Source organism: Arvicola amphibius, chromosome 9, assembly GCF_903992535.2.
Source record: "Arvicola amphibius chromosome 9, mArvAmp1.2, whole genome shotgun sequence".
Taxonomy (NCBI): Eukaryota; Metazoa; Chordata; class Mammalia; order Rodentia; family Cricetidae; genus Arvicola; species Arvicola amphibius.
This window is the reverse complement of record NC_052055.2, coordinates 38772942-38841578: the sequence shown is the minus strand read 5'-3', so window position 1 is coordinate 38841578 and position 68637 is coordinate 38772942. Positions and strand designations below refer to the sequence as shown.

The following is a 68637-nucleotide window of genomic DNA, read 5'->3' as shown; positions in this document are numbered from 1 at the left end:
TTGGCCAAGGCTTCTCACTGCTTCCCTCTACTCTAGAGGCCTCTGACACACACACACACCCCGCAGCTGTCCCCAGTCACAGACAGAGCCAGGGCCCAGTAGATCAGCCTCTGCTCCAGAAAACCTCCTGGGCCCTAGATAAGTTTCAGGCCAGGCTGGGGCTGGTTCCTGGTTGCTGGTCAGATGGCGGCGTGCATTTGCACAAACAGACAGATATAGATTGAGGCCTGAATCCTCCACAAGCCCTCAGGGAGAGGGTTCAAATGCCAAAGAAACCCCTCAGACAAATTAACTTCTGTCTACCCACCCAGGCAGGTGCCTAGCCATGCCCAGATTTATCTGCTGGGCTCTAGCTCGCTGGCTGCACTCTCCTGCCCAGCGGCCCTGTGCCTCAGCTTCTCCACGCGGTTGTGTGCCTCTGGCAGAAGAGGGGAACTAGAAAGGTCCAGGCTGCTTTCTCTCTCCCGGAGAAGCCACCGACATTACTATTCAGCTAAATAAGGACTTAAGAGGTCACACCCTCATCTTCCCTTTCATTCTAAGTAAAAAAAAAAAATCTCCAAGCTGATGATGGGTGAATCTTCTAGGCTCAGTCCTGTATGTAGGACAGCCATAAGTTTCAAACTACCATAGCCTAGGGAATGGGGACTAACCACCGGGACAATCAAGACTAGAACTTACACCTTGTCCTGTCCATCCCACCCCACCCTTAAGACTTCTCTTAGAGCTAGTCAGGACACCGAGAGTGATGATCCCATGCCCACACCCCAGGCTATTGCAGGTAGTTCAGACCATGTCCTAACTCGGCCCTAAATGCAGCTAGGTGGTCTTGTCTACACAGGGTCTGGTCGCAAGCAATCTGAATCTCAAACCTGGGGAGTGTCTCAGAGTTCGGGGCGAGGTGGCCCCCGACGCCAAGAGGTGAGAATGGAGCAAGGGCTGGCGGTGGCAGGGGCGCAGTTCGCAGGCCTTGGGTCCGGAGGCTAGGGATGGGCGTGGCCGGCCAGAGCCGCTTCTCCCCTGCCCGCCCGCAGGGGGTTAATGGCCAGCTGCAGTTGCTGCGTTTTCTGGGTGAGTCACTTCCTCGCTGGGTCTGATCGACCTCACCGTGGTCTCCCTCTCCCTCTCCCTCCCGCCCCTCTCTCTGCGTTGGAGTTTGTTAAACTAAACCAGCTGCTGCCTCAACAGTTACCTCGGTTTACTCCCTCCCCTTCCGCCTGGGGTGGGTAATGTGGGGCGTGGCAATGAGGGAGGGGTCACCCACGTGCCTGCTTACGGGGGGGGGGGGGTCGTCGGGGCTCGGTCTTTTCTTTCAATGTTTCTCTCATTCGTACAGCTCCGCCGCCTTTTTTCTCAGCAGCCATGTGACCTTGGACCAGTCACCCAAGCTCAGGAAGCCTCGGCTTTTCTTTTTTTCCGGGGAGACAGGGTCTCACTATGTAGCCCTGGCTAGCACGGAACTTATCTACCAGGCTAGCCTCCACAGAGACCCACATGCCTCTGTTTCCCCAGTGCTGGGATTCAAAGTGTGCACTGCCACACTCCACACCCGGAGGAGCCTGGGTTTCCTAATAAAGCCAGAGGACAAGTTGTGGTGTGGCAAAAGCCACGGGCCAGATTTATCAAGGCAGCTGGCTGACTGTAGTGAGTTCCTCGGCCCTCTTTTTCTTCCTGAAACCAGACCTTGGTGGCAAGTACTGCTACCAGTCCCCATGCAACAAATCAAATCACATATTATTACTTTCTTTTGGGAGGGGGGTTTCAAGACAGAGTTTCTCTGCGTAACCGCCCTAGCAGTCCTGGAACTACCACTTGTAGAACAGGCTGGCCTCGAACTCACAGAGACCCACCAGCCTCTGCCTCCCGAGTGCTGGGAATAAAGGCCTGCGCCACCACCACCCGGCTTATTTATTCTTTTACTCCACAATGATGGAGCATCTGTGGCGTGGGTTTGCGCAGTGCTGGGTACCAGAGACTCAGATACACAAGCCAGACAGGACTGCACCTAGAGAGTCACACAGTCCCCTTGACCAAAGGGGCTGACACTAATTAATTAATATCTGGGAGAGAGATCCCTTCAGGGCAGCCCCCCATTGTACAGATAGGAAAAAAACTGTGGCTCAGAGAGAAATGACAGGGTCTAGCTCAACTCACACAGCGAGGGGGCCCTGCGGGGCTCTGTCTTTTCTTGAAATAGCTGAAGGAACTGAGCCAAGGTTCTGGAAGGCTTAGAGTCCAGGTTCCTGGTCTTCCTGTTGACCGGGTTTCAACAAGGTGCATTAATGTTTTCTCAGTGAGCTTTGGGTCTAGAGCTAGCCAACATGGCCTCAAGCCTACCTGTCACTCCCTAGCTTTGTGCTGAACCTGGGGAAAGACAGCAACAACTTGTGCCTGCACTTCAACCCCCGCTTCGATGCCTACGGGGATGCCAACACTATCGTGTGCAACAGCAAGGATGGCGGAGCCTGGGGGACCGAGCAGCGGGAGCCTGCCTTCCCCTTCCAGCCTGGAAGCATTGTAGAGGTGGGCAGGACTGGAGCCGACTGGGGGGAGGCTGGGGGGCTGGACAGTGCTGGCTTTAGTGTTCAGAGACAGAGAGACAGGCTGGCCCTGCCTGACTATATGATTACCAGTGTCATCCCATTAGGAACCTGCACAGGGACTCACCTCTATAGGAGCTGTCATCTAGGCTCTGAGATGCTCCTGGGTGTCACTCATTGGTCTTCTCTACCCACCAGGTGTGCATCACCTTTGAACAGGCCGACCTGACCATCAAGCTGCCAGATGGGCATGAGTTCAAGTTCCCCAACCGCCTCAACATGGAGGCTATCAACTACATGGCAGCCGATGGCGACTTCAAGATCAAGTGTGTGTCCTTTGAATGAAGCCAGCGAACCCATGGCCGTCAATAAAGGCAGGCTGCCGCTGCTCCCCACAACCTGGACCTTCATGTGAAAGTGTTTGTGTCTGTCTATGTGAGGGGCCCTGCCTGGGCCTGGTCAATCTTCACTCCCATTCATTCCTCCATGTGTCCCTTTTGGTCTCAGTGGTCTCTCTTCCTTATTCAAGAAGAGTCCAGAGCATAGAGGGCCTAGTGTGAACCCGTCCCACCCCAAGGTGACAGAACAGGGGGAGGTGGAGGGGAAATGAACAACAGGACCCCATTCACCTTCACAAGGGCCAGAAAGCCACTGGGCATTGTGACACACACTTGAAACCTATGAGATAGCCAAATGTTCGAGACCAGTCTGGGGCCAGGCGGTGGTGGCGCACGCCTTTAATCACAGCACTCAGGAGGCAGAGGCAGGTGGATCTCTGTGAATTCGAGGCCAGCCTGGTCTACAAGAGCTAATAAAAGACCAGACTGGACTAGTATGTAGCCCTATACTACTAACTACTTGGAAGACCAAGTCAGTACTTTTAACCTCTGAGCCCTGTTAAACTCTCCAGCCCTGTTAAATGAGATTTTTTTTTTAAGATTTATTTATTTATTATGTATACAGTGTTCTGTTGTACCGGTGGGTACCGGCGGTACCGGCGGTCGGAGGGATTAGGAAATAACCAAAATAGTCCTTTTATAATAAATCAGTTTTAATAAAAGGGGAAATAAGGGAACTTACAGAACCAAGGGTCCAGCGGAGCAGAAGGTAACGCGGGGGATAGCAAACAGGGCTCCTACCGGCGCCCCGATCCTATTTAAGGGGTATCCTACTCCCCTGGGGCAGCCACGCCCCTGAACACAGGGATTGGGCCAGCTGCCCCAACATTCTGTCTGCATGTACATCTGCAGGCCAGAAGAGGGTACCAGATCTCATTACAAATGGTTGTGAGCCACCATGTGGTTGCTGGGAATTGAACTCAGGACCTCTGGAAGAGCAGCCAGTGCTCTTAACCTCTGAGCCATCTCTCCAGCCCTGTTAAATGAGATTTTTAAGGAGGAGGCCAAGTCCTGCTCTGGAGACATCACGGTCAATGTCGTGTAATTTGTAGTCTTTTATGCTACCTTTTCGGGGGCGGGGTTTTGAGACAGGGTTTCTCTGTGTAACAGCCTGAATATCATGGAACTCTTTGTAGACCAGGCTGACCTCGAACTCAGAGATCCGCCTGCCTCTGCCTGCCTCTGCTTTCCAAGTGTTGGGACTAAAGGCGTGTGCCATCTTATTGCCTTCATATTCCTACCAATGAGAGGGGAGGAAACGTTCTGTGGGCCCTGAAGGACAAAACAACTCCTCGACAGCTGAGCACACGGGGAAGCAGGCTTCCTAGCTTCCTGATCCTCAGTCACATGGCCGCTCTCCTGGAGCCCAAAGGCAGCTAGACAACTAGACTAAATACTGTTGACACTGTGACCCTGGAAAGGTCCCCTCCCTAACTGTGGGAACCTGGGCTGGCTAGAGTCAGCCCCTTAATGTGATTGGGGGTTCTGGATTGGCCCCTTCAGAGACTGCGATTGGGAGGCTGCCTGGAAGACCCCCAAGCAGGTCTTCCTAGGGCAGATAGCTCACTGACAGGCATGCCTGCCACTGTGGTCTCACTCTGGGCTTCCAGAGGCAGGTGTCTTCCCAGCACTAGCCTAGGTTCTGCTTCCTTGGGATGCACTGCTCTTAGCTGAGCCCTGTCACACCAGCACAGGTAACTGCAGTAGATCTGCAGGCCACCATTGTCCACCTCCATCTCCACCACACACACACACACACACACACACACACACACACACACACTCAAACTCAGGAAACAGCTGAAGGAACTGAGCCAAGGTTCCGGAAGGCTTCAGATGTGAACCTTATTAGGCTCTCCGAAACCCTCAAATCCTGGGTATAACATCCTGCGGCTGGGGCAGGCACACGTGAGAGCAGCAGATCTTACTCTCTAGGACATCTGGCACCCACCTGGCAGGGTTTCTTGCATCTTCCAGGCTCAGTTTCCCCATCCATAGCAGGATGTTCTCATGTCAGTGGGTCCCCTGGGATTTAAGAAGGGGGTCTCCCAAAGGAAAATTTCAAAGAGAATGGAATGCACATGCCTTGGGCTCCCATGAGTCACCCAGGGGTCACTATGCTGCTCTGAGGCTCCTAAGTGGCCCCTAAAGAGAAAGCTTAGGAATGTGGCGATGGAAGAGGCGCCCTCTGCTGGGCTTCACAGAAAATGTCCCTTAGATTGTCTTCCTGTCTTCACAATTCACCACAGGAGTCTCTACTAACCTTATGGAAGAGATGACCACAGAGCAGAGAGAGACCACTGGGCATAAAATCAGATAGACCCGAGTTCAAACACCAGCTCCACCGCTGTGTGTTCTTGAACCTGCTGCATACATAGATCACTGTGGCTCAGCTTCCTTTTCTGGTAAGTTGAGTTAACAGTGGCACATATTCTGTGTGGTCACTGAGATTCCCCGAGGTGACGTATGTGTGGTGCCTAGCACCTGGTGGGGGCTCTGAAAATGCTGGTTCCCTTTAAGGCTCAGGGTCTCCCAGGAACCTAGCAAACCTGTCTAGAGAAATTCAGCTACCTCAGCACCCACCCCTCTGTCCAGCAGGCTTCAAGCTCCCTAAGGAGCCAAGGATGATCTTGAACATCTGTGCCTCCTGCCTTAGCGTCCTGACCGCGGGACCAGCTCTCAGCTGTGTAGCCTCAGGCTGCCGCTGGCTGAGCCTGTCTTGTCTTCTTCCTGTCCATGTGGCATCCCTGGCTGCCTCTGGCACTCATTAGATACTCAGTAAATGCAGAAATAATTGCAGGCAGAAATCTCGCCAGTATGAGTGGAGTGTGGGACAGCAGTGCCGACACAGGGAGGCACATTTCACTCTCCCTGGGGAGCCATCATGGAATTGCCAGGGCCTCCCTAGGCCCTGCAGGGTCCACAGCTGGACTGAGGGAGGGGCAATCTTGCAGGGCTCTCTCCTGAGGTCCCCAGCCAGCAGCCATCTCATTCCCCTCTCTGGAACACACAAGAATCTTGGGAGGGTGGGACCACACTGTGCACAGGGCAGTGGCTCTGGTCCCACCACCTACTGAGTGGCTTTGATCCAGTCACTTTTCCTCTTTAAGACTTATCATCTGTACAGCAGGGATAAGAACTGCACTGGTCTGACGGGAAGGCCCATAAGGATCGCCACAGGACTGCAGGTGGAGAGATGGTTTAGTGATTAAGAGTACTTACTGAGGACCGGGAGTCAATCCCCAGCACCTACATGAAAGCTCACAACCATCTACAACTATCTGTAACTCCAGGTACAGAGGACCCAACACTCTCATTTGACCTCCTCAGGCAAAACACCCACATAAGTACAATAAATTTCAAAGAATAGCAATAATAAAAGTGCACAGACTACCAGCTAGATAGTACACACCTTTAATCCTCACTCAGCAGCTAGAACTCTGTGAGTTCGAGGCCAGCCTGATCTATATTAGGAGTTCCAGGACAGATGGGGGTATAAAGACAGACCATGTCTCAGAGAGAGAAAAAAAAAGAAAGAAAAGAAAACAAAGAGCAGCACAGGCCACGGCCTCCACCCAGAAGGTATCAAGTGAATGATACAGATCGGGAGGAGTCTGAGAAGGGGCTGGCAGGAGAAGCAGGCTTACCAAGTCAGGCCACAGAACTTCTGTTTAGTCAGCAGCCACAGGAGAGGAGGGAGCAGCAGATGGGAGCTCTGCAACAGAAGGCAGTTCACAGCTTCTCCACGAGGTACAGAGTGGCCGGCCAATGCCTCTTCCCTGAGGAGAGATGCCAAGGGTGGCAGGAGGGCTTGACCCTCAGGGAGCAGAAGTGACCACTCAGAAGCATGTCTGTCTAGCACCCTGAAACCGTGTTCTTTAGATGAGGTCTCAAGTAGCCCAGCCTGGGCTTCAATTTTCTATGTATCGGAGGATGACCTTGAACTCCCAATCTTTCTATCTCCACTTCCTAGAACTACAGCCCAGTTTGGGGACCCCCACTTTGAAGATAACTTCTCAGCATCCAACATGAAGTCTCCAAGTAGAGGACCCTTGTGGGAGAAATCCAACATTTATGGGGTGTCATGCCAACTGTAGGTGAGGCTCCTTCCAAAAACCATCCTCACAGTCTGCATCCTGCCTTCCAAAAGCAGACACATTAGCTTCTGTGGGAGCGGCCAGGGAGCTGGGAAGGGAAACCAAAGCCAGGCGGTCTGGCTCACCCTGGCTATCCTAGAACTCAGTCTATAGACCAGGTTGACCTAGAACTCATAGAGCTCCACCTGCCTCTGCCTCCTGAGTGCTGGGATAAAAGGTGTGTGCCACCAGTGCCTGGCAAGCACAGTCCTTTCTTAAGTGGCATCTTGCCTCTCTGTGTGCCTGGCATACAAGAGGCTTTCAATATGTGTGGCTTACTGGCTCTCTGGGCTTCTATCTGGAAGAGGACTGGATCCTAAGAGTCTGGGTGTTGCCTGTTACCCTGTGTATCATCACCAGCTCTGGGCTCCTCCCTGCCCTCCACATTGCTGGAGGCAATCCTGACCTCCTGCAGCCTCCTCAGCTTCTTGCTGCAGAGACCTCATCCCTGGCACTATCACGAACACCTACTTGGCCACAGGGTCAGACCTTACAATCAAGAGCATCAGCCGTGTCTGCAGCACCCAGCACAGGACTTTACAGGACCAAATGCACATAGTCTTGAGAATGGGGGAAGTCAACTGTACAATGGAGTCACTAAAATCCCTGTCTGCTGTTATTTTACCCAGTGCTCCACATTCAAACGTGTGTGGTAGATGGTAGAAGATGTGTTGGGGAAACTGAGGCACATAGCTGGACGTAGTTTGTGCACTAAACCTGAGCGTGGCAGAGCAACACTCCTGACACTTGTGCCACTACTGCCGTGGCTCTCAAAGTTTGTTGCGAGCAGAAGCACTGTTCGGGCCATCCGAGAATGTGCTAGAAACGGATATTCTGTCCATATGTGCTGACCCACAAACCCTGGATCTGGATTTCAGCAAGCCTTCTAGGACATCTAATGCATGCCCAAGTTCTAGAACCCCTTCTTTATTCTATTTATTTATTTATTTATTTATTTATTTATTTATTTATTTATTTATTATGTATACAATATTCTGTCTGTGTGTCTGCCTGCAGGCCACAAGAGGGCACCAGACCTCATTAAAGATGGTTGTGAGCCACCATGTGGTTGCTGGGAATTGAACTCAGGACCTTTGGAAGAGCAGGCAATGCTCTTAACCTCTGAGCCATCTCTCCAGCCCTAGAACCCCTTCTTTGCAATAACCCCACAAAGTCCCTACAATTATCTGTACTTTATAGATGGGTCAATGAGGCACAAAGAAGAAGACAATGGGGAGATGACCCTGGAGAGATGGCCCAGGGCTTAGCAGCTCTTACTTCTCTTGCGAAGAACCTGGACTTGATTCCCAGCACCCACGTGAGTGACTCTAGTGGCAGTGGGTATGATACCTGTTGACCAGGCTGCCCTCTAATTTACAGAGATCCGCCTGCCTCTGCCTCCCGAGTGCTTGGATTAAAAGTGTGCATGGCCGCCGCCCGTCTAGGATCGGTAGTTTTTAGCCATTCATGAATATCTCCATATTTAGGGCCTGTTAGGGCCAGGCTAGGTGATGGAATCGGGGAGCCTAGTTCTCACTGAAGCCATTTTGGGAAAATCGCTCAGACCTGAATCAAAACTGTGAGCGACAGAATGGGAGGCTCCTTTAAAAGGCGGAGACAAATCGGCGGAACTGTAGAACAAGGCCACTAAGCGCGCTCTCCGGAAATCTGAAACTGCTACACACGGAAGTGTTTTAGGCTAGTGGCAGCCACTCTGCCGGAAGCTTCGCTGTGATGGGCCGCAACAAGAAGAAGAAGCGAGATGGAGATGACCGGCGGCCCCGGCTTGTCCTCAGCTTTGATGAAGAGAAGCGGCGGTGAGTGGCCGGGTCGAACCCGATTCCCGTCGGGCTGCCGGGAGAAGCCTAGCCAAGCCCAGGGTGCGCACGTTCACGCAGAGGGCTCTTCCGGCTCCGCCCCTGGACGTGCCTGAAGACCTCGTTCCGCTTTCCCCAAGTGGTGGGATGCAGACTCCTGCTCTCCCCTTGCAGGTCCCAGTCTGCCAGAACAGTGCCCTGGACCTCTCGAGTCCAGCCCGGTCCATGGTCGCGGCACATAGCCGGCTACCGTAGACGAACGACGAGAGAATAGGATGAGAGAGGTTTATGTTCATTCATTCTCTCATCGTACTGTGTCCCAACCAGCTTGGGTCCCGGAGGCTGAAGCTCTGTGCTTCGGTGTCACCGTGGATAAATGGCACGTTGTAGTGGGTCTGCGAAAACTCTAGTGCAGAGCACCAAACGAAACCTCAGTTGCCAGGCCTGGTGGTGAAGACTTATAATCTAAGCCACCCGTGATGCTGAGGCAGGAGAATTGCAAAGTCAAGGGCTACAGAGAAGAGTTCAAGACCAGTCTGGGCGTTTGGGCGATGTGTAGAGTCCCTGTCCCCAAATCAATATAAAGTAATTAGTTTAGGTTTAACTCTCCAGTACAACCACAAAATCAGGAACAGCAGATACCAGATAGGAGGAAACAAGAGTAGGGAAGGTGGGTGGCACCCCTAGGTCTCACCCCACTGGTGGATTCAGGGCTCAGATGTCGTTGAGGACTGGGTGTTGGTTCAATGAAAGAGTTTTGGGGTCTGGGTGAAGGCGTTCTTGGAAAGCCCTACTGGGGCGACTCCTACCGGTGTGGACGCAGTGTCCACCTGCTCAGTGTCTTTGTGTGTACCCACCAAGGGGCAAGAAACGCAGGTGAAGTAGGTACCCAGGAGAAGGAAGCCTGGGAAAAGGCAGCATTCTCTGTCACACATTGTGTGGTGACGTGCTCAGTGATAGAGTGTAGTAAGACTTCCAGCATAGGTGTGTGGTAGGTTACACCACCTAGGATCACAAAAGTATTCTGTGATGGTCCAGCCAGGACTAGCAACTCATTTCTCTTAAGGTACCCTTGTCATTGAATGACCCATAAGTACGTTCTCTGTGACACTGGATAAGTACCCTCATCTCCCCTCAGTGTCCTTATCTGTAAAATAAGGACAGGCTGTTGAGAGGGTAGAGGGGGTTAGTGGGTAGGCTAGAACCTGGCCCTATGGCACTGAAGGGTTTCTCCAGAGCCCTTCTTTCCTCGTGTCTCCTCCCGACTCTGCTCATTCCCCTGCTTCCTTCCTGCAGGGAGTATCTGACAGGCTTCCACAAACGGAAGGTGGAGCGGAAGAAGGCGGCCATTGAAGAGATCAAGCAGAGGCTGAAGCAGGAGCAGAAGAAGCTCCGGGAAGAGGTGCAGTACAGAGGAGGATGGAGAGTTGAAAGGGGTGGGGGCTCATCTACCAGGGGAGGGGCATCAGAGCAGACGGCGTGTGAGCGTGGCTGGAGCTGTCACAGGAGTAGAGACCCCGGGGTGTGTGTGTGTGTGTGTGTGTGTGTGTGTGTGTGAAGGGCAAGTCTCTTGAGCTTACCCCATGAACCGTGGTCTCACATCATGGAAGTTAGCAGGGCTGTTGCCCGGGATGGGCTGAAAGGCCATTCTCACTGTGCTCATTTCTATCTTAGTGTCTTTTTCTGTGGCCGTGACAGAAGCAGCTTATGGGAGAAAGGGCTTGTTCTGGCTCTGGGCTCAAGGGGACAGTCCATCAAGGCAGTCGAGGCAAGGTGGCAGGAGCTTGAGCTGGCTAGTCCCGTCACATCCCCAGTCAGGAAGCAGAGTGATGAACACATGCTGCTGTTCAGCTCTTTCTCCACCTGATACAGCCCAGGATCCCAGCCAGGGACTAGCACCACCCATAGGGTGCAGGTCTTCTTACCTCAAGAAAGTGTCCCATAGGTGTGCTCAGAGGCCCATCTCCCAGGCCATCCTCAATTCTGTCAGTTTAACAGTTAACGCCATCACATCCTTCCGTCTGACTTTAGCGCCACCAGGAATACCTGAAGATGCTGGCAGAAAGAGAGGAGGCACTAGGTAAGCCCCCACCTAAGTCTGGGCTTCTGTGTCCCCAGGTGGGGACAGGAAGAATGGGGAGAAAGCTGGATAGAGGGTGATTTTCTTAGCCACAGAGATCTTGGTAGTGACGTAGGGGCCAAGGGGGCTCTAAGTGCATGTGGATCAGAGACCAGGAGACCCAGACCACATGGTAAATTGAGGCTGAACAGAGAGCCTGGGGATGGAACAGCTCTTGCTGTCACTCAGTTTCTCCAAGGCAGGGACAAGCTGAAGCACAAAGGGAAGAGAGGGTCGTTTCCACTACTTACCTGTGGGTGGGACTCTGAACCACTCTGGAGGTGCAGGAACAAAGGGTGGGCAGGGCTCTAGAAAAGCACACTGCATGCCAGTTCTCATCCCTCTGGAGCTCGGAGGGAGGCTGCAGAGGTGTGGTGGCCGAGCCAGGGCTAAAGACTAGTCTGTGTCCACCTTGCAGAGGAGGCAGATGAGCTGGAGCGGCTAGTGACAGCAAAGACGGAGTCGGTGCAGTACGACCACCCCAACCACACAGTCACCGTGACCACCATCAGTGACCTGGACCTCTCGGGGGCCCGGCTGCTAGGTCTGCCCCTGCCTGAGGTAGGTCCCAGGACAGCCCTGAGGAAGAAGCGGGAGATTGATTTGTGGGGGCTGCTCAGTGCCTGCCCATGTCAAGGGTATCCTGCAGGAAGTGTGCCTGAAAGCTTTCTTGTATGGCTCAGTTCATCAGTCAGTTGAGTGTTGCCATGGTAGACCTCCCAGTATATGGCAGTGAGTAACCATGAGGATGCACGGTGAGGCCTTGTGAGGTCCTTGGTACTGAGTCCAGCTATATTAAGTGCTCAGCAGACTAGAACCCTTGGTGATAAGCAACATACTGTGGCATATGTGTGCAAGAGCAGTGAGTTCGTAATGTGGGTCGTGCATCCTCAGTGACTTGTTCAGTAATTGAAAACAACAGCATCCCAATAAGGAAAACATTCCTCTGCTCCACTTAAAACTGTGCCTGTGGCTTGTGTGGGAGTTTCTATAATCAGGGTCCTTCAGCTCTGCAAATGTTCAAGTCTTTTGAGTAAAATGCTATGCTATTTACATAGAACCTACACAGGTCCTCCTTTGTCCTTTAAATCGTCCTCCCGTTACTTAGAAAACTGAATGCCAGGCCAGCGAAGTAGCTTAGAGTAAAGGTGCTTCCACCACCTGAGTTCCATGGTCTGAGTTCAGTCCCCGGAGCTCTGGAACTCCACGTGGTAGAAGTAGAGAGCTGGCTCCTACAGGTTCTCCTCTCACCTCCTACACATACCCTGGGGTGTGCACGTCACACCCCAGCCCCAACACACGCACACTAAATACAAGAACAAAATCCGAATACCCTGAAGGTCCTGGCTGAGTTATTACAGTGCAGTGTTCAAAGGATAGCGAGAGTCTGGGTCCTGGAGACGAGGCTCGGTGGCTAAGAACACTTTTTGCTCTTGCAGAAGCCCCAGGTGGCTCACAACCGTCTTTTACTCCAGTTCCAAGGGACGTGACACCTTCTGACCTCTGCAAGCACCAGGTGTGCCTATGCTGTACAGATATACGTGCAAGCAATATATTTATACACATAAATAGATTTAAAAATTAAAACAATTGAAAAGAAAGACAAGAAATCTGGTCTCAGCACAGACACTGTTTCCTTCCAGATGTTTTATTTCTTTTCATTGTGCAGCTGGTCAACTCTAGCTGCCCAGAGAGCTCAGTATAAAGTGCCTTTCTGAGCTGAGGATGCAGCCTGCCCGGAATGTGAGACCCTAGGTCCGGACACCAGGATTGCAAAAACAACAGAGCAAAATCCCACCCATTGCTGAGGCCCAGGCGTGGAAGCACACAAGGGGGTGAAGGCAGGAGGATCGTTAGTTCAAGCCCAGCCTGGGGCCTGTCTCTAAGAGAAGTTCGTTCTCTGAGTTGCAGTGTCTCCATCCTGGAAAGCCGCGGCCTGACTGACTTCCACTGCCTGCTTTATGTATGTCCTTTAAAGCCTGACCCAGAGTCTCGTTGTCATTGCATGGATGTCGCTGTTGGTGAATGCTTGGATACAGGCTGTCCTTTGTTATTCTGGTTCTCAGATAGTGTCCTAGTTTCTTTTCCGCCAGTGTGACAAACACTGTAACCAAAACAGCTTAGGGGAGGGAAGGGTTTCTTCATCTTGTACTTCCACGTCACAGGTCATCATAGAAGGAAGTGAGGTCAGAAACTCAGCACAGGAACCTGAGGTAGAAACTATGGAGAAATGCTGCTCGCTTGCTCGGACTCGCTCACTAGCTCAGCTGAGCTAGCTTTTCTATACAGCCCAGGACCACCTGCCTAAGGAATGATACCACCCTGTATAGGCTTGGTCTTGTCCATAGACCAACTTGATGTAGGCAATTTCTCAATTGAGGATTTCTCTCAGATGACTTTAGGGTGTGTCAAGTTGACAGTTGAGGCTAAACAGGGCAGCTGTCCACAGTGCACTTCTGCCCAGAGCCTTCTCTGGGCCCTGCTCAGACTTCTAAAGTCAGGACTGCTCAGTGTGCCTGTCCACTCCCTGTAACAGTCCCTGTCCTTTGTTTCTCTAGCAAGGGAACCAGGAGGAGGCGCCATCCACAGAGAAGCCAACTAAAGCCTTGCCCAAGAAGTCCAAAGATCCCCTGCTATCCCAGCGGTGAGCTCTGGCTTGTAGTTCCTGGTCCCATTCCTGTCTGCACTAGTGGCTAGGCGTGTGGAGCTACCCTAGCCAGAGGGGTTGTGGGGGCTGGGGCGGGGTTTTCCCGGCTCTGTGGAGCCAGACCAGGCAGAGTTTGAGATGTGTAGGGAGCTTGTCCCAGCTCCTCACCCATTCTACTCAACTGAGTGGAATGATCATGACCAGCCTTTGGTAGTGATTGCCTGTGCCTCAAGGGTAAGCCAAGACTCTGGCCTCACCAGCCTCCACTTCCCCCGTAGCATCTCCTCCCTCACAGCCACACTGCATGCGCACGGCCGGAAGAAGGTCAAAAGGAAACACCCTCGGCGAGCCCAGGACTCCACCAAGAAACCCCCTAGTGCCACTCGTACCAGCAAGACCCAGCGACGCCGGATGACTGGAAAAGCCAGGCACAGCGGGGAGTGAGTGCTCCAGAAGCTTGAGGGTCCCCAGCCAAAGTCCCTGGCTGTCCCTTTAAGCCAGCTGTGCTGAGGAGGAGCTACAGCCCAAGCCTGGAAAGCAGGACTTCTCCAGCCTGGGGCTGTCCCTGCTTGGGGACCATCCTGGGGTTGAGCCCAGAAGGAATGGACTTCCTAGAGCCCAGGTCCTGGAGCCTGCAGAGCACTGTCAGGGCCTCCTCACAAATGTACGTCCACCTGGGCCTCAGCAGTCCTTGAAACTCCTCACGTGCGTGCTTGTGGTTTGTCCTGGCTTTGTCTGGGGGCGGTGGGAATGGTCAGGGGTCCACCTTCCACCTCTAGGCTTTCCTGAGGGTATTACAAGATCCTGTCATATCTGGGTCCTCTAGTCATAGCTGGAGACCAGCGTGTTCCACGTAGACTCCAGAGCTGTGGCCAGCTGTGGTTGTGTACGCTAATACCGCACCAAGGAGGCTGAGGCAGGAGACTCAATCCACGGTCATCTTCAGCTCCATGGGGCGTTCTGTGCCATCTTGGGCTGGCTACCAGGTGCTGTCTGAAGACTGAGGACTTGAGTCAGAAGGCCACATTCAGGGATGGAAAGCTCAGCTGGGGCGGGGCCTTTCCTGGGACTCAGCCCCTTCTCTCCTTCCCTGCCCTCTCTGCTTTGGGAGTGGTGACTTTACCATAGGCCTGGGCCTCATCCTCTAGACCACCGAGCAGGACAACAAGTCAGGAGATGCAGGGATTTGCTCCCCATGTGAGCCTCAAGCAGTGCTGTCCTGCTGGGTGTGTTTCCCAGTGTGAACCTCCTTCAGGGCTGCCCTGAGCCTGGAGTGTGAGTAGTACAGGATTCTGTACATCACACCTGCTCACCCCTCATGGCTCACAGCATGTCTCTATCTTGTCAAACACAAGAAAAGGAATGATGACGTTATGAGGCCATGTTTGCAGTCCCTGCAGCTCAAGAGGCCTAGGTGGGAGACCTCAAGTTCTAGGCCAGCTTGGGCTACACAGCATGTCTTAGGACAGTGAGGTTCAGTTCCACATCAAAAGCTCACAGCTGGATTGTGTAGTAAGGACTCTCAGGCTGACAAGAAGAAAGTTACCAGCCCGGAGCTAGGAAGGCTAGAAGCTGGGGTGGCAGGCTTTTAGATCTCTCTCTCTCTCTCTCTCTCTCTCTCTCTCTCTCTCTCTCTCTCTCTCTCTCTCTCTCTCTCTCTGTCTGTCTCTCTGTCTCTCTGTCTCTCTCTCTCTCTGTCTCTCTCTCTGTCTGTCTCTCTCTCTCTCTCTCTCTCTCTCTCTCTCTCTCTCTCTCTCTCTCTCTTTTCTTTTCTTTCAACTTTGCCTCACAGCCCAAGATAGCTGCATGAGCTCCAGCCATCATAGCTGCATTTCAGCTAGCAGGGAAGAGAAAGCAATGAAGAAGGACATAATTATCCTTTTAAAAGACCTACACACTTGCTGTGTTCTGCCGGCCAAATAGAAGGCAAAGGCCAGGGACATGGGGTGGGGAGGAGGGGTGCTCCCCGCTGGGACAAGCTTCAGCCCTGGCTGTTGTAGGAAGGAAAGTGCCCACGGGACTAGGGGTTTGTCTGCTAGCAGAGGGAGGAAGGATTGGGACACGGAAGAGTCGTGGGGAGGCTGCCCAGCAGCACAGCTGGGACAACAGTGGGCAGTGACTTAGTCCAGGGAGGCAGCCGGCCGAGGCATCCAGAGCAGGACACGGGCGTCTGATCAGAGAAGTCCCTTCACGTATTTGGAGAGGCTCTTCCTGAACTGGGCAACAGGAGAGGAGGCTGTGGCTCAAGGTCCCTGGAGAGCAAGGAGTGGTGGGTCAGGGGAGGAGGAAGCCCTCACCCAGGCTGAATGGAACCAGGGTCCGGGCTTTGTATGTTAGCGAGGCCCCCTGGTGGCGGTGAGGGTGTGTGCAGACAGATCTGAAACAAACCCTGGATGAACCGGGGAGAGAAGGGAGGGCCTCCCCCTGCAGGCCTAAACTCTCCAAGGATTTTCAGGCCACCAGCCAGGTTCAGGACACTGCAGATAAGCCGTGAGCCAGGCAGCTCAAGTGCCATGAGCGTGCGGTGGGCACTTCAAAGAGGGCACCCAGGAGAGATGGTAACTCCATCAGTGGCAAAGACCAAGTCACCAAGCTGGCCGGCCGTACCCTAAGAAACTGGCCAAGGTTGGGGCCTCGCCTCTAGAGGGGGCCATTCAGGGGTTGCTGGGGTGAAAGACAGCCCTGCCCAGGATCTCAGCTGAGTTCTCTTGCTCCGGGTAGGGGAGACAGCAGCTTTCCTGGAGGGAATTTGAACCCTCACAAGGCAGTGCAAATATGCTGTGGTTCGCCATTTCAGAGCCGGCACAGGAGAGGCCTCCAGCTTAGAGTAGCTTTAGTCACAGTACAGAAAGCCAACTTGACTTCATAGCAACACTTGTGTTCCCTTGGATAGAAGCGAGCTTCTATCGCCACAGTCTGATTTTGTCACCATGCCTTGGACTGTACCTGTGAGCCGCAATCAGTGTTTACTAATTTTAACTCTGTTTTCCTAGGCAAGTAAACAGGTGAAAACAAGCCTGGCTGTGTGTGGTCCTCAAGAACAGCCCTGGCTTCAGCTCTGATGACTCCAGGGCAGTCATCTGTCCTGCTCCGCTCTGTCAGGCCTCTACCTTGCCCACCCAGGCTGTGGCCCGCCATTGCCCATGGGAGGAAAAGGGCTGGGTGCTCCTTCCCCTAGCTGGGTGAAGACAGGTTCTGGGCTAGAACAGAAGTCATGGCACTCTCCAGCTCTCTGAGGGGTCTCAGCTAGGTCCGTGAGCCAAGTAAAGGCCCAGTGAAGTGACGAGCCAGGTAGAGTGTGGCTTAGTGTCATTAGTTGCTGTGATAAAATACCCTGACAAGGGGGCTGGAGAGATGGCTCAGAGGTTAAGAGCATTGCCTGCTCTTCCAAAGGTCTTGAGTTCAATTCCCAGCAACCACATGGTGGCTCACAACCATCTGTAATGGGGTCTGGTGCCCTCTTCTGGCTTGAAGGCATTCACACAGACAGAATATTGTATACATAATAAATAAATAAATATAAAAAAGTACACTGATAAGAGAGATGGCTCGGCAGTTAAGAGCACTGTCTGCTCTTCCAGAGGACCCAGGTTCAATTCCCAGCACCCACATGGCAACTCACAGCTGTCTGTAACTCCAGTTCCAGAGGAACTGACAGCCTCACACAAACATACATGCAGACAGAACACCAATGCACATAAAAGAAGAATAAATAGTTTTTAAAGTGATATCCTAAGTGATTAGGCTACTAGCATCTCAACCCAGGAAGCCTGCTCACTTTGGAGAGGCTTAAAAGAAAAAAACTGTCAAAAAGCCCCTTATGGGAGAAAGGGTTTATTTCAGGTCACAGTTCCAGGTCACAGTCCACCAGAGCAGGGACTTGGAGAGCTAGTCACAGTCAACGCATCCAGTCAGGAGCAGAGAGAATAAACACATTGGTGCTTCTTTGTGCCCAGCTTTGCAGTACTCAACCCCACGGACCCATCCACAGGCCATCCTGATCTGGGCAGTTCTTCACTGAAACATGACTGCAGATTGTGAGAAACTGATAATGGAAGCTAACCATCATATGTCTCTCAAGTCTGAAGACCTGAGTTTCATCCTCAGAACCAATGGTTGTACAAGACTCTCCTCTGAGTCAAATTCCTCTATCTTTAAAATTATCATCATCATCACCATCGTCATTATTATTATATTTTCTCAAGGCAGTGTTTCTCAGTAGCCCTGGCTGTCCAGAAATTTCTGTAGACCAGACTTCTCTTGAACTTGCAGAGATCCACCTTCCTCTGGCTCCAGAGTGCTGGGATTAAAGGCATGTGCCACCACTACCCAGTTTATTTTTAAAACATTTGAGTGTTAGTTGGGTGGTGGCGGCGCAAGCCTTTAATCCCAGCACTCGGGTGGCAGAGGCAGGCGGATCTCTGTGAGTTCGAGGCCAGCCTGGTCTACAAGAGCTAGTTCCAGGACAGGCTCCAAAACAACCTGTCTTGAAAAACAGGAGCAGCAAGTGCCCTTCACTGTTGTCATTTCTCCAGCCCATAGAAGTTCTGCTGGGCCTGCTCATAAAAGATCACTACAACAGGGCCCGTTGACTGTCTAGCTTCCCTAATAGGATGTGGCCTTAGGCAACTCCGGGTAAGCCATCAGTCATAATCCCTGCTCGGTAGAGACTTCCCAGTGCAGCCAACATTTCTGTAAGTAACCCCTCACTTATGCTCTGTAAGGAAGACCAATAAACTCATTGGTTCCCCAGTGAGAGCAGGGGTTGTTGGGCCCTTAGATGGGTAGACACTGCTTACACCTTCCTCTGGGAAGGAACTTTAGCAAACACCATTCTGCAAAGTTGTCTTTTGAGTTCCACGAGCGTGCCCTTCACATGTCATACAATAAAATAAATCAGAATGAAGCCAGCAAGTCCAGAGCTCAAGCAGGGGACAGGAGGATGAGTAGTGAGAGGTGACTGCCCTGACTGCCTCCACGGCGCCCTTAATGGAACCCTCTGAATAGCTCACAGAGGCCAGGGATGTGGTGTGGGACGTTCTCATGGGGTCACAGTGCAGCTTGCTAGAGTTTGGCTTCCCCCTGACAGGATGAGGTCGAGGAGGGCTGTGTGGCCTCTGTGCTCCAGAGAGCATGGGGGGTCACAAACATTTCCGTGTAGGGGTGACTTCCTCTCCTGGCTGCCATTTCCTTGACTCTTGGGCTCCGCCATCCTTATCACCCTACAAGAGGGACCCTCTTCCCACAGTTCCCTTTGCTCCCTCCCTGCCTTCTGCCATCCTCTTGGGCAAACACTCCTGCTTTCTACTCCAGGTCCTGCTCCCCTCAGCCTGTGATCTGTTCAGACCCACAGGCTCACTCCCTCTGGGTCTTTGCTGAGATGCACGAGCCACTTCTCTAAGACCTCGCTGACGACCTCCTTGGAAACACACTGGCCAGGCCTTGCGTGCCTTTCTCTGCTCTGCTCTCTTTTCTCCTGAGCACCAGTCAGACCAGTCATGCTTTGCTTGTTTCTCTTGCCCAGGTCAGTTTTCCTCCACCATACAGACACACAAAAGCAGCACACGGGTCTCTTGTTCTTTGATGAACCCTCAGCAAACTTGACTGACAAAGGGCTCCATAAATGTTTCATGCGCTGGGTTGTCAGGCACATCGCCTCAGTTGGCTCTAGGTTGAAATGCCTGGTAGGGCCAGAGGCCTGGGACCTTGCTCAGTTCCAACTCAGAAATACCCATTCCACTCCAGGCTCAGAGAGGTCAAGTAACTGTAACTGTCTCAAGATCACCCAGCCAAGAAGCACTAAAAGGCTGGCCCTGAACCCAGGTCTCACTAGCCCCTGTCTTACACCCACTGTGCATGTCAGCCAGCTCCGTGCTGGGCCAGGATGGCTTGTTCTGGGCCTCACTTCTGCCCTCACTTGGGAAAGAAGCTACCCTTTATTCATGCTTTCTTTTCTGAGCGCTTCACAGGCGAATGAGGGAAGAGCAAATGAGGATGCCCCACAGTGGTCTGTGGAGTCAGACATCCCAAGACTTTTGTCCTGATTCTGCTCTTTATTAGCCGTGTGACCCTGGCAAGTCAGTTGACATCTCTAATCTTTGTTGCTATGTGTAAAGGACTGGCTTCGGAACTGGTGTGTAACCAGTGCACAATAGAGCTTAACTTTAAAAGCTAGGGTAGGGCTGTACATTTCACTTGGTTGGTTGGTTGGTTTCGATTTTTGGTGTTTTTGCTTTTGTTTGACAGAGTCTCATGTAGACCAAGCCTCCAACTGATTCAGTAGCCAAATCTGGCCTTGAACTCCTGGTCTTTTCTTTTCCCTCCTTCCCTCCTTTCTTTCCTTCTTTTCTTTTTTCAAGACAGGGTTTCTCTGTAGCTTTGGAGCCTGTCCTGGAACTCGCTCTGTAGACCAGGCTGGCTGCTAACTCACAGAGAACCGCCTGCCTCTGCCTTGAGTGCTGGGATTGAAGGCGTGCGCCACCACCGCCAGGCCCACCTCCTGATCTTCTTGCCTTCACGACCAGATCACTGCTCTACTGTCTCCACCTCCCAATCGTAGGACTTTCAGATGTAGGTCATCAGCCTCTGGTTTTGCTTTCTGGAAGTGTCTCACTCTTGCAGCCAGGCCGATGGAACTGTGGGCATCCATCCTTCTGCTTAAGATTTTCAAGAGTTAGGTGACAAGTTTAGTTTGTGGTACCACCCCCAGCTAGCCAGACTTTCTTCTTTCCACATATGCATTAATGCCTTTTTTAAGACCTTAGCCAGAACGAGCCAATGGGAAAGAGACAAGAGGCCACAGGGCCAGCATCAGCACTCAGGTCCCATGGGAACCCGACTGGACGAGGTTGCGGGTAGCGCAGGCAAAACGTGCTGTGCATCCCGCTCTCCAAGGCGCCTGGGCACCGCCCTCCTCCGCCCTGCCCCCAGTCCTCGCTGTGTCCAATCCCACACTGATCATGCAAATAAGGCTCTGAGGGTGAGCCTATTGGAGCGCGGCAAGGGTGTGGTCTTATACGCACCTCCCGGGCAGCGTTTTGATTCATTGTTGAAATAGAGGCTGTGACCCTGGCCCTAGCACCACCGACCGTCCGGTAAGTGGAAACCCGAGACCAGGTCAGAAACCCGCGGCTAGGGGAACCTAGAGGGCCAGCGCCGAAGGGGGAGGATGAGGGACCCTGAGGAGCTGCCGGACCGGCTGCAGGAAGAGGGGACTAAAGGTCCATTCTCTGGGCGGTGTGTGCAGATGTGCGAAGGCTTTTTGAGGTTACATCCTTACCATCTAATGTGCATTTTAGGGAAGATTCGCGGAGGACACTGGAGTCACAAAGAGCACATGAAGAGTCCTTGTCTAGACCCCTGGACAAGGGGCCTCGTTCTCCTTCCAAGACGATGCTCCATTTGGTGGCAGGACCGGGAGAGAACAGCTCAGGTTGGTGGGGCATATCTATCCAAGCATAATACACAATCGGGCAAATAGATGGTCGCCCAGTGAGGAATCCAAGCCCCATGAATCTTCCTGTGGGGTTTCCACTCTCCAAAGGAAGAACCTGGAGCCCCAGGGGAGGACCCAAAATTCCTCAACTCAGCTGAAATTGGCAACAAAGGTTTGATCTCCCGGGAACTCTGTCGTCACCAAGTAGGTCAGGTATGACATGACCCCATGGTGCCCAGAGGTACTTGGGCTTTTGGGGATGCTGGATACCTTCCCTTCCAATACCCTTCCAGGCTGTATCAATCTCCTGACCCAGAGTCACTTCCTGGGTGTGGACACTGTAGCCTCTAGAACAGAGAGAACTGGACTTGGCTTAAGAGCTCCAGCTAGGATGGCGGTGTAGCTCAGCGGTAGAGTAGTTGTCTAACACCAGCCAGGACTTGGGTTTGATCTTCAGATCTGGGGTGGGGGGAGGTGTGTGTGGGGAGATACCAGTGGTTCCTTTTTGGCTAAGCTCAGTCACATATGTGCTTTGTGACCTTAGGTGGCTGTTCACTTTTGTCTAAGATTTGTCCTCAAGTCTGAAAATACCTTGCCAGCCCTTTACATCACTCTGTGTTAGTCAGGGACCTGGGGAACTTGGCAGTGTGATCCGGCACCCTCACGGTCACCTCTGAGCCTTTGAAGACAGACCATGACCTCCAGCTGGACCAGGGCCACTTGGGTGTCGGGGAACCTCTCTGAGCCTTGATTGCCTCCTCTGAAACTGGTGTTAACTTTAGCTGAGTAAGAGGGGAGCTCTCAGTTTACAAAGCTAGAGACTTTGGGATGAGTTAAGGATTCTCTTTTATGGTGTACCCCGGGACTCAGCGCTGGAGATTCTGACTGGATGGAGCAGCAGAGAAAACAGACTTATGGGGGTTTTGTTGTTCTTGGCTTCTTTACTTGGTGGGTGTGCAGGTGTCTACCTGTTTGTGTATGTGTGCATATGCGTGTGAGACATGTGGAGGGAAAAGAATAATGCTGGGATTTCTTTTCTTTCCTTTCCTATTTTTTTTGAGATTTGTTTATTTATCATGTATAAAGTGTTTGGTCTGCATGTATGACCGCAGGCCAGAAGAGGGCACCAGGTCTCTCACAGATGGTTGTGAGCCACCATGTGGTTGCTGGGAATTGAACTCAGGACCTCTGGAAGATCAGTCAGTGCTCTTAACCTCTGAGCCATCTCTCCAGCCGCCCTTTTTTTTTTTTTTTTTTTGTTTTTCAATTCAGGGTTTCTCTGTGTAGCCCTAGATGTTCTGGAATTCACTCTATACACCAGGGTAGCCTCCAACTCAGAGATCCACCTGCCTCTGCCTTCTGAATGCTGGGATTAAACATGCCTGCCAGCACTGGCTGGTGGGCAATGCTAGGTTTCTTTTTCAGTCACTGTCTACCTAATTTTTGGAGATGGGATCTCACCAAGCCTGGAGCTGAATGTTTCAGCTAGACCAGCTTGCCAGTGAGCACGAGGAACACCCCCCTCCCCGCACCTCCCTCATGTAAATAACATCATACTTGGGTTCTGGTGTTCAGATGCAGATTCTCACCTTGTTGCAGCTCTTTGGGTTTGTTTGTTTTTTCAAGAGATGGAGACTGTATATGTTGTCTACATTGACCCCAAACTTGCGCTCACAGGATCCTCCTGCCTCACTGTTCTGCGTAGCTGGGATTGGGGTGCATATCACCACATATGGCCGGAAACTTGCCTTTATTATTGATTTGGTTTTGTTTATCTGTTTTTCCAGACAGAGTTTCTCTGTGTAGCCTTGGCTGTACTAGAACTTGATTTGTAGATCAGGCTGGCTTTGAACTCACAGATATCCGACTGCCTCTGCCTTTCGAGTGCTGGGATTGAAGTGGTGTGTGCCACCACTGCCCGACTTTGTCAAACTGTTCTTTTTTCTTGTGGAAACTCGCATTTTCATGAGCAGCACAAGTTGAGTGTAATTCAGGATCCTTGGAACCTTGAACCATATATATATGGAGAGAGAGAGAGAGAGAGAGAGAGAGAGAGGAGAGAGGAGAGAGGAGAGAGAGAGAGAGAGAGAGAGAGAGAGTAAGGATTAGAAATATATGTAAATGTTTGACAGTATGTTTGTTTGGAAACTTAGTTGTAGCTGGGTGGTGGTGGCATATGCCTTTAATCCCAACACTCAGGAGGCAGAGGCAGGAAGATCTCTGTGAGTTCGAAGCCAGCCTGGTCTACAAGAGCTAGTTCCAGGACAGGCTCCAAAGACTACAGAGAAACCCTGTTTTGAAAAGAAAACAAAAAAAAAAAAAAGAAAGAAAAGAAAGAAAAAGAAAACTTAGTTGTTACTGTCGATGAATACAAATACACGAACAGAAAATGGGTAGACAGCATTGTCTGGCTTGGACAAATGAGCCATAGGGTCTACATAGTGGCCCACCAGTTATTAGGTTCTTGTCTCCAAATCCTTCCCAGGTCCCACCTAGAGAGCCAGCCACTGGATCACAGGAGCTGCCTGGTGTGACTCCTCTGCTATGGAGGAAGTGGCTATGAATGTCCCCTGTGTACATTTTAAAGCCAGCGTATCTCCCAAGAACCGCTGTCTGAGCTGCTGCCACCCTGAGAAGGTTCATGGAGCATGACAGCAGGTAGGCTGGCTTTCCGTTGTAGTGGGCAGTTTGGAATGTGGGGTCAGTGATGGGTTGGGCCACAAACTTGCATCTGAAGGAGGATGTTGCCTACACTTTGTCCACTTTCCAGAGGTCTTAGATTTATGTATTTGTATATATTTTTCATATTTATTTATTTATTATGTATACAATATTCTGTCTGTGTGTATGCCTGCAGGCCAGAAGAGGGCACCAGACCCCATTACAGATGGTTGTGAGCCACCGTGTGATTGCTGGGTATTGAACTCAGGACCCCTGGAAAAGCAGGCAGTGCTCTTAACTTCTGAGTCATCTTGTAGATCAGGTGTTCAAAGATGTGTGGATTGATATCTGGGTCTTCTATTCGGTTCCATTGGTCCTCCTGTCTGTTCTTATGCCAATACCAGGCTGTTTTCAGTACTGTAGCTCTGTAGTAGAGTTTGAAGTCAAGGACTGTGATGCCTTCAGAAGTTCTTTTATTGTACAGGATTGTTCTGGCTATCCTGGGGTTTTTTTTTTTTTTTTTGCATTTCCATATGAAGTTAAGTACCGTTCTTTCGAGGTCTTTGAAGAACTTTGCTGGGATTTTGCTGGGCATTGCGTTGAATCTGTAGATTGCTTCCAGTAACTTTGAACTCTTACACAAATGATTGAGTCCTTCCTCCCAGAGCAGAGCCTCTAAGCAAATGATCTTCTCCCAGCTGAAGGGGAGATGGAAGCATGGACCAAAGGATGGTGGACTCAGTCAGATCTGACATACAGCCTCAGTCCCACCATTTCCCAGCCAAGATTTCGGGTCAGCTTGTGCAGTCATTTGGAATGAACAGTTGCTTGACCTGAGCCAGGGTTGCACTGGTTTCTAAGGCGGTGATGTTAAATGAGGCTGTCACATCCCTGCTCCAGGGGACTGGTGGTCTAGTCAAAACCATGGGCAGGAAGAAAGGAACCATGGAAATGGCTGTTTCATCATGGCTGTGAGCCATGCTCTGAAGGAACAGGGATTGTTAGGCCATGGGGAGGACTTTTAGCGGCTTGATGAAGGATGAAGGCTTGCCACTGGTGCTAGAGAGAAAAAGAAAGGGAAAGGAACGGTATGGTGTGTACAAGGGTTTAAGGCAGAAAGGATGAAGCGCATTGGAGGGCTGAGGACTGGTTATTGAGAGGGAGAGTCACACAGATACGGGATGGAGAACTAGTTGGGACCTGGCTCCCTCTGGCTTTCTTTGTTTGTTTGTTTTACTTCTTTTAATATTTATTTATTTTATGTATACGAGTGCGCTACCTACGTGTGCATCTGTTCACAGAAGAGGGCATCCAATCTCACTACAGATGGTTGTGAGCCACTATGTGGTTGCTGGGAATTGAACTCAGGTCCTCAGGAAGAGCACTCAGGGCTCTTAATCTTTGAGCCATCTCTCCAGCCTGTGTGCTTTGGTTTTGTGGACATTTTGAGGACCTTAGATTACATTTCAGTTGGTCGTGATTTAAACAAGAGTTAGACTAAGGTGATCCTGTCTTCATTCTCTCTGTTGCTGTGATGCTGGGCAAAGTGTGGGAGGGAGAGGGGAGAGAGGGGAGCGGGGACAGGGGTGGAACTGCTCCCTCCAGAGATGATGGTAGCCTTGGGATGAAGACAAAGGACTGTCCAGCCCCCAGAGTCAGTTTTTACTACCATGTCCCATGAACAGAAACTTGTGTCCTTCCTGAATTTGGGTGCCAGGGCTTCCTCGGTGACCTTCCTGTAACTTCAGAGCTGAGCAGTTATCACTGAGGTTAGCTGGGGTCTCCACTGAAGCAAATGGGGTCTGACTCCAGTGTCCCTCTTGAGCAGTGAAGAATCCCCCTAACCTCCTGGGAAGGAGGGCCACACGGGAGCATGTCTCCAGCCCTCTGGCTGCTCACTCCATCTTCCAGGCCACCTCTGCCTCCCGTTACTTGAAATTAAAAACTGGTGGCTGGCAAAGTAACTCAGTAAGTAAGGGGTGCTGCCAGTTCTGATGGTCTGAGTTTAGTCCCTGGGCCCAAGTGGTAAGAGGTGAGACCTGACCCTTGCAATTTGCTTCTGTCTTAGATACATACATGCACACACACATACAGACACACACAATACACACACACGCGCACGCATTTAATAAAAGAAGCTGGGAGCCAGGTGTTGGTGGCAGGCACAAGCCTTTAATCCCCAGCACTCAGGAGACAAAGCCAGGCAAACGCATCTCTATGAGTTTGAGGCTAACCTGGTCTACAGAACAAATTCTAGGACAGCCAGGGCTACACAGAGAAACCCTGTCTTGAAAATCAAAAACAAAAACCTAGAAGAAGAAGCAGGTGCTGAGAAATGGGTCAGCAGTTAAGAGCACTTGCTGCCCTTGCAGCTTAGGTTTGGTTCCCCAGCCTCATGTCAGGCAGCTTTCAACTACCTGGACCTCATCCCAGGGAATCTAATGCCCTCTTCTGGCCTCCATGGGCACCTGCGTAGGGCAGTGTACATATATACACCCAGGTGCACACACCCATGTGTATAACATTGTAAGTATTTTAAAGGCTGACTGGGAGCTGGACAGTTGCTGGTGCTGGCAAAGAGTTGGCTCGATGAAGAGCACGTAGCCTAGAATGTGATGCTCTGAGATCCAGCCCCAAGCCGGGCAGCAGTGGCGCACGTCTTTAATCCCAACACTCAGGAAGCAGAGGCAGGTGGATCTCTGTGAGTCTGAGGCTAGCCTGGTCTACAGAGCAAGTACAGTCAGGGCTACAGAGATGCCCTGTTTTGAAAATTAAAAAAAAAAAAAAAAACTTTGCCAGCAGCAGCCAAAGGCAAACCTATTCCAGCCTCCATCTAGGGCCTTCTATCACTCCGCAGTGCTCTGTGAATGCAGGCTACTTCGTGCTGCCAGAGCCCCAAGCCCCTGTTCCTGCTGTGGTCCAGCCACTGAGCTGCAGCTCTGGATCATCTCCACTGTGTCCTCTGTGCCCTGAGCAACCTCATCCCTTAGGAGTTAGCCACGGGCTTCACTTCTCCATCCCCACTCTTACTAACTCCTATTCCACCAGCAAGCATGAGGACCTAAGTTCTATTCCAAACACCTACATAAAAAGCAGTGGCTGCTCTTCCCCAGATCCCGAGTTCAATACCCAGCAACCACATGGTGGCTCACAGCCATCCGTAATGAGATCTGGTGCCCTCTTCTGGCCTGCAGGCGTACATGCAGGAGGAACACTGTATGCTTATAAACAAATAAATCTTAAAAAAAAAGCTGGGTGTAGCTGGGCAGTGGTGTCAGCACCTTTAATCTCAGTACTCTATGGACACCGCATGTATGTGGTGCACGGACATACATGTACACAGCAACCATACACACAAAAATAAAATAATTTTTAAGGGCTGGGAGGTGGTGGCGCACGCCTTTAATCCCAGCACTCGGGAGGCAGAGGCAGGCGGATCTCTGAGTTCGAGGCCAGCCTGGTCTACAAGAGCTAGTTCCAGGACAGGCTCTAGAAACTACAGGGAAACCCTGTCTCGAAAAACCAAAAAAAATAATAATAATAATAATAATTTTTAAAAGGTAGAGCTGTGGTGGTGCACACCTTTAAATCCCAGAACCTGGGAGGCAGAGGCAGGTGGATCTTTTTGAAGAAATCAAGTCCAGCCTGGGCTACAGAGATTTGCTTCAATAAATAAATAAAAGGTAAAAAATTATAGAGGAAGACACCTGTGCAGTGTCAATTCCCAGTCTCCACATGCACATATGTTCATGTGTACCTAACACGCACGCACGCACGCACGCACACAGAAGTAGGACACTTTTCCTAACATGAACGATTGAGTCCATGACTTCCGTTCCCAACGTTACATAAAGCAAGTCAAGGTTTTGTTTTTTAGTGGGATTTTGTTGTTGTTGTTGGGTTTTATTTGTGTGTTTGTTTGTTTGAGACATGGTTTCTCTGTGGAGCCCAGGCTATTCTGGAACTCATTCTACAGACCAGGCTGACCTCGAACTCAGAGATCTGCCTCTGCCTCCCGAGTGTTGGGATCAAGGCGTGTGCCACCTCAGCTCTGCTAACAAGTCAGGTTTTAATCTGACCCTTATCAAGTTACCTCTTCCGGACCTTTCTGGCTGCCCCCCTGGACCCCATCCGTGACGCTCTGAGGATGGAGAATCTCTACCGCTTCCCAGGGAGCCGGCATCTGCCCCCGAGTGCTGCTGTCCCCAGCTCGCTCTGTCTATACTGCCCCCTATCTCTCCAGGTCATTATTACAGCGCATCTCCAAGGAACCAAATGCAGCCAGTGCCCCACCTTGCCCCAAAGGACTCTGGAATCTTGGCCCCATTTGCTTCTACCTTTCAATCCAGACACAAGGAGCACAAAGAGGTCTATATTTAAAAGCCTCACCGGTCCGAGTGGGGCAGTGCCGCCCCTAGCTAGGTCCCCGCCACATCTGCCACAGGAGATGGCCGAGGCTTCCCGGCTCATGGCTTCAGCTGTTCTAGAATATGTAAAAATGACTCTGGTTACAAAGTGGAAATGATTAGTTTCTTGGCATTCCCAGCTTCTGAACCCCCTGGACTCCAGACACACCTGAGTCCACAGGCTGGGAGGCTGGTGGAAGTTGAGCCCTTGAAGTCATGTGGTATTGAGCAGGCTATGGCCAGGTTTTGAGGGGGGAGGATAGTTTGGGTGGGAGGGCCTTGATTTATGCTAGGGCCACACAGATCTTCATAATTTATTTGTTATTGTCAGCACTCCCCCACTCTCTTCAGACAGAGTCTCTCCTGTAGCCCAGGCTGACCTTGAACTCACAATTCTCCCATCTTCGTGCTGCCATTGCAAGTGTACATCACCAGTTCTGGCTAATTTATTTATTCTTAATTATATTTAATATTATTCTACTAATTTAGCATTTATAAGATTCTACTTAATGTTCTCTTGGTTTTTTTTTTTTGACCTTATGTCATGTCATGTAATTCTACTCATGTCCCCTAGGGGGCGGCTGTGGTTCTCACGACCGTTTGATAGGTTAGGCAATTGAGGCCAAGTCACCTAGCCAAGGTCTTGGTCACACACCTCCTTTTCAGATAGTTAGCCTCAGAGCGAGGAAGCCACAGAGTGAGGTTATCCAGCTGGGGTGGGACTCAGTCAGGTCTGTTGTAGGCAGAGACTACGACACTGACTAGGCAGGAAATCAAAGCTGGAGACTGGCCACCGGACGCAGTCATGTGAACAAGGGGAGGGGATGGGGCTAAGGGTGAAAGCAAGAACCGGGTGCCATGTCAGCCTGGGGTTCATGCTGGGTGGGACCTTTGGAAGTGCCGGGATTGGGTTGAGAGTCGGCTCCCTCCTTCATGCCATGCTGTCCCCTGGGTAGCCACGGCGCCAAGCCCGGCAGTGGATCTGACACCTCCGGCTGCCTGGCTTTGATCAGAATCTGGCTATTGGGCAGGTGTGAAACTGAATGCCTGATTCGCCCTTTTTGGCCTGGATGTGGCTGCAGACCCCTAGGTCTTCCTTGACACAGCCTGGCCTTACTCATAGTGGCTTTCTTGAATTCCAGAGCAAGTCTGCCCACCCAGGGCGCTGCCAGGGCTACAGCCACTGTCCCAGGCGCCGGGCTCCAGGGTCCCCAGGGAGACTCCCACCAGACCTGCTCTCAGGTGAGCCGCCAGGATCGGGTTCCTCCGGTTTTATGTCCTGCATTGTTCTTGGCTGGGCCCCGGCTTATGAAACAGTAATGAGGGCCCTGCTCCCGAGGCTGGCCCCTCTAAGGTTTCTGCAGCCTGGAGTACTGCAGCCACCACGGCCCAGAGTCAGGGCCTGGGAGGGCAGCAGTGTGGGGGCCTTAGCCGGAGCCCCCCGGTAACGAGGGTGCTGACAGCCGCCAGCTGCCACTGCCGGAGCCCGCTGCCCAGGTAACCCGAGAGGAGGCGGGGCACAAGGTGCCATGGCCCTGTCTCCCACCACCAGGGGAGGGCCCTGCCATTCTGGGAGGTGGAGGGAATAGGGGGGGCCTTCTTTGAGGGAAGCAGCCGTTCCTTCTGGGTGAGCCCAATATCAGTCTTTACAGGGGTGGCCTTGCTGTGCCAGTGCCAAGGGCACACCTCTAGTTTGGAGCTGTGACCCTCTACTTTGGGGCCGCTCGTGTAGTGGAACAGGCCCTTTGTTTCTTCTAGATCTTGCTAGACGATCATCCTCGTCCCTCCACCTTCAGACCCCTTCTTCCATTTCAGACCAGGCCAAGCCTCTCCTTCCCTCTTGCTTTCTGGATGCAAGGGTGCTCTGGGGCCTTCGGTGCAGTTCCCATTCTCGGGAGTGCACATGTACATTTGTGTTTGCATGATCTTGCACACATATATGCATTGGTGTAGCTGACAGGCCTATACACATGCAATTGGGCACATATCCCTCAACAATTATTTACACATGGGTGCCCCAAACCACAGGTGTTTATGCATGCGCACATGTACCTGTCCCTAGACCCATGCGTGTACACGTGTGCATGTGCCCTCCAGGCACCCTGCTGCCTTTGACCAGAGTCCCCAGGGCACTCCAGCTGATGGAATGGCTGGTCTCCTTGAGCAGGGAGATTCCCAGGAGATGACTTCTGGAGACACCCACCAGTCTGAGCTGGGAGGGGCTGTCTGGGGGAGGGGGAGGGGGAGTCCCACGTGGGCCTGAGCTGTCTCCTCTCTCCAATGCGGGCCCAGGAGCCTCACAGTCCTTCCAGTGCCGAGGCACCTTACTGCGACCTGCCCTGCTGCCCGCCGGCCCCTCAGGACCCACTCGGCACCACCACCTGTGCTGGCCACTCTGTGGAAGGCCTTGACCTCAGGCAGGGCCCTCAGAGGTGGGTAAAGCCCCAGACTCCAGGGACTGGCTCCCTTGGGTAAGAATGCCCATACCTTCCCTACATGCAACTCTTCATGGTGGCAGTGTCCACCTACAACAGCTGGCATGGGTCACGTGGTCAGCCCACAAAGTGGGCACAGAGGGCTCTGACAGTGGATGTATTTCAGGAGTCCTTGGGAAACCCTGGAAAGCTCACATTGATCTGTCCTTGTTTTACCTGAGTCTCTGATCCTGACCCTGGGTGTCTGTCCTGGTAGCCCTGACCATCCCATAATTCCATGGGGTAGGGGACAGTTATGTACTACTTCTGGTTCCTGTGTACGTTTTTAAGGGATTGAATGCGCTGAGTGTGGTGGCAGATGGATGTAATACCAGCACCCGGAAAGTGACGACAAGAGGATTTGGAGCTCAAAACTCGATGGGTTACATAGCTAGAGTCTGTCCCCCAGTCCCCCAAAAGATTGAATGGGCCTCTCAGCCAGGGCACCTGCTGTTACCCCTGCTTGACTGGATCCCTGGGCCTTGAGATTCCCTCCAGTCCAGGCCTGAACAGACCCAAAGTTCCCTGCCTGGGTCATGAGACCTTAGGAGGCCCCGGCTTGAGGGTCCAGAGAGCTGGGTCCCAGTTTCCCGTCTGCTGTGATGGGCTGTGGGACCTTGGGCCTGCTAGGCCATCTTTTTCTGTCTCACTTTTCCCGTCTGCAGAACAAGGGCTGAGAGAGTAGCTCTGTGGCAGGCAGCATGCCTAAGATCCTGGGTTTGATTTCCAATACTGCAGAAATACATTTGAAAAAGAGAGGCTGGGCCAAGCCCTTGTTTGAGGGCTTGTGTTCCCCTCAGGTGGGCATTTAAGCAAAAAAGAACAAAGAAAAGGGGGCTCTGACAGCCAATGCATTTCAGACAGTCTAGGACAAATTACGAGGACTTTTTCCTGCAGAACTGGACAGAGTATTCGATTTGCTAACCTGCATGGTTTAGGCTTTAGGCGTGGAGGTTGGGACATGTGCAGAATGTTCTGCAGTTCCTTAGCTAGAGATCCCTTTTCTAGTGTCGTCACATCTTGCTGGTTTATAGGCCTGTGGTAGGCCACTCTGGGAATGCCGTGAGCTGTAAGCCTCTGGAGTGGGGGCCGCAGGGATTGCGTCTGTAAAGCACACTCTTCTATAGCTCCTGCCCTTGGAACTCACTTCCCCTCACACTGCTAAACAGCCTTCATCTGCCAGCCCGGCTCAGTGAACCCACACCTCCTCACTGAAGCCGTTTCCCAGGGCTGCGGCCTTGGCCAGGCTCATGACCCTCTCAGAGCCTGGGTTTCTTCATCTATGTGGTGGAACCCTCTCCCTTGAGAGGCAGCTACAGCTCTAGGTGACCCATAGAGAGCCCGGACCAAATGCCCTTGGCACTGGCTTCTTGATCCGTAGCTGCAGACCCCTGCACGGTTTGAGTAGACCCACATGTACAGGGGAGGCAGGACTTAGTCCCTGACTCTGTTACCTCTTAGGGGAAAATAATTGGTCTCTCTCTTCTCCCAGGGGCTGGTCCCCAACAGCAGCTCTCCCTGCCGAGGGCCCTACAACTGCCCCAAGGAACAGGCACCAGGACCCTGAGGCATTACCCTATCTGGAGGGCCTGGCCTGTAGTAGCCGTGACAACGAGGGTGCCAACTCTGACACCAGCTCCAGCCAGGACAGCAGTACCCCTCATGAGACCAGTAATTCTTCCTCTGTGGTGAGCTGAGGGCCAGGATCTGGGAGCAAGAACAGAATCAGTCAGTGTCCTCAGTCCTGGAGATAAGAGCTCTAAACTCCAGAGGAGGGCTGAGCTTCCTTCTCACAGAGAACTCTGGGCCTGGCTTGGCCATTGCCTTCCCTGATGGGAGGGTGGGGCTCCTGCTGGGCGGTGGCAGTGTGGGCAGGTGGAGGGAGGCTTTCCAGTTCAATGGGGACTTGGGATGACTCACCAGCTGGCTCAGGTCTCAGGTCTCAGGACTGGGAATTAGGCATGGTGTCTAGAGCAAGTGTGAGGTTGACCCAGCTCTGCCCTGGCCACATGCTTCTGAGAATGAGCCCATAGCCGGTTCTGATGTTGAGGTCCAAAGGCAGAGAGAGGGAAGGGAACAGGCTTGGAGCTGGCAGGAGAGAGGAGCCAAGAGGCTGCCCCTTTGCCTTCATGCTTTCAGACCTGTCCCATTAGATCCTACCCCTCCCCCAAAGGAAACGACAAAAATGGGCTCCGCATAAACAACCTTGCCTGTTCACACGTGTGTGTGTGTGCCGTACAAAGGTCTCAGTGGGTCTGAGTTCAAGCAAGGCTCTCCACCACCCTATGCTAGAGACCACTGTGCCCCTGCTAGGGGCTGAGGCCAAGAGCAGGGAAGTCACTCACTTGAGACCACACAGCCGGGAAGCAGTGGACCTAGGATTTGAACCCATTTCTTCCAGTTTTGTGACTTTGACCCAGATTTTGGTTTCAATGGCTGTACCTCTTTCTCAAAGCTGACAGAGGGTTCTCTGAGAGCCCCACTCAGGCAGCAGGTGTCCTTAAGAAACCGTTTTTCTACCCTTCGCACTGGGATGCAGGCCTAGGGCCCTCTTCTCCTCCCCAGCAAGCTCTTTCCTCCCCCAGCAGGATTGGGACACTGTTGAGAGGCCAGGGGTGGTCTCCAACGCGTACAGACTCAACGTGATGATTCCGAGGAGGCCTCAGGAGGGGTTGAAAGCTGACAGTGCTCGAAGGGTCACCAAGTCCCCTGCCAGAGGGGACACAGTGGGCCAGAGAAAGGAAGGTGAGTACTTCTAGGGTGGTGATGACCTGGGGCCCCCACACAGCCATCTCACTGGCTCGGCTTCCTTTGCGGGGCAGGATCTCTCTCTTTTTTAATTTATTTATTTGTATTTTATGTTCATTGGTGTTTTGGCTGAATGTATATCTATGTGAGAGTGTCAGATACCCTGGAACTGGAGTTACAGACAGTTGTGAGCTGCCATGTGGGTGATGGGAATTGAACCCAGGTCCTCTGGATGAGCAGCCAGTGCTCAAATCACTGAGTCATCTCTCCAGCCCTAAGGGTCCAAATCTCAATAATAGAAGTTCTTATTTCATGTGCCGCGCTGCCTAGCTTAAGGATGCTTTCCCTCAGTTGAAAGATTAGGACCTCTAATAAGAGACTGAAGCGGGCTGAACACAAGTGGAGCGCCTGCATAAATAGAATGGACAGGGACTTCAGGTGTGGCTGGGCCCAGGTGTTCAGACAGTGCCCAAATCTCCTCTCCATTCTGAACTTCTGCTGAAGTGGCTCCATTCTTGTTTGTTTGTTTGTTTGTTGTGTTTTGAGTCAGTGTTTCTCTGTGTAACCCTGGCTGTCCTGGAACTCCCTCTGTAGACCAGGCTGGCCTTGAACTCACAGAGCTTCACCTCTGCCTCTGCCTCTCCAGTGCTAGGATTAAAGGCGTGTGTCACCACTGCCTGGCGTGGTCCCATTCTTAGTCAGACACTTCTCTAGAAACAGCATGCTGATCACCAGAGGGGCCAGCTTGTGTCCCACAGAAGAAGGGCACATCTTTCCTGTGACTACAGTCTCAGGACAGTTCTCACAGGGGTCACTGGGGGTCATCTTCATCACCAAGTTTGGTCTCCTATGCAAACCCCATAGCCTGAGCTAGGAGGAGGGGAGGGTCCCCAGAGGAAGTCAGAGTGCTGTTCTGGGAAAGAGAAAAAGAGAGAGACAGAGAGAGATGGGGGGGGGGCGCTACTGTTATGCCAAGTCCATGGAGGTTGGAGAGTTTGGCCAGCATCTTGCTGGGATGTGAGTTCAGTATGGTGGGTACCCAATTCTGACCAGGTATCTCACTTCAGTGTGGTCAGGAGTTGGAGCTAGAATGCCAGAAGCCCCTCCTCCTCCCCTGATGGCAGTCCTGGCTTTCCATGGTCCTTGCAGGAGTCTCATCAATACGCAGATGTGACGTTTGGGTGAAGATGCTAGGGGTCTCAGGTTGAGTTACCATGGACCCTTGCCCTAGAAAGCTCAGTATCTAGCAAAGCAGGCAGACAGGGACTAGCTCTAGTGGTCCAGGACAGAGGAGGAGCAGACACAGGCATGGGGGAAGAGAAGAGATCTTTTGTTTTGGTTTGTTTTTGCTTTTTGAGTGTGTAGCCCAGACTGTCCTGGAACTCACTCTATAGACCAAGCTGGCCTTGAACTCACAGAGATCCACCTGCCTTTGCCTCTTGAGCTAGGATTAAAGATGTGTGCCACCACAGATGGGTACAGGGCTGGCATAGGAAAGCAGGGCAAGGAGTCAGGGCTATGTGGCCCATTAGCAGCTGCAGTTTAAATGTGGATGGAGTGCACACATGGGTAGGCTGTGCTGGGCCTCCTCAGTCTTGCCAAGGAGTTGGAATTCTTTTCTCTAATCACAGTTAGGGCAGCGGGTGAGGAGTGACATTATCAAACCTATGGCTTGGGATGGTTCTGGGTGCAAAATCAGAATGCATTGGAGCAGAGTGAGGCAGCAGGATGAGAAGTCAGGTGAGCCACCTAGTAATTCCCAGTTCAGCCCGGAGTTGTCACTGGCTAATGCTGATGCTGAATCCCAGGACAAGAGGTTCCCTGCCAACAGGATGATCAAGGATGCTCACAGTGTTCCTCAGACCACACTTGACCTGCAGGGAAAAGGCTCTCTGAGGCTGGGGAGCTTTGCAGATGCTGCAGCAGCCAAGAGGCCACTCAGTGATGCTTGGGGACAGGATAGCACACAGCACCTCATCCCTTCCCTTTCAAATCCTGACGCTAAAATGCTCCAGTTGGGTGTTGGGGGTACATGCCTGTGATCCTGGTTCAAATGAGCTTTGGATTCTGTAGCTGCAGCTGCTCTGGAATTCCTGACCCTCTTGTCTCCGCCTCCTCCGTGCTGGGATTACAGACAGGCCCCACACAGCCAGGCTTTGCTTCCTGGCTCTTGAAAGTCCCTAGGCAGTGGGTGGTGTCCTCCCTGTGACCTACTTAGCCAGACTCGGTGGCCGCTGTCCACCTGGTGGCCACTTGCAGCATTGCAGTCAGGGACCGAGCCTCTGCTAGGCGCATCCTGGTTGGCACTGCTCACTGGAGGAGAGGGAACTTAGGACACAGGTTGCCCAAGCACAGCTGTGTACCTGCCTTGCATGGAGGCCTCATCCTGTGAGACAGGCTCCTGGGGCATCTTGATGGGTGGGGTGGCAGGAGACAGCTAAGCCAGTATATGGCACAAAGACTAGGCCCACTGCAGGCGAGGGAGAAACAAAACCAGAGGGGGGAGAATTGTGTGAATTGCAAACCTACTGTGTGCTGCAAACCTACTGTGTGCCACTCACCGACTGTGCGAGCTACAAACCTGTGTGCTGCTCACCTACTGTGCGAGCTGCAAACCTACTGTGTGAGCTGCAAACCTACTGTGTGCCGCACACCTACTGTGCAAGCTGCAAACCTACTGTGTGCTGCTCACCTACTGTGTGAGCTGCAAACCTATTGTGTGCTGCTCACCTACTGTGCGAGCTGCAAACCTACTGTGTGCTGCTCACCTCTGCAAGTTCCAGAGGCACTATGGGATCGAAGACCCTGTCACACAGCACTGCTAGGGGAAGAGCAGTTAATCAAGGGGATAGGCAAAAGGAAGGTCCATGGAAGGCAGCCCTTGGCCAGGAAACAGACGCACTAGAGGGACCCTGTCCACTCCAGACAGAGGTAGCAGCAAGAGCAATGGCCCTGGAAGGTGAGGATCCTGTGTTGTGTTGGAGGACCTCAAAGAGTGGGTGCTGGACCCTGAGAGGTGAGCGAGGGTGGGATGGAGAGAGGAGACAACCCCTGCACAGCCTGGGTCTCATTCCAAATCCAGCAGGAAGCCCCTAGAGGGTATTTTCTTTCTTTTCGTTTTGAAATAATCTTAGATTTGCCAAGATGGTAGCTATAGTGACTATTGTACTCTTTGCCCAGGTCCCTGGATGTTAGCTTCATGAACAATTGTATGCAGAGGCTGGAGATAAGAAACATTATCCCAACACTCTGAGTTCGAGGCCAGCCTGGTCTACAGAGTGAGTTCTAAGACAGCCAGGGCTACTATGCAGAGAAACCCTGTCTCAAAAATAAATAAATAATAAATAATAAATAAATAAATAAATAAATAAATAAATAAATAAATAATAAATAAATAAATACCATGGGTGGGGGCTGGGATGTGTCTCAGCACTTCCCTAGCAGTGAAACCCTAGGCCCTTACTCAAAGAACATTAAGACAACTGTAAACTGCAGGCTAATCAGATCCACCGCTTTTCCTTCTATGGTCCCTTTGGGTTTGTTTGTTACAAGATCTTGTTATGCAGCCCTGGCCGGCTTCAAACTCTGGAGCCCCAGGCAGCCTCAACCTGGCAGCAATCCTCTCGCACCCCCTGCACCCTCCATCTCTCAAGGCTAGTGCTAAGGTTACGGTCACCACCAGTCCCAAATCCTTTTCTGTCCTGGGACTTAATGCCGGATCTCCCACGGCATTTAGTCACCTGGTCTCCTCTGGTCCTTCCTCCTATGACAGGTTCCTGGCCGTTCCTTACCTGTCTGCCCCTCAAGGGTTGTGAGCAGGGCAGACTTACTCACCGTGCTTTGTTGGGGGGACGATGACTCTTGGAAAAGGGCATTCATGCTTTGGGGGAGAGCTACTGGGATTATCTGAGCAAAAATGACAGTGACCTTGGGTTTGGGGCTGTGGACTGGAGATGACAGAAGCAAGTGGATTTAGAGGACATCTTAGGGGGCCTCAGGGACACTCCAGTGTTGAGAGTTCAGACTTCAGGGACACCAGCTACCAGTGTAGCAAGATTGGAAAGAGGGGAGGTATGTGAAAGGAGGTGTGTCCTCGTGAAGGCACTCTTAGCTTGCTACTTCAAGAGGAGGGACAGGAGCACACACAGTTGATGGTTAAGGGACTGAAAAGGGTGGTGGTTGACCCCCAGTTTATAGCAGCCAGGAGCTGTGACATGGTCACTCTTGAGGGCAGCACATTCACCCCTGAGGCCAGAACCCCTGAAGCCCTTGAGGTGCCTAAAGTGTTAGTTACTTTATACCTGGCAAAAGAAATTTAAGGACAGAAAGACAAGGCTACAATCCAGCATGGCAGGGGAGGCATGGTGGCAGGAGTATGATGACTGGTCACCGTGGATCTGCAGTCAGGAGGCCTCTAGTGCAGTGGTTCTCAACCTTCCTCATGCAGTGACTCCCCAACCATGACATTATTTTTGTTGCTACTTCCTAACTATAATTCTGCTATTGTTATGAATCATAGTGTAAATATCTGTGTTTTCCTATAACCTTAGGTGACCCCTGTGAAAGGGTCATTCAACCTTCCAGGGGTCACGACCCACAGGTTGAGAACCACTGGCCTAGATGAATGCTGGCACCCAGTGCAGGCTCTCCTGCCCCCGTGTGTCCTCTCTTTTTAAAAAATTTATTGTTGGATTAATCCCAGCACTCGGGAGGCAGAGGCAGGTGGATCTCTGTGAGTTCGAGGCCAGCCTGGTCTACAAGACAGGACAGTCTCTAAAGCTACAGAGAAACCCTATCTCGAAAAACAAAACAAAAACAAACAAACAAAGATTCACTCATTTATTCGTGCATGGGTATGAGTTTACATACATGCGTGTGCGCATGTGCCGAGGAGCTTGCGTGAGGATCAGGAGACAGCCTCCTGGAGTCAGTTCTCCCCACCACGTGGGTCCTGGGGTGGAACTCGCAATATCAGGCCTCGCCACAGCACATTTACCGGCTGAGCCCTCTCACTGACCCTCGCTTGTTTTCTCCTTCTTATCCACTCTGGGACACAAGCACATTGGATGATGCTCCCCATGTTTCTTCAATTTCTTCAATTAACCCAATCATGAAACTCTCTCACAGACATGCCCAGGGGTTTGTCCCCTGGGCGAGTACATCCTGTTGACAATATTAACTGTCACAGTCGATAGCTCAGTCAGATACCCAATCTGCTCTGTGCAGACACACAGGTGCCCATTCATCAAGGGCGGCCTTAGCTGTGCACATTTCCAGAGTCTGGGATGAGCCTCTGGGGTAGGAGGGGTAGCAAGTGTATGTATAGGCACGGGTCCTGTGCTGTGGCACCCACAAAAGGGGTTCCTTAGAAGTTGGGATGATTTGTGGGCATCCCATCTGGGAAGTAGAAGCAAGGAGTCGAGGTCATCAGACAAGTACTCCTGGTCTCCCTCTCCCTCTCCCTCTCTGGGGTCGTTGCTCTCCACAGTTTTGGTCTCCTTTGACATATCCATGACCTTCTTGCCCTGGTACCTTTCCATGAGTTATTGTGAATCCCTGGCCTGGCAGCAGACCGGTGTCTAAGCTTGGTCTCAGCCTGAATGGCAAAGGTGTGTCTCTTAGACCAGACACTGATACCTATTAGAATCAGGCTGGGGGATGCCTTGATTTTTCTGTCCTTCTTGGATCCCTCTCCTCACCTTAAACTTCCCCATTTCTCCCTAGATTCCGGCAGTGGGGGACAGAGTGCTGGTCAGCACTGGGTGAAGCTGCGGGCAGAAAGCGGCTACTTCTCCTTGGAGCGACGTCGCGCAGAACAAACCCATGCTTCTTCTGGGACACCACTGAGTGGGCCTCGGACTACCACCCAGGCTGCTTCTGCTCAAAGGGATGTCTTCCAGGATGCTTCTGCACCAGAAACCTCCCAAGCTCCCTCTCTACCCCGTAACACCCAAAGAGACACCCCCAGGAGCTTAGTCACACAGCGGAATAGCCCCAGAACGTCCTCTCCTTCAAGAGTGTCCCAAAGGGACATTCATAGAACCATGTCCACCCAACAAAGCAGCGCTCCACTTTCCTCTCCCCTCAGAGCCACTTCAGAGAGCCTCAAGACCTCTACACCCAAAGGTGGCCCCCACATCGCATCATCTCCTTGTGCCCAAGCCTCCTCTGTCAACAGAACCACCCAGCAGGACAACCCCAGGACTCCCTGTGTCCAGAGGGACAATCCCAGAAGCTCTTCCCCCAACAGAACCACCCAACGGGACAACCCCAGGACCCAGCGGGACAACCCCAGGACCCAGCGGGACAACCCCAGGACTCCCTGTGCCCAGAGGGACAACTCCAGAACCTCCTCTCCCAACAGAACCACCCAACGGGACAACCCCAGGACTCCCTGTGCCCAGAGGGACAACTCCAGAACCTCCTCTCCCAACAGAATCACCCAGCGGGACAACCCCAGGACCCAGCGGGACAGCCCCAGGACTCCCTGTGCCCAGAGGGACAATCCCAGAACCTCCTCTCCCAACAGAACCACCCAGCGGGACAACCCCAGGACTCCCTATGCCCAGAGGGACAACTCCAGAACCTCCTCTCCCAATAGAACCACCCAGCGGGACAACCCCAGGACCCAGCGGGACAACCCCAGGACTCCCTGTGCCCAGAGGGACAATCCCAGAACCTCCTCTCCCAACAGAACCACCCAGCGGGACAACCCCAGGACTTCCTGCATACCACAGAACACCCCCAGGACCCCTTCTACCCAAGGAGACAAGACTACAGCCTCCTGCAGTAGATGGGAGCATCTCCGAAGTGCCTGTACCCAAAAAGACAACCCAGGACCATCATCTCCCCGCCGTGCCACTCAGGGCAATAGCTCCAGGAACCCTTCTCCCCACCGTACCAACAAAGATATCCCTTGGGCCTCCTTTCCCCTTCGGCCAACCCAGAGTGGGGGTCCTCGAACCTCATCTCCACCTCGCACCAAACAAAATCAGGTGCCTTGGGCATCCATTTCTCTCCGACCAACCCAGGTGGACAGGCCTCAGACTACAGCGCCTACCAGACTAGCCCACCACGACCCTCCCCAACACTATTCCCCATCCCTAGCCACCTCCTCTCATAATCCAGGCCATCCTAGTGCCTCTCGGACTTCATCACCTCTGCACCCAGCACGAGGGGCTCCCCAGACCGCTTCAGAGCCCTTCCAGCCACTGTGTGCTGTGTGCATTGGGCACAGGGATGCACCTCGCGCCTCTTCGCCCCCTCGCTATTTTCAGTATGACCCTTTCCCCTTTTTTCCAGATCCCCGCTCCTCTGAGAGCGAATCGCCCCACCACGAACCCCCCTACATGCCACCTGCAGTGTGTATTGGGCACCGTGATGCCCCCTGGGCCACTTCACCACCTCGTCATGCCCAGTTTGATCCCTTCCCCTTCCTCCCAGAAATGTCAGATGCTGAGAACGAGTCCCCTCAGCATGATCCCCCACAATTTCCCCCACCAGTGTGCATTGGGTACCGTGATGCCCCCCGGGCCTCTTCCCCACCACGCCAGTTCCCAGAGCCCTCCTTCTTCCAGGATCTCCCCAGGGCCAGCACAGAGAGTCTGGTCCCTTCCACAGACTCTCTGCATGAACCTCCCCACATCCCCACTCCTGTATGTATTGGACACAGAGATGCCCCCTCCTTTTCCTCCCCACCACGCCAGGCCCCTGAGCCTTCCCTCTTTTTCCAGGATCCTCCTGGGACCAGTATGGAGAGCCTTGCCCCTTCTATTGACTCTCTGCATGGTTCCCCACTGCTGCCCCCCCAAGTATGCATCGGTTATCGGGATGCACCCAGAGCCTCCTCTCCTCCCCGTCACCCACCCAGTGATTTAGGTCTCCTGGCCCCCTCCCCTCCCCCAGGTAGCTCAGGTTCTCGGGGCTCAGCACCCCCAGGGGAAACCAGACACAACCTGGAAAGGGAGGAGTACACCATGCTGGCTGACCTGCCCCCACCCAGGAGGCTGGCCCAGAGGGGTCCAGAGCCCCAGGCACAGGGCAGCAACGAGGGCCGTACCCGCAGCCCTGGCCGGGCAGAGGTGGAGCGCCTCTTCGGGCAAGAGCGCAGGTGAGCCAAGGCAGGGGCAGTCAGGTGGGCTGGGGAGGAGAACAGTTGGAAAGTTTCCGAAGCAAGAGTTCAAGCCCTGCTGTGTGGTCTTGGGCAAGCCACTGTATCATTCTGTATATTAGGGTGTTTTTTTCTGAGGTTGAAGTAACACTATGTGTAGCCATGTAATCAAAAGCAAGCAAGCAAGCAAGCAAAACTGGGTTCAAACCTGGGTTCAAAGCTACCCTGTATCCTGTGATACCTTAAAGAAATTTAATTTACTTGGGCCTCAGTTTCTTCATCTGCCAAATGGGGAAGACTGAAAGCACGTTGGTTTCTTTCTTTCCTTCTTTCTTTCTCTCTTTCTTTCTTTCTTTCTTTTTTTTCTTTTGTTTTTTTTAGACAGGGTTTCTCTGTGTTGCTTTGTAGCCTGTCCTGACACTAGCTCTTGTAGACCAGGCTAGCCTTGAACTCTAGGCCCTTCTGCTCCAGGTTCCTGAGTGCTGGGATTACAAGCATACAGCGCCACACTGGGCTCACACAGTTACTTCTGTCTACTTCATTCCCCATGCTAGGACATTGTCTTCCCATCTCAGTTAGGGTATTTTCTCTATTTAGTACTTTTCCAGGTGGAATACCATTTGCCCTCTGAGGACAGCATGCATTTGCATAAGAGGCAGAATTTATGAGACTGGGGTTTGGGAGTGTGCAGGGCTGTATCTTCATTATCTCCTAGTTACTCCTCTGATGTATATATTTATTGAGCATCTACTTTGCCCAAGCATTGTTCTAAGCCTGGAGCATTTTTCTAGAAGGATCATATCAAAGACTTAGGCATTTGGCTAGTGTTTTAGCCCTTCCTCCCACCCCACTTCCTTAAATGCCTGAATTTTGAAACAGTCTTCCTTGGATCTGCTGAACACAGTGTCTTTGTTTTGTTTTTAAACAGGGTCTTACTATGTAGCCCTGGTTGGCCTGGAACTCATAGAGATCCACTTGCCTCTGTCTCCCAGTGCTGGGATTAAAAGTGTGCACCATCCTTTCCTGTTGCTTCTTTGACACCGTCTGGAGGCCCATATACCCATCTGAGTATCCAGAGGAAATTCATTTCCTTGTCATCCATGATACAGTCACATCAACCCTTGGGAACAGGTGGCTCTGAGTAGGTCCTATTGCAAAAGAGCTGGGTTCCTATGAGGGTGGCTCAGAATCTTCTAGGGTTCTTTAGCCCTATCTTTCAAAGCTTATGAGGGGTGAGGGAAGACTTATTGGAAGGAATGACCACTGAACAAGCTGGGGTTTGTATGGAAAATGGGCGTTCGAAAGAGACCAAAAATTTTGCATTTCCCTACTGGGTCCCCATCATGTTTGGGACTTTGAATTTTGGTACTTTCATTGAAGTCCCTAGACCTCAGTGCTGGGGGAAACTTACTCAAGGTCTCAAATTTGACTAAAAATGGAGCCTTGCCCAGGTGGCAGTAGTGGTGCACACCTAGGATTTGGGAGGCAGAGACAGGCAGACCTCTGCATTCAAGGCCACCATGGTCCACAGAGCAAGTTCCAGGACAGCCAGAGCTACACAGGGAAACCCTGTCTTGGGGGGGTGGAGCCTCATCAGGGAGTCCTCAAGCTTAAAATCCAGGGACCTTAGGGCTTCTAAGGACCCCAACAGCTTCCAGATCAAATTCTAATAACATCAGCAAAGGCCACAGGACAACAAAGTCCGATACCCCGCTTCAGTTTGAAAGGCTCCAACTCTCCATGTAGCCAGTGATGCCCCCGAACACCCGGTTTCCCTGCCCTACCTCCCGAGCACTGGGATCACAGAGGTCATCGCCACCCAAGGTCATTCCTTCTGCAAACCTCTACAGTGTTCTGTGTGGTTCTTCAACTGTGGGCAAACTTTAGAAAGACAGTCCCCACAGACACCTGCATAGCCTCCCTCTTGCCCCCTTTGGGGACTCACCCTGGGCTGCCTGAAAGCATCTCTCCTTCCTGGTTCTGCTCAGCCACCGGTCATGGCCCTGCTGATTCGTGGGTTTGACTTATTTTTGCTGTGCTGGGGATGGACCCTAGGGTCTTCCACAAGCCTCTCTCCATGGCCAGTTTAGATGAAGTCTGATAGTCAGACCCCACAGGAGGTACCTGCTCATGGAAGCTAAGTCTTTTGTCTCTTACTAGGAGAAGGGACAGACTGTGCCCAGAGTATGTTAGCTCAGTAACGGTGAGCCATGTTGAATATAACCATAGACACTCATTGTTAACCCACACATATATCTGGAAGCGAGGATTTTGGCACAGGCTAAAGTTGATCTCTGTTGGGTATGGTGACCTTTGCTGGTGACCTTTCTGGGGCTGTCAAGTTGGACAGAGTGTCTCTTCACAGTCACCTGGCTAGGAACTCTTTCGCCCGTGGCTAGAAGGGGCCAGGGTTTTTAAAGCTGAGAGCCAGAGTTCCGTTAGCTCCCAGAGGCTTGAGAGATCCTCAGTTTACAGATGGATGGAGAAGGAGAGAAAGAATGGGAAAATGAGGCACCTAACAGCCACCTCTCTTGTCCCTGAAGTAGGTTGTGCAAGGTTGTGGGACTCAGCACACAGATACTTGTCATCCAGAACCATAGGAAGCGCTCAATAAATACTTTCTTAAACATTGTCATTATTTTTTGTTCAGTGCCTGGTACACAATAGATGCTCAATAAATCTGAATTCCCACAAGGACCAGTCTAACCTTTGTCAGGGGTGGCTGGCTGATGGCCGGTGAGTACTAGGAAGTGACGAATGAGGCAGCAGGGAGCCATGGCCAAGAGCTGCCCCCTCCGTTCATTCCCCTGTGTCATCTTCATGACCTTATGAGTCAGATTAGATGGTGCTGACTGTCTCCATTTTCCAGAAGAGGAAACTGAGGCCCCGAAAGGGTCATCCTCACTTTGGACTTTCAATGAGTCTCTTTTCTGAGGTGGGCTGGGTGCTGGCATGGAGTCCCAAAGGCCCTCTGGAACAGGTGCATTTTGCTCTTAGGAAGTCGGAAGCACCAGGGGCCTTCCAGGCTCGGGATGAGGGACAGTCACAGCGGCCCGGCCAAGGTCAGAGCCAACTTCGAAGACAGTCCAGCCCCACCCCCAGCAGGCAGGTGAGCACTGCTAGCCACCAGCCCTCATGAGTGGTCACTGCCTCTCTCTACACCCTCGGTTCCTGGCGGGTGTCCTGGGCAGGGAGGTCCTCTGTGCGAAAGCCAGGGTCACAGCATGGCATCAGACTCCGCTTTCTTCAAGGGCCTGAAGCTCTTGGCAAGGTGTGAAGGACTCCATACAAACCCATGAAGACAGCCCCTCAGAGCTCTCCCCATGGAGGTGTCTGCTATCTTGAGATCTCAGGGAGCCTCAGGTGCCTCAGGGGCTGCCTTTTCCAGCATAGGGATTGGATCTCAAATGAAACTCAGAGGGTGATGCACACCCCAAGGGCACAGTTACCCATGGTGGAAATTCGGCACCTGATAGCTCAGCTCGGAAATACTATCTTACGGAGGGGGAGCCCAGAAAGTGAGCAGCTCTCTTTCTGGAACCGAGAAAATTGGGTGAGAGGAGAGAGAGCCGCAACTTTCCACCTGCTTTGGTCTAGGCTTCTAGGAAGATCCAGCCTCACCTCACAGTCCCCCTTTCTTCTGGGGCTTGGCTAAGACAGACAGCGACTATCCCGTGCAGTACGGAGCCTCACCCACCCCTTCACCTCATCCACAGGTGATCAAGCCCTCTGCCAAGCAGGCCGAGCCAGCCCGGCGGAGCCGAACAGGGCCCCCACATCCTAAGAGTCCTGAGAAGCGACCTGAGGTAGACCGGCGACTCCAGAGGTCCTCAGCACCTGCCAGGACATCAGCCCAGTCCCCTGAGAGGAAGGCTCAGACAGAGAGACATCTAGAGAGTGGCTGCACTGGCCTAAGGCAGACTCTGGGAGGGTGGCAGAATCAGGAGGAGCTGTCAAGACCCCAGAGTCCTAACAGACACCCAGAGAAGAGCTGGGGCAGCCAGGAGGGTCCAGACCTGGGGGTCTGGCCAGAACTTGAGAGTCCCAGCCTGGAGGGGATATGGAGGGGTCCTGCCCAGGAGCACAGGGAAAGGTGGGGACAGTCAGAGGCCTGGGAGCAACCTCCCAGTAATGGGCGACAGGGGGGTTCCCCAAGGGGCCAAGGTAGCCTTCAGGAGTTGTCCAGGCCTCACCAGCCTACGACCCCCCCAGACAGCTCCTGGGCAGGCCCAGCAGAATGCTTGTGTGCCCGGCAGCCTGAGGCCACCACTGCCATAGGTTGGAGGGCTGAGGGAGCATCCCCACATCAGTATAGCCCTGAGAAGCCACCCGACCTAGACTGGAGGGACCTGCTGGGCCTTCTCCGGGCACCTGAGGATGGAGCCTGGACTCAGCTCCCAAGTCTAGACTGGGAAGGCCTGTTGGAGCTCTTGCAGGCTCGGCTGCCCCAAAAGGACCCAGCCAGGGCTTCAGGACCAGAGTTGGGTTCCCCGGGAACAGAGAACACCCTGAAGACAGAGCCACCGACCCAGCCTGAAGGATGGGACAAGGTCACCCAAGCCAATGGACATAGCCCTTGGCAGCAGTCGGAGAGCCCAGCCCAGCTACCTAGCCCTGCCTGTACCTCCACCCAGTGGTCAACAACCAAAGTGACAAGTGGACCAGAAACTTCAACTCCGGCTGTTCTGGAGCAAACAGATCACCTAGAGAGCCACAGCCCACCCGAACTGGCGGTAAGTCTGTCCCATATCTGAAGGGGGTCCACAAAGGCATTGTTCCAAACTGTGTGCACCCTGTTCCCCGACAGCATCTGGCAGTGGTGTCACCAGCTCACAGGCAGTGTGTTAGGTCATAGGTGCCATGCACACTGAAGAGGCAGCTGCCACTGTTCCCAGCCTATAGATGACCAAACTAAGACCCGTACTCAATAGAATTTCTTAGGGGCCATAACCTGCAGGAGTTTTGATAAATGATATTAAAGTACCCACTCCAAAGCCTGTGCTTACCGCACTATGAGACTCTCTCTCCCACCACCTTGTGGCTGTTCTCAGTTAACAATCTAATTCAGCACTAAGACACAAGGGGCGCAGGGTCAGATGACACAGCCCTACCCTCAAGTTGCTGTCGGGCAATGTGGAGGCAGGGTCATCGCCTGATGCTCATTGGAGGGTATGTGTGTGCAATGCTGTGGCCCAGTGGCCGCTGGCTTGCTGTAGTCTGACTTGTCAAAGGGGAGATGGGAGGCCACAAAGACTGGGGTTCCTCTACTTGAGGCTCAGCATCCCTTGGAGACTAGGGGACAGTGACATGAAGGATGGAGAACCTCTGGCCACCTCAGTAGCTCAGGCGGGGAGAAGAGGCTGCAGAGTGCTCACTGGGTAAGTAAGCCTAGTAGCCAGGATGGATCCAGTGCTGTACCTGGTAATGCCTCCAATCCCAGAGCATAGGTGGGGGCAGGGCGGGGCTGCCTTCAGGCTCTAGTTCTATAGAAACACCACATGTGTCATACATGTGTCAATCCGGCATGAGGGACATCTCCCGGATGGCAAAGCAGAGAGTTCACCAGGTCCTGCTGGGGTTTCAGGTACTTCTCTAGTGATCCTTGCCATGTCATTCAAAGCCTCTTCTTCTTCCCTCCTCCCCATATCTTCCTCTCACTCTCCTGGGCTGGCTAGGGGACTCTGCATAGGGTTTTGTACACGCTATTCCTGTTGCCGAGGATGATGCGACCTTCCCTTGTCACCTGCCAAATGTCTGCTCATTGTCTAATGTTCTATTCTCCAATACTAACCCCATTCTGGGGCTGGTGACGGTCCCCTCGAGGGCCTCACGGTTTTGCTTCCATCCGTCACATTGGATATCCACTTCCCCTTAGAACCATGGGCACAGGCTAGGGATACGGCTCAGTGGTAGAACATTTGCATAGCATTGCCCAAAGCCCTGGGTTCAACCTCCAGCACCATCAAACAAGCAAACATGAGTTCCATGGGGGCGAAGACCTCTGCCTCTCAGCCCAAGGCATGAGAGAGAAGAGGGATTCATCTCAGTGGATGGCAGATCAGTGAATCCACAGGTGCCTCCTCGCACACAAGAGAGCAATTAGGTGGGACAGTAGCTAGGTGACAGGTGGGCAGTGAGTGGGGGATGGCTAAATAGATGATGGTCAGATGGTGGTGTTAGGTAGATGGCGGGGGTGATGGATAGTGGTGGTTGTTCGGTGATGGCTGAGTATATTGTTGGGTGGGTAAACATTAAGTGGACTATAATGGGTGGATGTAGCGGGGATGAATACATGGTCAGTTAATAATGGTGAGTGACTGCTGGAAAGATGGAGAGATGGGTGGATGGATAAGTGGACACATGACGGTCAGTGGATGGCTAGATGGTGCCTAAACAAAAGCAGGGTGCAGAGTGGGTGACGGATGTGCAGGGTGACAGGAGGGTATGGAGAACAGAGGAGGGATGGCTGGGCTGGCAACATGGATCTAGTGACATTGGATGTACAGAAGATAAATGGACAAGTTAGACGGTAGGTGGATGGGTGAATCATGGGGGATACAGGCTAAGCTGTATTCTTTCTTTTCTTTGGTTCCAGCCAGAAGAGCCTAAGGCATCAGAACCAAGCGGAGGCGAAGACTCACTGGCTGACCAGAAGCAGGCTGACTCGGTAGTTGGGTCCTAGGCTTGGACACATGGGGAGGGAAAAGGACGGGAAATCAGGCTGGAGGTGGGATGAGCTCCTCCAAAGAGCCCTGAAGCCACCCAGACCCAGGCTGGCTCTGCTGAGGCCTTGAGGAGAGAAACTTTGGGGGAGGTGGTCAGCAGTGTTGCCTGTGGCATGGGGGCTTGGTTTGGGGATGGTCCTGGAGTCAGAAGCCCAGGGCACAGCTTCCCACTTACTGGCACAGTCTTTCTCTGAGCAAGTGGCAGCTTGGCCCCTATAGTTCCTGAGGGCAATGTTCTTTTGGTTTAGAGGGCTGGGCCAGGCTTCCTGGGTGGAGCTGGGCCATGCTTCCTGAAGTTGGGGTCAGGGGTGGTAAAGTGGGCTAAAGGAGATGCTGCAGCAACCTGGAGGGCCCTGAAGGCTGGAGCTTTATGCAGGGGGTGGACCAGGGAGGCTGCCTGGGGCCCAGCTGTAGCAGCATGGCTGTGCCTTGATCCTCTCTGCAACTTGCAAACAGAGCTTTCTCACCAGAAGCCTCTGGAGGGGTGAGGGCAGAGGCAGACGCAGGTGGCAGGTGGCAGGCAGCGTGAGCCAGGAGACTGTGGCTATGCTTTTCTCTCCCCTACTGTTCCCTGTACTGCCTCCTGAAAAGCCAGAGGTGAAAGGCCACCTGAGTCTGGCCCTGCCACTGATCAGAGTCATACACAGCAGTATGCTGTCCAACCCATTTGTACAGACAAGGAAACAGCCAATGTGTGGCTGGACCCAAATAGAACCCAGGACTCTGGTCCCCCTACCTGGATCTGTACCAGGATTTTTCTTTTGGGCCACCAACCAGCTCCCAAATCATGACACAGAGACTTATTATTAATTTTAAATGTTCCACCTAGCTTAGGCATATTTCTGGCTAGCTCTTTTAGCTTAAATTAACCTGTTTCTCTTTATCTACTGTTTGCCTCTGGGCTTATTACCTTTCTTACTTCTGTAGATCTTACTTCCCCTGATTCTCTATGTCTGACTGGATGGTGGCTCCCTGACTTCTTGCCTCAGGTGTGTGCCTCATTCTCTCCTCCTTCTTCTCTTGCTCTTCCCTCTCTTGAGCCTGGATTTCTTCTCCTATTTATTCTCTCTGCCCGCCAGCCTCACCTGTCCCTCCTCTGCCTAGCTATTGTCTGTTCAGCTCTTTATTAGACCAATCAGGCGCCTTAGGCAGGCAAGGCAAAAAAAATGCAGCACATCTTTACATAATTAGACAAATTCAGCATAAACAAAAGTAACACACCTTTATATATTCTGTAGCATAATATTCTGCAGCATAAACAAATGTAACACATCTTTGCCTAGTTTAAACAATGTTCCACAACAAGCATCCCTGGGCTCCCTATGCCCACCCTTGTCTACGCCGCTTCCTGGCTCTGTCCCATCTATGCGCCTCTATCTACTTGGTGGTCAGTCTTCCCTCCTGTGAAGTGGGGAGGGGACAGAGGACTCCCATTGCTAACAGGGGTGCTGACAACTTCACTCTTCCTCTTTCGGGCTGATTTCTTCATGCTTCCTGAAGCCTGGGCTTTATGAGCAAAGAGGAAATTGGCAATGTGGAAAGCCTCCCCCGACACACACCCCAGGCCACCTCTACTGAACAGAGTATTAACTATTCATTCATTCATTCAGTCATTCCCACTCACAGCACTTAGTGAATGCCTTCTGTGCGGTGGTATGAGTTGAGGTGAGCCGTGTGGTAGTCAGGGCTGTGGGCTGCAATGGATTGTGATCCCGGGACACTCTCCTTTCCTCAGTTCTCTCAGGTTCCTGGTCTTCAGACTCCATTTCCAGAGGCTTGTAGATTCCAGCCAGAGGACAGGAGGTTCTGTCCCCTTCCTCAGCCTGGAGACTGCTCTGTGGCTTAGGGCCTCTGCTTTGCTAGTGACTCAGTTGCCCCAACAAAGGTGACTTCAAAATGGAAGCACTAGGGCTCTGAGACAGGCATCTGTATAAGTCTGTGTCCATTCCTTTCATGTTAATGCCTCAAAGGCCAGGCATGTAACCAAGGTGATAAGAACAGGAGCTGGGGTCACATGCATGACCCCTTGTCTCCAGGTGGTTGCTGCTGAGATACAATGGACCTAGAGTCTCCACATTTTTCCCACATTTCAAGAGAAATCAGATAGATGTATTTAACCTTTTGTTTTGTTTTTGTTTTTTGAGACACACTTTCCCTGTGTAAATGCTCTGGCTGCCCTGGAACTCTCTGTAGACCAGGCTATCTTTGAACTCAGAGATCTGCCTGCCTCTGCCTCCCGAGTGCTGGGATTAAAGGCGTGGGACCCTACTGTCCAGCTTTTTTTTTTTAATTTTTTAAAATGTGGTTTTAATTTGGGCTTCATGTAGCCCAGGCAGGCCTCAAACTTTCTCTGTTGCTGAAGCTGAACTCCTGATCCTCCTGCCTCCACCTCTGAAGTGCTGGGATTACAAGTGTGCACCACCACACCTGGCCCAGACTTCTTGGTTATTAATGTTAGAACCAAATGCAAGATGATGGATGCATGCCGTGTGAGCTAAATATCTGTGATCTGTACCTTTTTCCTTTGCAGCCTGCAGTTTGACCTAGGCTTTTGGACACAAATCCCAAGGATGCATGGCGTCCTAGAGACCCTGTTGGTCAAACACTATGCAGTGCGAGCAAGAGAACCAGTTTTTTTTTTTCCTTTGTAGCTCTGAATGGGGGAGGGAGGTGGGAGCCCTGGGCCTTTGCAGTACCAGAATGGTCAGGGGAGGCTGTGACCAGGGATACCCCATCCCATCAGGGACCTACAGCCAACACTGGACCCTGTTTGACAGGCAGCCAAGAGGCCAGCAGAGGGCAAGGCTGAGAGCCCACTCAAGGGCCGACTGGTGACTTCATGGCGGATGCCTGGGGACCGGCCCACGCTGTTCAATCCATACCTGCTGTCTCTGGGGGTCCTCAGGTGGCAAAGGGTAGGCTGGCTCCTGAGGGGTTGGAGGGGAGAGGGTGGATAGACAAGGGAAGCGGGGAGGAGGCTCGTCTAGCCAAGAAAAAATGGGAGCTGAAAGGGAAGAGTGGGAGAACCTCATGGAAGTGGAGGACGCTACAAAGCTCTGTCAGGCTCTGGACGGTGGGCTTTTCTGCCTCCGGTACAGGGCACAGATCCTGAAAGCTTTTAGGATGAAGGATGTTTGGGTACTATCCAATCAGCAACTGTTGGCCTGGCCAGGGAGCCAGGTGGTGGGAGGGAAGGAGGAGGAGGGCCAGAAGGGGCTCTGGATTACAGAATGTGTCTCAGACCTGGGCCTGGGCCAGTTTCACAAACATCTGGCCTTACGTAACCCATCCCCTGCCCAGAGAGGACTGTAGACACTGGGGCCTCCGGTTGGGGCTTCCTCCAGGGCGGGGCAAGGAGGCAGCTATGACTTGACCCCTCCTGCCCCTTCACAGCAAGCAAGAAACAACCAAGCACTGACTTTGGGGGTTAACTGTTAGTGATTGGGTGACTCTCAGACTTTCCTGTTGGTGCTGGGCCCTGACACTGCAGGGCTCTTGGTGGTGCATGCCTATTTTACAGAGGGTGGGCACAGACATGAGCCGACAGCCAGGATATCACAGGGCTGGATTTTGCACAGTCTCAAGTGAGAGTGTTTCAGAGAAAGTCAGAGTACTGGATGTCATGCCTATCTGTCTGCTGGGGTAACTGCTGGAGCTGCCCAGGGCTAAGGGGAAGGTACCAGAAGCTTAGAATGCCCAGAGGCTTGGGGACCAGGGCTGCCCTATCTGTGTTATGATTCCTCCCTGCCATTCCTTACAGGCAGGGGCACCCAAGGCAGTCAAGCAAACTTGGCTATCTGGGTGCAGTGGTCCTTCTAGCCTGGGGCAGGATTTGCCTTATCAAACTAACTAAAGGTCACCAACACACAGCAAGGCTGGGAGGAGCTGCTGGGAAGGCCTTGGTGGAGAGAGGATAAGAGAAGCGGGGATTATGATAATAGATGTGCTTCTGGACTTCTGGACCCCCCTGGAAGGACAAATCTTTGTAGTCTAGACTCCCCATGTCTGTGTGCAGTGTCTACACTACCAGCCGTTACTGTGTATCTACTATATTCCCCAGCCCAATATCCCATACAGGACATGCCTGACTATGTTCGGTCCTCTTCTTAAGGATGATTAGATTCATGTTGTCCACACACTAATGAGGAAGTGAAGTCTCTTGTTCCATGTCACCCATGGGTGCATCTGAGATGCAAACCCTGCTCTGAGCATTGAATACAAACCCACCCCTGTGTTGCTGGCCTCCCAGAGCCGCCTGGGAGCCCTTAGTTACCCATCGTGTTCACTACCGGCCGTGTGGCAGCCGAGGCTTGGTGAGTCTGGGGCAATGATCTTTTTCTCTGGGGAGTAGAATTGTAAAGTGCCAGAGATGGAACTGCCTGGGGCCTCTCTGAGGATTGCTGAACAGCCAGAAAACTAGTGGGAATTCTATCTCTGTTGGTACCAGTACCAGGCTGTGTGCTCTGGGTCACTCCCCTTCCCTGAGTCCTCAGGAGAGATATGGCTCCTCGCTGAATATCGATCGCTGAAGTCTGGTGGCTCCAGTCTTTGCCAGCATAAGTCACTTCCGGGCCTCTGAAGTCCCGCATCTTTCTTGTGCTAGGGTGATCTGTGATCTCTTCATTTGTGTACTCATTCAGTTAGCCAGTGTTTACTTAGGGTATATTGTAGGCTAAGGCCCTGGGCTGGCCTCCAAGATAGAGAAAGACATGCTCCATTATTGCCCACAGAGAGCACATAGAGGCAAATACCACGACAGGCTCCTGGGTAAGTGACACTGTAGCAGGGGAACAGGCAGAAGAAGTAGGGAGGGGCTGGAGAGATGGCTCAGTGGTTAAGAGCACTGACTGCTCTTCCAGATGGACCAGGGTTCAATTCCCAGCACCCACATGGCAGCTCACAACTGTCTGAAGATCCAGTTGCAGGGGATCTGACACCTTCACACCAGTGCACATAAAATAAGGTTAAATAAACCATAAAAATATTTAAAAAAAAAAAAAAAGAAGAAGAAGTAGGGAACATCAGCAAGGGGTCAGATACAGGGAGCACTTGACAAAGATATGGATTCAGGGAGCATGGGGCATGGAGCCACATATTGGGAGCACCGAGTGAGGAACAAGAGGTAGGAAGATAAGGGAAAAGGGAGACAGAAATAGGGAGTATTAGGCAAAGCAACGTGCATAGGAGAAATGGGCAAGGAATCAGATGCAGGGGCACGGGATGGAGTACAAGGCAAAACATATCCCCCCCAGTGTTGGAGATGGAACCCAGAACTTTGTGGGTGCCAGGCTATATCATGTAGCTATGACCCTGGCCCTGCTGGGAAAGGTGCTTGGATGAAAGGAGTGCTAGGCAAGGAATGGGAGCACTAAGCAGTGAGGGCTAAGTCTGGCTGGGAGATGTGGCTCTGTTTAGACTGGGGTTCCAAGGGTGAAGGGAGTTTTCCATGCATCATCTTTTTGTGAGGTAGTAAGAAAGGAAACTCTCTCTCTCTCTCTCTCTCTCTCTCTGTGTGTGTGTGTGTGTGTGCGCGCGCGCACACGCGTGTGCATACAGAAGGCAGGAGTCTAGAGTCCAAAGGTCTGCTCCTCCACAGGACTCCAGGAGTTCCGCATTATGTCTGTCATATGGAAGAGGCATGTAGAAAATTTAGTGCGGTCCCAGGCAGGTTATAAAGGAAGCTGACTGGGAAGAATCCAGTGTACTGAGCTGGTCACCGTCACTCTGGTCCTTGGGTTGAGCTTACCTGTAGGCGACTCTCAGCGGCCAAGAGCCAGGAAGCTGGTGCTTTCTGTTCCCAGGCACCCGGTGGGAGGCGGTTTCTCTTCTTACTCACTTTCCAAGGGCTGACAACCTTTAAGGAGTGCAGAGGGAGGGTGGGAAGCAGATGGGCATCAAAAGACTAGTGTCTAGAGGAAGTGAACTTAACGTGTATGTCCTTGCGAGGAGACTTCAACAGAGACGCTAGGAAAAAACTCACTCTCTGGGCCTCTGGCTCCTTATCTGTAAAATGGGCAAAGAATCAGAGCGCCATAGTAATTACAGTATACAATACACTTTTATTTATTTCTTTATTTTTTGAGACAGGGTTTGATATGTAGCCTTCAACTCACTACTTGCGGTGATCCTCCTGCCTCTGTCTCCAAGTGCTGGGATTATAGGGGTATACTCCCATGTTTGTTTCTTTGTTTGGGGTCTTCCTATTTAGTGCAGGCTCAGGTTAGCCTAGAATTACATACTTTGCTCAGGCTGGATTGGAACTCTTGAGCTCCCTGTCTCACCCTCTTCCTCAGCCTATACCAGTATGCCCAGCAAGAGCAATGCTTTTGAGCTCCAAATCGAGTTGGCAGAGTATCCTAAACTGCAAGTAACCCAGGCTCCCTGGCCCACACCTAAGGGTGGCTAACTAGAGATGGAGAAGTTGTTTTAGTTCCTTGACTTGGTTAACACTCACGGGTCATTGCATCAACTCATTTACCCAGTGTGAGATTTGAGGCATAGAGTTCTCAAGAACCTTGCTTGCTTAAGCTAACAGGTTAAATGGCTACTGCCACACAGACTTCCGGTGCAATCAGCAACAAATTCCACCAACGTCCCTCCTCACCTAAAGGACCATGATGAGCTTCCATAGGCAAAGAAAACACAACATATTGACAAGGGAGCTGGGGACACGAGCAACAGGTGCACACCCACACCCGGTAACCCCGCACTTCTTTTTTTTTTTTTTGGTTTTTCGAGACAGGGTTTCTCTGCAGCTTTTTTAGAGCCTGTCCTGGAACTAGCTCTTGTAGACCAGGCTGGCCTCGAACTCACAGAGATCCGCCTGCCTCTGCCTCCCGAGTGCTGGGATTAAAGGCGTGCGCCACCACCGCCCGGCAACCCCGCACTTCTTAATGGAAAGTCCCACTTGGGAGATTTCGAGAAAGCTTTCTCTTTCTGTCTACCAACTTCTGATAGATAAACTGCGCTCGTTTTGTGCACAATTTACTTGTTAGAATCCTCTCTGCCCCATTTCTCTCACCCCCACCCCGTGAGAACTCGGGCAAGTAGATCCATCTTTGAGCCACTGCGTTCTCGTAGGTAAAACACAAACGAATGAGCCCCAGGTCCGTGGGAAGCACGAATGCCGACTCCGTAGATAACGAGTGGGTCTCGCTGAGTCGTTAGTATTGGGTGTTGTACTCCGTCTTGCGACCCAGGCGCCAAGACCGGGTGCATCCATCATCCGGACGGGGGTTGGGGGATTCAGGCTCTCTCCCCAGCCGTGGAGATCAAACTGCCCCGCCCTTGCGCCGTCGCCGGCAGTCACCTGCAAGTTGGCCCTTCCTTCCTGCAGGCCGCCGGCCGGAGCCCGACCCTCCCTGCCAGCCGCCCCATACGCCCGCCCCGTCGCGCAGGCCCCGCCCCCTGCCCGGCCCTCGCTCCCATTGGTTCTCTCATCGCCCCCGCCGCTGTTTGCCGCGGCTTCCAGGCCTCCCATTGGACCACCCGGGTCCTCCCAGGAAGTTTGAAAAAAAAAAAGTTTTATGGGCGGATGGAAGGGGCCGGGGCAGCTCCGGGGAAGGGAAGGGCTGGAGCTGAGGCGGCCGGCGGCCGAGTGGGGCGGCGGGCTGGGTGCGCCGCGGAGCCCGGCCCGAGAGTCCCGAGCAGCGTCCCGGGGCGCCGCCATGACGGTGAGTGGCCCTAGCCGGGACCCGGCGAGGCCGGGAGCTGAGTGCGGGGCAGCTCGATCCAGACTTTCCCCCCTGGTCCCCTGCCCTCCTCCCCGCCGTGGAGCCCGTGCGGTGGAGGGTACTAGTTACTGACAGACTCAGGGAGACACTTGCCCCGCCTGCCAGCCCCCTGGTGGAAGTCCCACTCCCCCCAGGCTGCTTGGCTTGGGCCTGGGAAGAGGTGCTCCGGGCCTTGATGGGTCGCGCTGACCTGACCTGGACTGTGATAGCTGTCCAGCCCATGTGGGCTCTAGCCAGAGTTTGGGGGATCCGGCCCCGCCCACCCCCACGATTGGGAGCCCCCTCCTGGGGAGGCTGAAACTGAGTCCTCTAGGCGTTGGGCGCTGGGGGCCTTGGGCGGGGTCAGAAGTTTCAGTTTCTCTTGGAGGTGGGCTCTACCAAGATTTGTCAATCAATGGCTATGTCCTGATAATCCTATCGAATCTCACAGCTGAGAGCACTATTCTCCCCATTTCACAGCCAAGTGAGTTGAGGCTTGGGGAGGGGCGCTGGTGTGGTGTATAAGAAGAAACAGCGTGTTTTCTAGGACGGTCTGACCACCTGGCCATGGTGTTCTGGAATGGAGGGGTGGGGCTGCTTTTGATTTCTGGCTGGTGACCCAGACCGGCTCTGGGAGTCTGGTGGCCCTCCTGGGGTTGGGAGGAGGATGAACAGGGTGTGTATGCACATGCGCAAGGGTAGGCCTGGTGAGGGGTGGGCTGTGCTGCTGGGGGCGTGGCCTGTGGGGTCCCTGCCGTGTGTGTGTGTGTGTGTGTGTGTGTGTGTGTGTGTGTGTGTGTGTGTGTGTGATGACCTGGCTCTGATGCCTGGATTTCCTCGGCCTCCGCACATCCTGCCACCTCCCTACTGGCCTTTCCTGGCGTCAGCAGCCTCCCCTTCCCTGTAACTGAACAGAGGGATGTTGGGGGAGGAGTTGAGTCAGTGTCCTGGGCTAGGGAGAGGTGGTTGCCTGGCCCACTGGGTGCCTGCCAGATGCTTTGATAGTACCAGATTGATCCTCTCAAGGTTGATGATAGCATCTCTGCCATTCAGTTAGGGAAACTGAGGTGCACCAGAGTAAAGTATAGCCCTGATCATGCAGTTTGGCCTTGACTGGGCCAAAATTTATACCCTGATCAGTCTCAGTTTGCTTTCTGGGGAGAGATAAGAAATGTACACAGTTGCCACTCCCAGGAAGCACGTGCTAAGCAGGGTGAGTCTGCTAAGCACCACATGTGTGCCTGTATCCTGAAAGAGGGGTGCCAGGGGGCGGGGCAGCGCATCCCTACTGGTGGGAGGAGGGCTTCCTGCGGGAGTTGTCCTCTGATTATGTGACTTTGTCAGATGGCAATAGACTGTGAAGGAAGGGGTGTGTCGATAAAGGGGTGTGTCGATAAAGGAGCGTGGCTAATGGCCATCTCAGGGATGCTGGAAACTTAGGGAAGGGGTCTGAGAAAGGGCCAGCTTGAGCCAGAAGCAGTGGGGAGCCACGAGTGGTTTGGAGCTGGCAACAAACTTGTGGTCACTGTCCACAGTGTTCCCCGGGCTCATCCTGGGCACCGTTCAGACTTGAGCCTTTCCTTGGTCCTCCTTGTTCATAGAGCCCATCCCCCTGACACGTACAAGCCTTGCTACCAGCTGAGTGTTCTGTACAGAGCAAGTGACCAAGGAAGGCTTCAGGGAGCTGGTAGATCTGGGCTCACCTGGACTCCAGAGCTCTTTCTCATTTCTCCTTCGCCGGGGAAGCTTTATGAAGGAGCCGCAGTCTGCAGTCACCGCTGGGCATCAAATTATATACTTGTTCTGCGTGTTTACAGTCTGTCTCCTAAACTCCCCGCCAGGGCAGGGACTACGGCTCCTGTTCACAGCTGATAGCTTGCCCTAGAACAGTACCTGGTGCCTTTGAAAGAGTTTTGTTGTGCTTTTTGTTTGTTTGGTTTGGTTTTGGTTTTGGTTTTTTGAGACAGGGTTTTTCTGTGTAGCCCTGGCTGTCCTGGAACTCGCTCTGTAGACCAGGATGGCCTCGAATTCACAGAGATCCACCTGTCTCTGCCTCCTGAGTGGATTAAAGGTGTGTGCCCCCCCCCCCCCCCGCCACTGGATCTTAATCAGCCCACCTGGAGGGAAAACCAAAGTGCTTACAGCAATCTTAATGCAATAGAGGCCTCTTGGGGTTATGGGAGGTGGCTGTGGGCAGCAGGTGGGTGGCATGGAGTAAGTTCTGAGAAGAGGCCTCAGATGACGCAGTTAGGCAGGTCTGAAGGTTTGGTCGGTGGAGAAGGACGTTTAGTATTTTAGGTTGAGGACATAGCAGATGTAAAGGACTTGGGGGATTGTCGCCGTGTTGGGGATCTGTGTGCACTGTGGTGGAATCGTTAGGATAAATAGGTGGGGGCAGGCCAGGCTGACATGGGAGATTAAGGCATTAGATGACCCCTTGAAGGTGTGTGCTTAGAAGGGGCTGCAGCTGTGGCTGAGGTGACTGGCAGGAATGACTTGTGGTACTGGTTGGGGAGGCGGGCACGAGAGCCTCTGGGTGTTCCTGCCTTGCTGTAGAGAATGGGCAGCTGAGCCTGAGGAGCTGGGGAGGTGGCGGCTTTCTGGATGCAGCTTGTCAGATTCAGTTTTATTTGTGTGTGTGTACGTGTATGTGCACACATGCATGCGTGTGTGCACACACCTAACTTTGGCAGAAGCTAAAGGGTGACTTTGGGTATGTTGCACTCCACTTTATTTTTCAGACAGGATCTCTCAGTGAATCTGGAGCTTTCTAGTTTAGCTAGATTGGCTGACAGCAAACTCCAGAGCTCCTCCTCCACCTTCCCGAACTAGGATTATAGGCATGTACCATCGCATCCAGCCTTTTATGTGGTTGCTGGGGTCTAGCCTCAGGTCCTCATGCTTGTGTGGCACATGCTTCTCTGACTGAGCCTTCCTTGCTCTTGTCAGCAAGGTCCCCCTCCCAGAATGATTAAACGCTTGACTCTGCTGCTCTTCGCTCCTTAACATTGTCATGCTAGGTCACAGCAGACCTGCTGTGCCTCTGTTGGTACTGGTCTTGGGAGCTGCTCTGACTACAGTATGTTCAGTGCCCTTGGAAGACTGGGACTGGGGCAGAACCCCCTAGTCACTGCCACACATGAGTGTCAGAGCCTGGAGGGGGCTGCGCACGTGGCGAGGGGAGGTGGTGGTCACTGCCACTTCGCTTCTAATGCAGCACTCTGGGTCCCTGTCTGTCATTGTGCCTGGGGGCCTTCCTTTTTGGGTCAACCTCATGGTGCCAGCTCTGTAGACCAAGTCCTGACTTTTGACTCCTTGAGGCCAGTTTGGGGTCAGAGGATCTACCCCAAAGCACAAGAATTTATCACAGGAAGGTGGACGATATTTATACACTGTTTCTCCTGAGACTTGTGACGAGGCCTCTCTTCCAGGTCCTGGGGCTGTGGGGGTGGGAGGACCATGCTGAAGGGAAGTGGAGCCAGATACTGTCTTCAGTCTTAGTTGGGGGTCATCCTGGGTTGCCTTGTCACAGATGGGAGACTGACAGAATAGAGAACAAACAGGACGAGCACAGCCCCGGGGTTTCCGGGTTTGGAGCTTAGCCTGCCTCCTCCCTCAGACAGGTATGCAGGGTGAGGGAGCCCCAACCTCGGCTGTGGATGGTTCTAGGTGTTCAGACTGCTGGCCTGGGGCTCTCTCAGCACGCTTACTCTACCTGAGGAAAATGGGGTTCTCTAGCGGAGAGCAAGCCCACAGAGATGGCCAGGTCAGGTGGCTCTGGTTCCCAGCTGCCACCACCCCTCTGCGCTATGCCACTGACTCCCTTCACGCAACCAGACACCTTGGCCCGGTGAGGCTCACTTGCTGCTGACTCTGATAGGTGGGCTCAGAGCCATGGCAACAGGTGGCCACTTCCTCCCTGCCAGCCTGTTTGGCCAGCCCAGTTCTCTTCCCTGCCAGTGGGCAGGAGCTGAGGCTACTGAAGGACGGGGACCTAGATCGGCGAGGGCCCCAGTGGTCAGGGAGGGTCTGGGGGATGATGCCCTCCAGATGGGCAGTTCAGGACGAGCAGCTTCATGTAGGCCTGGGCATAGAGAGCTAGCTCACAGCTTCCCTCTGGGACATGCTGCAGCCGGGCGCCCCCAACTCCAGGGTGCCACCTCCCTGGGTAGGACCTGCCAGGTAAGGCTTGCCAGGCTTGAGGTGCCATGGCTTGTCCAAGGAGACCTACGGGAAAGAGGCCATCTGGTCCTCAGCCTGGGCCTGGCTCGACCCTTAGGGTCGCAGGCTTGGTGGGAAGATGAACGGTGGCTTGGGTAGTGCATTGGATTGTGTTCTGTATGATCCACCTGGACCCTGTTGAAGAGGACGTGGACATCTGCTAGGCTGTTTCTCAAGGTTACTCTCTGGACTCCCTAGAGCTCTCTTCATAGGCGGACTTCGTCTGTCTCCTCTCTCTCCATCTTGGGTGGGGCCAGGGAGCTTGGACATCTGGGGTGTGTGTCTTAGCCACTCAGCCCAACCTCTTGGCTCTCAGAGAATGCTGAGGAAAAGAGCCAAGGCTGTCTCTGTGGCTGGGAGCCTGCTTGGTTCTGCTTGGTTTGGGGGAGAGTTCCGAGTCCCTTGCCCTCTTCATTGGTCTCTCAGGACCAGTGTCACAGGACCAGGGCAAGATGACTGTCACGTCCTCCTAGCAGCCTGCTTGGCTTTCCTCCAGAGTCTGACCGTTTGCCTTCATCTCCCTGCAGCCCGACCTGCTCAACTTCAAGAAGGGATGGATGTCAATCTTGGATGAGCCTGGAGAGGTAGGAGGCTGGGCTGGAGGGGAGAGGTTGGGTGGGCTGATGCAGGGCTTCTATGGAAAGGCCCTTGGAGTAAGCTTGGGGGTCTGAGGTGAGGGCCAGGTGAAAACCCTAAAGGAGTCAAATTTCTGGTCCAGGGAAAGGGAGGCCAGCTATCAGCTTCCTCATCGGTTTTAACACCCAAGTCACAGGGTGGAGCCTCCCTGCCCATGCATACTTCGGGTGCTATCCCCCATTCTCACCAGGAGCATCTTGGCTCTCCTTCCTTGTGACAACATCAGCTAGGAATCCAAGGGTCTTGGGCAGAGGCGTCACAGAAGCCTGAGTTGTACAGATTGCCAGACACTGGGGTATAGAGTGGGGCACTCTCAAATCTGGGGCTCTGTTGGTGAAATCATAGCCTCAGTCACGAGGTCTATGATGTGCAAATGACGGACAAAGTGGAGAACCTACTCTACAGAGGTTGCTTTGTGAGGTGCCAGAAGCCTCTATTGCCTGCTGGGAGCTCAACTTATCACCCTTGCATCTATCTAGTCTAATGTATCTGTCCTTGGAAATGTCTGAGGTAGCACCGTTCACTAGCTCTGCTCTGTCAGCTGCTAGGCAGGCTGGAGGCTGGGAGCTAAGCTGGCTCCCTGCCTACTCCTCCTGCATGTGCCTGTGGCTCAGATCTGCGTGCGGCCCGCATGCCGGGCAGGGCTCCGAGCCAAGGGGAATCGCATTGTGTTTCCTGCCCACGCGCTTTATTCCCCACAGCCAGCAGCCTTCTGTCCCTGCTGCCTGCTCAACGTCCCTTAGTGGCTGCTCTCCAGGCTCACACAAGACCTGGCACCCTGCCAGTGACCCCTTCCTGGCCTCCCTACCCAAGGTCCCTGGAGGGCAGAGGGATTAAGGGCCCCACCCAGAACTGGCTGTTACTCATGGTCTTTCATAGGATTTTGGAATGTCCAAACTGGAAGGGCTTTGGGAGGGTAGCCAGCCCTGCTCCTTGTGCACAGATGGAAATCAGGCCCACAAGAGTGAGACCTCTTTCAGGCAAAGTGATGCCTTGGGCAGCCCAAGCCTAGACCTGGAACCTTAGGCCCTCAGAGCTCCATCCAGCTTCTATTGCAAACAGTGACAGAGTAGGCCTAGAGAGCCGAGACACCGTTTTCCACAGAACCCACCCACTGTGCAGAGACAGTTGCGGTCCCAAGTGTTAACTGAGTCCACTCCGGGAGCAAGATTGTTCTCAGTGGCTGATCTCTTTGAACTGTTCCCAAGATCCAGTACATGCCATGAGAGACACATGAGGGATGGATGCCTCCAACCTGACTCAAAGCCTGGGGACTTCTTATCATCCCCACTGTACATCGGAACACTAAAGACTGGGGAAGTAGAACACTGACTGACAGGCACACAGCAAGACAACACTCATACTCGGGTTTTGGTGCTAAACCCTATTTCTCCAGGGAGAGCACATGGAAAGAAGTAGAAAGACTCACCCTCAAATGCTAGAAACCGGTATCATGTCTTCAGGGAACAAAAGCAAGAAACAGCACTGACAGGGATGGGGTGTCAGGGGAGCCCCAGGAAGGCTGGACAGGGAAACTCCCATCCTGGCGGTGGGCTGATCCCAACTGACATTCCAATAAAGTGGCAAGAGCCCAGAGGGAGGCTGAGGTTGGCGCGTGGAATGCCAGGTTTGTCTGCCTGTCCCTTGCCCACCTGGCTTGGTGACCTAACCTTGGCCTCCTAAGAAGCACAGCAGGGACACTCAAACTGCAGCTCACAAATGTTAGGGTTCACCAATGCACTCTCACAGTGGAATCTGTGCATAATCGGCCCACAGCACAGATGGGGAAGCAGAACTTAGTTGCCTGCCCCAGGCCTCTTTCTAGTCCTTCTGTCTGAGAGATCTTTGTTCTTGACCCTGTGTCAATCCAGTGGGTATGTGGAAAAAGACTTTCAGAGGTCTGGCCCAACTTAGTCACTGACTTGCTAAGCATTTAACCTCTCAGAGCCCTGACCCTTCCCTCGTCTGGCTGGAGGAAGGCACATGCTGAGCTTTGATGTCTTCTGAGGGGTCTGGAATGGCCTGAGAATCCTTCAGTTGACAGAATGGTTGCCTACCAGGCATGACCGTTGGATTCAATCCCCAGCATCACACAATCCAGGCATGACGGTGCATGCCTGTAATTCTAGGACTCAGGAGGTAAAGGCTGGATGATCAGAAGTTCAGGATCAGGCCAACAAGACAGTTTAGCTGGTAAAGCACTTGCCACGGCAAGCCTAGTGAGCTGAGTTGATTCCTAGAATCCAGGACGGGTAGCAGTAAAGGAAAGGGAACTCTCCGTGGTTGTCTTCTGATCCACACGCACACTGTGGCTCATGTATCCATGCACATTCTGGTCATCCTGGCTACATCACAGACTGAAAGTCAGCCTGAGCTACACGGGACCCTGACTCAAAAAACAGTAACATGGGGGTGAGCAGGCCAAAAAAAGGTTGTCCACTGGAGCCACAGAAGACATAGTTACCGAGACGGGCCGGTTCACAGGGACTGTCTGCTTGGCTTCAGATCTGCCTTTCTAAGCTGTGACTCCCGTCACACCCCTCAACTGTAAGGATGGGAGTAAGGGATGGGACAAGCGCACACAGGCTCCTTCCTTGCCCCTGCCTTTCCCTCACCATCTCCTCCTTCACAGTGGAAAAAGCATTGGTTTGTGCTGACGGATTCAAGCCTCAAATATTACAGGGACTCCACCGCCGAGGAGGTGAGGTGCCTGGGTGGGTGGGTCTTGGAAAGGGCTGGGACTCATGGTTAGGGTCTGGTGGAGTGGGGCTCCACAGGGCCCATGTAGACCATGGTGGATCCTCTTGCTTTAGGCAGATGAACTGGATGGCGAGATCGACCTGCGCTCCTGCACAGACGTCACGGAGTACGCGGTACAGCGCAACTATGGCTTCCAAATCCATGTAAGGATGCATGCAGATGGGGGAGGTGACACCTAGCCTGGGCAGGTGTCAGCCTGACTCACTCACCCTCAGACCTTCCTCCGCCCGTCAGCAGTGCTGATGCCCATACTTAGCATATTTAGGGAGACTTGGAGCGAGGCTGGCAGAGGGTTTTGTACCTTCATACACCCTCCTGGGAAGGAAGGACCACCTCCACAAGGGGAGGGGGGTGGACTCGGGGCTGGCCATGTGGCAAACTACATGTAGAATGCCCTTGCAGACCAAAGACGCCATTTATACCTTGTCGGCCATGACCTCGGGCATCCGGAGGAACTGGATTGAGGCCCTCAGGAAGACTGTGCGTCCAACTTCAGCCCCAGATGTCACCAAGTATGTGTTGGGCTGGGCCCTGGGGGAGGGATGATGCCATCGTGTTCCTATGTAGGGTTCTGCATACTCACCTGAGGGCCCTGTGGCAGTGCCTTCTGGGGCTCAGTTCCTCTAGCAACCAACTGTGAAAGAGCAGTGCATGCCCTTGGCCATCCGGAATCCATTGAGAACTTAGGCGTCACCCGCTGTCTCATTAGGTCCCCTTCGTTCTAAAAGCTGGAGAAGGTCTTGGTGATTTAGAGTGGAGGCTCAGGAGGCAAAGTGGCCTCTTCTGTCTGCTAGGTACTGTGGCTTCTGCACATGGCCCCTCTGGCTGCTGTGATAAGGGCAGGGGTCTGTCTGTTACAGTGTGTGGGGAGCTGAGGCTCATGGCTGCAGGACAGAAGGAAGGTGCGTAGCTTGAGTCCCCAAGCCTGGCTGCACCGTGGTTGTTCAGCCCTAGGCCAGAGGCTCTCCCATCTGTACTTTAGGTTCCTCACCTGTCACGTTAGATATCATGTCTGCACACATGTAGGCATGTATCCGGGGCCTTGGTGAATTTCACAGAAGCATGCTATTGACTGTTTAGTATGCAGGCTGGAGTGCTCTGCAGGACTGGCCCAGATGTGTTAGTACAGACCCGGTGCACAGCTCAGCGGCCCTTAGCTTACTGCTTGGTCGTCAGGTCAGAGGGCACAGCTGAACTGCTGAGGAGGCCCTTTAAGAGGGAGTCACTTCTACCTGCCCACCCCACGCCAGAATGTGGTCACATGATTACAGTGCTGCAGAGGATGCTGGGAAGTATAGTTTGGAGCTGAATGGCAATGAACACAGCTGGACTGAGCTGCAGCTGTCACCAAGTGTCTCAACCGCTTGTGCTCTGTTCACTCAGGTGTCAGTGTCTCCCCTCGTCAGCATTGCCTAACCTGAGCCTGACCCGAAACCCAGGGCCTAGCCTCATGCATTTTGTATGTGTGTGTGTTGCCTATATATGCATCATGTCGTGTGCAGGGCCCTTGGAGGTCAGAAGCAGGTGTCAGATTCCCCTGGGTTCTGAACCACCATGTGAGTTCCAAGAACCAAACCTCTTAACTGCGGAGCCATCTCCTCAGCTCCTCGTGCAGTCGTGTTACTGTTTTATGCCTGTAATAACTCAGGCGTTGGCACTTGTAAAGACTCTCCCGTTTACTATGCACACTGAGCCCCCATACCCGTGCCGTGTGAGGCCTTGCTGCCCCGTGTGCCAGATACGGTAGCTGAGACTATGAGAGGGAATCTGCCGGCAGATGCTTTTGCTAGGGTCCTCCCAGGGTCTGATAATGAGGCGGAAAGTCTCCACCTCTAGTCAGAACTGCCTGCTCCCTGGAGTCCCTGTCCAGTCCCTGGCCTGGACCCCTCTCAAAGTACTCTATGAGCCGGAGTGGGCAAAGATTGCCCCCTGACGCGGCTCCACTGATGTCCTAGGCTCTCAGACTGCAATAAGGAAAACACGCTGCGTGGCTATGGCACCCAGAAGGGCTCCCTGAAGATAGGAGAGCAGCGGACAGGCGCTGAGGTTATTGGCCGAGGTGGCCCTCGCAAAGTGGATGGACCACGACAGTCGCTGGACTACGTGGAGCTCTCTCCATTAACGCCAAGCTCCCCACAGCGCATGCGCACTTTGTCCCGCTCCACTCCTGAGCGCCCAACCAAACATGAGGATCTGGAGCGGGACCTGGCTCAACGTTCTGAGGAAAGACGCAAGTGGTTTGAGTCCACAGACACCAGGACCCCAGAGACGCCCAGTGGCGATGGGCCTCGGAGAGGCCTGGGAGCCCCCCTGACTGACGACCAGCAGAGCCGCCTCAGTGAAGAGATTGAAAAGAAGTGGCAGGAACTGGAAAAGCTGCCCCTGCGGGAGAACAAGAGAGTGCCACTCACTGCCCTGCTCAACCAAGGCCACAGCGAGCGACGGGGGTCCCCGAGTGATAGCCATGAGGCCCTGGAGAAGGAGGTAAGCCTCTCTCCTTCCCTTTCAGGACCCCTCTGGTACCAGTGTGCATGGCCTGATATTGGCTTTGCAGCCCTACAGTGGCTAGGATCTCACCACATATCTGACCTGCCAACTGACACCTTAGGCACCTCACAGGTGACTATTTCCCCCAGCCCTTAGAGCTGGCTTTGTTTTGTATGGCTGTCTTTGTTCTGTCCTTAGGTACAGGGAAGACACATGAGGAGAGGCAAAGAACAGGCCCTTTGCTTTGCAAGGTGCCTCTTTGCCCTCCATGACATCTGTCCTGCTAGGCCCCATTCTCACACATGGAAAGTGAGGCGCAGGGATGTCCCCCCATTACAATCATGGATGATAGCTATTTGTGACTACAGTGTGCTGTTCCTAACCTTGTCTGGGTCAAAGCTCACCCGGGTCATTGACCTAGCCATCCTGGGCCCAGCCACAAAGTCCCTTTGTCTGCCCCCCTCGCTGGGGAAACTGGGCTCCCTACCTCCCACCAGCACCCTTCCCCATTTCAGGACACCATTAACCTAGTCTTCCTGTGTCCCAGGTCCAGTCTCTCCGTGCCCAGCTGGAGGCATGGCGTCTCCGAGGAGAAGCGCCTCAGAATGCCCCCAGACCCCAGGACGACAGCCATATCCCTCCAGGCTACATCTCACAGGTAAGCTGAGGACGTGCTCTGTGGGGTGGGGGCAGGTTTCTGGTTGCCGTGTTGTCAGAGAGCAGCTGTGTTTGGGGAACCCTCTCTGTGTGTGAGAATTGTGCCAGCCATTTGCTACACAGCATGTCATTTAATCTCCCCACAGCTGGTGGGCATGATCACTGTGCCCATTTTACAGACAAGGCCACTGAGCTCTGAGAGGGTATGTGACCTGCCCGAGGTCCCCCAGCCTGCAGGTGTCAGAGGTGGGATTTGAGCATGGGTCCAGCTGACTGCAGAGCCTGTGTGTGAGTTCCCGTGCAACACTCTGCACTTGGATCTCTTCCCGCCTCACTGGGGAAGTGGGGAGCCAGTGGCCCTGGGTGTCACTCTCTACGTACAGGGAGGAGCTTTCCCTGCCTACGAGGAGGTCTGTGGGACTTGGGAGCCTCTTTTGTGTCCTCGGGAGTTTGCTTGAGACAGCAGTTCTCAACAAGGGAGGGTGATTTTCTCCCTCTAGGGCAACTTTGTCCTCCCTGGGAAATGACTTTGTCCCCTGGGGACATTTGTCTCTGTCTGGGAATGATTTTGGTTCTCACAACTGGACAGCTAGCTCACCAGAAATAAACTGTGTGTGTGCATATATTTATTATAAATTATAAAAGGTTGTTTAGTATATAATGTATGTAATGTGCAAATAAAGTGTATAAACCTTTTTATTGTGAATTCCATATAGAGATGGATATTTCTCAGACTGCTTTAATGATTTCTTCTTATCCTTGTGGCCACAGTTGATTAACAAACACGGGTGGTTCTGTGTCTTGACTGATGTTTTTATGCTAATGAGTAAGATAAAAAGATGCCAGAGCTTCTCAAGATCAGTGCTGTAAGCATATTCTTTGCTGAACTGCATGACTGCTTTCTGTTGAGACTGAGAACATTCTAGTCAGAAGAGTTCACCTTTTCCGCCTGTATAAATGTAATTCTAGACGTGACACCGTGCGAGGCCGAATCTGCATTCCTAGCATTTTCTCAGCACTTGCTTAGCTCCTGACAGTGTAGAAACAATAAACTGAGTCCCAGTGTGTGGCCTTGAGCAGTGTCCACGGTGCGCCTCCCCCTCTGTAGGCCCTGAGCATTCCGCTGCTGTCCACGTGAAAGTCAGGGTGCACACACAATGTAAATGCATTGTAGCAGGGGAGTGGACACATGTTGGGTACCAGCCATGGCATTCTTGTTGCTTTCTATTTCTGTGATAAAATATCCTGGCCAACGCGACCTGAGGGAGAAAGGGTCCGTCATCAGGAAGCTGTGGCAACAGGAGTCTGAGGTAGCTGTCCCATCGCCTCCACAGCCAGGAGAGAGAGATGAGTGCTTGTGCTCAGCCACTGTTGTACATTTTGTGCAGCCTAAGCCCCCAGCCCATGATGGTTCTCCTTTACTGAGGCCTCTCCACCTCAGGTGAATTCATCGAGACAGTTTTGCACAGGCACAGCCAGAGGCTAGCCGTAAATAATCGCTCAGTGTGTCTGGAGGCTTGTTGCCTAGGTGACTCCAGATTCGTCTAGTTAATAATTAATACCAACCTTCACAACCTCCCTTTTGTGTGTATGTGTAATTCATTGTAAGCATATGTGTTTAATTTTTTAAAAGTACTTTTGCCTAACCGCCGAGTCACAGAATTCTGAATAATTTGGCAGTCAGCTGTCTATAGTCTATACCATACCTACCACTGCCCGGAGGAGAAGAGAACGCTGTTGTGTGTGTGTGTGTGTGAGAGAGAGAGAGACAGAGACAGAGACAGAGACATAGAGACAGAGACAGACAGAGACAGACAGACAGACAGATGTGAAGAGGTTCTTGGAAAGTACCCTGAGGGTCACAACCGATCAGAGCGCTAGTGGTGAGTGGGTGGGGATATTGGCTGTGGCGAGGGTAGAAGGCTGGTTGGTGCCTACAGTAGCCCAA

At 52.8% G+C, this 68637-nt stretch overlaps 4 protein-coding genes across 4 annotated transcripts in view; all 4 read left to right on the top strand.

The window, feature by feature from the left end:
• Lgals1 (galectin 1) overlaps positions 1 to 2950 on the top strand; it is a 3356-nt gene extending 406 nt beyond the window's left edge. Inside the window, exons 2-4 of the mRNA XM_038343371.1 lie at positions 842 to 921; positions 2352 to 2523; positions 2739 to 2950. Coding sequence (XP_038199299.1) covers positions 842 to 921; positions 2352 to 2523; positions 2739 to 2885 — 399 coding nt within the window. The 3' untranslated portion in view covers positions 2886 to 2950. The remainder of the gene's footprint in view (positions 1 to 841; positions 922 to 2351; positions 2524 to 2738) is intronic.
• A 5808-nt stretch (positions 2951 to 8758) lies between these two features.
• On the top strand, positions 8759 to 14357 carry Nol12 (nucleolar protein 12). The gene is made up of 6 exons (XM_038342962.2): positions 8759 to 8891; positions 10188 to 10293; positions 10923 to 10971; positions 11429 to 11571; positions 13569 to 13654; positions 13936 to 14357. The coding sequence occupies exons 1-6, from the start codon at positions 8809 to 8811 to the stop codon at positions 14099 to 14101; spliced, it is 633 nt and encodes a 210-aa protein (XP_038198890.1). The 5' UTR covers positions 8759 to 8808; the 3' UTR covers positions 14102 to 14357.
• A 6468-nt stretch (positions 14358 to 20825) lies between these two features.
• Positions 20826 to 41495, top strand: LOC119823639 (TRIO and F-actin-binding protein-like). The gene is made up of 10 exons (XM_042055727.1): positions 20826 to 20893; positions 20956 to 21089; positions 22668 to 22808; positions 25582 to 25721; positions 26126 to 26253; positions 29302 to 29401; positions 30452 to 30591; positions 32126 to 32321; positions 33222 to 33378; positions 39106 to 41495. The coding sequence occupies exons 1-10, from the start codon at positions 20826 to 20828 to the stop codon at positions 41493 to 41495; spliced, it is 3594 nt and encodes a 1197-aa protein (XP_041911661.1).
• A 14247-nt stretch (positions 41496 to 55742) lies between these two features.
• LOC119823846 (TRIO and F-actin-binding protein-like) lies at positions 55743 to 67402 on the top strand. Its single transcript, XM_038343924.1, has 8 exons — positions 55743 to 55889; positions 60677 to 60733; positions 63418 to 63486; positions 63599 to 63688; positions 63948 to 64057; positions 65501 to 66029; positions 66580 to 66690; positions 66836 to 67402. The coding sequence occupies exons 1-8, from the start codon at positions 55743 to 55745 to the stop codon at positions 66944 to 66946; spliced, it is 1224 nt and encodes a 407-aa protein (XP_038199852.1). The 3' UTR covers positions 66947 to 67402.
• Positions 67403 to 68637: the final 1235 nt, after the last annotated feature.

Coding starts and splice junctions, on each gene's coding strand:
- LOC119823846 (XM_038343924.1), top strand. CDS start 55,743: ATGGGCGGATGGAAGGGGCCGGGGCAGCTCCGGGGAAGGGAAGGGCTG. Junction 55,890..60,676: donor CCCGGGGCGCCGCCATGACG/GTGAGTGGCCCT, acceptor ATCTCCCTGCAG/CCCGACCTGCTCAACTTCAA. Junction 63,689..63,947: donor ACTATGGCTTCCAAATCCAT/GTAAGGATGCAT, acceptor ATGCCCTTGCAG/ACCAAAGACGCCATTTATAC.
- LOC119823639 (XM_042055727.1), top strand. CDS start 20,826: ATGAGGGACCCTGAGGAGCTGCCGGACCGGCTGCAGGAAGAGGGGACT. Junction 22,809..25,581: donor TCTGCGTAGCTGGGATTGGG/GTGCATATCACC, acceptor CCTCTTGAGCAG/TGAAGAATCCCCCTAACCTC. Junction 30,592..32,125: donor CTCAGGCAGGGCCCTCAGAG/GTGGGTAAAGCC, acceptor CTCTTCTCCCAG/GGGCTGGTCCCCAACAGCAG.
- Nol12 (XM_038342962.2), top strand. CDS start 8,809: ATGGGCCGCAACAAGAAGAAGAAGCGAGATGGAGATGACCGGCGGCCC. Junction 8,892..10,187: donor TTTGATGAAGAGAAGCGGCG/GTGAGTGGCCGG, acceptor TCCTTCCTGCAG/GGAGTATCTGACAGGCTTCC. Junction 11,572..13,568: donor TAGGTCTGCCCCTGCCTGAG/GTAGGTCCCAGG, acceptor TTGTTTCTCTAG/CAAGGGAACCAGGAGGAGGC.